At 37.3% G+C, this 60,948-nt stretch overlaps 1 protein-coding gene across 1 annotated transcript; it reads right to left on the bottom strand.

Moving 5' to 3' along the window:
- Positions 1 to 1,975: 1,975 nt before the first annotated feature.
- Plscr5 (phospholipid scramblase family member 5) lies at positions 1,976 to 34,816 on the bottom strand. The gene is made up of 9 exons (XM_052716798.1): positions 32,697 to 34,816; positions 26,345 to 26,404; positions 21,260 to 21,444; positions 14,937 to 14,979; positions 13,854 to 14,074; positions 11,939 to 12,100; positions 9,388 to 9,549; positions 7,512 to 7,594; positions 1,976 to 7,425 (listed from the first exon to the last, which is right to left on the bottom strand). The coding sequence occupies exons 2-8, from the start codon at positions 26,355 to 26,357 to the stop codon at positions 7,556 to 7,558; spliced, it is 825 nt and encodes a 274-aa protein (XP_052572758.1). The 5' UTR covers positions 26,358 to 26,404; positions 32,697 to 34,816; the 3' UTR covers positions 1,976 to 7,425; positions 7,512 to 7,555.
- Positions 34,817 to 60,948: the final 26,132 nt, after the last annotated feature.

The raw sequence follows: 60,948 nt of genomic DNA, 5'->3' as shown, positions 1-60,948 counted from the left end.
TATTTTCCTCCTTTTCTTTTTCTTTCTTTCTTTCTTTTTTTTTTTTTTTTTTTTTGGTTTTTCGAGAAAGGGTTTCTCTGTGTAGCTTTGCACCTTTCCTGGGACTCACTTGGTAGCCCAGGCTGGCCTCGAACTCACAGAGATCCGCCTGGCTCTGCCTCCCGAGTGCTGGGATTAAAGGCGTGTGCCACCACCGCCCGGCCCTCCTTTTCTTTAAAGGGATTTCAATCAATTTAATTTTTATTTATATCTGCAATATCTAGATCTCTAAATGCAACTTCTAGTGGGTTAAGGGCTGACAACCTGTCAGAGGCAGTGACTCCCAGTGGTTTATTCCCCTCATTTTGTTTCTCACATCATGTCTTTGTGCTGTGCTCTTGAGCTGAAGTGTAATTCCACACATCATCTGCAGTTAAAAGGAGCCACAATACACAATATACATGATTGAGTACAGTCTTCATTTGATTTCAGTGGAAAAAAAAATGTCATATATTGAGAAACACACAAAATTTATGTAATTTTTTAAGATAAATTTATTTAAGAACATTATTTTTTTCTTCCAAAATACGCCATAGTTTCTGAAAACAAGTTGTGAAACTCCTTGACCTTACCCTAGGACCTTCCATGCACACACACACACACACACACACACACACACTGGTAAAATTATTGACCCTGCTCTGCTTAGCCACCTGCTTCCTGAACTTTGACTAAGCATCCACATAGACAACAACTCCTGATAAGAATAAGACCCTTTGTCTCTCCCTATACCCCTACCACTGCCCTGGAGAGTAGCCCAGCAACCACAAATGTAGCTCCAAGTAGAAAGACGTCCTTGGACTCACCCAGGCCCATCCTTACTAAGACTTAGTCTAAGTAGCTGCACGCAAAGTCAGTAGTGGTCAGATACCTCAGTCCCTCCAACTGCCTGTCCTGGGTCCTTGCTCAAGGAACTCTAATGCGTCCACCAATGATACCAAACAGAACCCTACATTATCTGGCCCCAGGTTTTTGCCCAAACAGGTTTACATGAAGCCAGTGAGACCCCAGGGACTCTATTAGCCTCTGAAGTCAAATCACCCTAGCCTCTCCACTTACAAATAAAATTGAAGGACCAAAAGACTAAATTTTAAGCACCCCCTTCTCCAAAACAAGCCAAGTTAAGGTAACAGCAAAAAGAGAATGACCCCACCACCCAGCACAGGTAGGCAAGAAACTCATCAACAACCTAACTCTCGTTTCCCAGGCCCCTCTATAAAGACACAAGTAATATATCAATGGTTGAAAATCCAAGACAATATATCCCTTAAAAGATGATCAGTCCCAGAGCAATATACCTCAACATGATAATGTAGATCAATCCCAAGATGCAAGTTTTAGAGAACAATTATAAACATGTTCAAAGAGTTCAAGTTCAATGAGGACATGGGTAAATACCTGAGTGAATCTAAAAAGGACAGGATAAACTCTGGTTAAGTCCAAGAAAACACAAACAAATGGCTGGATATACAATAAAGACAATTCAGGATATGAAGAGTGAATCTAATTAACAGAAATACAGAAGAAAACCTAAATTGAAATTTACTTGATATGAAACATTCAGTAAGTTAATTAAAAAAATTCCAGTGGAAAACCTCACCAACAGAATGGGTTATGTAGAATGCAAAAGAATATGATCATTTAATTAAAAGGGGGTAATTTTAAAGAAGAATATCACCAATGTAATATGCAGCATCATTGGGATGATGCCAATTATAGGGTTAGAAGATGAGGGAAAAGTCCTGGTCAACACATACAACATATCTTCAAAAGTTAATGGAATAAAATTCTCTAAATCTGGGGAAATAGATGCCCACAGAACACCAAATGGGACCAGGAAAAAAAATCTTACTACACCATATTATAATGAAAACATTAAATATATAGAAAAAATAAAGAAGTAGTGAAAGCTACAAGACAGAAGAGGCAAGTCACATGTAGGGGCAAATCTATCATAATAACAGCTATTTTTTTCCAATGGAAACTTTACAAGTCAGAAGAGCTTATAGCAATGTCCTTTAAGTCCTAAGATCACATAAGTCAACTAGACTGTTACACTTGGCGAAACTATCTGTCATGTTGACGGAAAAAGAACTTACTGAAATTAAAAGGCAGCCAAAGGAATTCAACTCTACAAAACATCCCTGCAGAGAATACTGAAAGGGATTCTTCAGACTGAAGGGAAGGGTAACCATATCCAAGAGGTTACAGGAAGAAAACTAAAAATGCTACAATAACAAGTGTGTAAATTAGGACTAAGGAAACTAACACCACAAAAGCAATAAAATGACAGTGATCAATGTAAAACTTTCAATAATAACTTTTAATATCAATGGCCTTAACTCCCCTATCAAAAGATATAGGCTAACCTGTTGGACTTAAAGACATGAGCCACCTTTTTGTTGTCTACAGGATACATATTTTACCTTGAAGTATAGACACTACTTTAGATAAAAAGGATGGGAAAAAGTATTCCAAAACAAATGGAACAAGGAAACAAACAGGCATTGCAATGCTAGAATCTTATAAAATAGAGGTAAAACAAAAACTAATCAGTAGAGATAAAGAAGGTCATTTCATTCAGATCAAAGGAATAATCCACCAAGAGGACATTACGTTCTTAAACATACATGCACCAAAATCAAGTGCAATCAGTTTCATAAAACAAATACTACTAGGTAGAATGCTACATATTAATCTCAATACAGCATTAAATAACATTAGCACTTCTCACTAATTGATAGGTCATACAGATAGATTTAAAAAGAGAAATCTTATAATAAATGACATCAGAAATTGAATGTATCCAATGAATACCTCTAGAATATTTTACCCAAATACTACAGAGTACACATTCTTCTAAGTAGTTCATGGAAATTTCTCTAAAGTAGACCATATATTGGGACACAAAGTAAATCTCAACAAATGGAGGAAAATTTTAATAATTCTTTGTATCCTATCTGTCCACAATGGAATAAATCTTGAAGTCAACAGAAAAAATAAGCTTTAAAAAGACACAAGGTCATGGAGATTAAACAATACCCCATTGAAAGAGGAATGAGTCATTAAAGAAATAAAGGCAAAGAGAAACTAATCTGGAACTGAGATGGAAGATTTCTCCCTTGTGGTTAAGTTTCATACATATAGAAGTTGCCATGCAGGCTGCCTGGGGGAGAAAAGACACAAATCATTGTAAACTCTACAAATTAGTTGTAAACTTTACAAACTACAGTACCTGTCTGCCAGGCAAGATGTGCCTAATTATGCAATAGTGGCATGGCTCTTATGGGAGTAACCAACTGCTCTCTGATTGGAGTCCACTGGACAGACTCTGTCTTTGCTATTACAAATTCTAGTAAAAAATAAAAATTCCATGCCTGAGAATAATTGACTAATGTTGCTTAGTTAAATAGACCCAGTGTCAAACTGCCTTCTAATTATTCATGTTTATAGACATAGATTAATGTTACTTTCAGCCTTAATCAGAGAAGCCTCTCTGTGGTGAAAGGCAGTGAATGCAAAGACACACATGACTGATCAAGAAGCTGAGAATGAGTGAAAGTTGAATGCTTAGCCATGAACAAGACATTTATATCACCTTCTCAGGAAGTTATGGAAAGAATGTAGGAGCTGGAAGACAGTTCTGAAGAAGTATTAGAATGTGCCATGGTGCAGCCATTCCAAAAAGAACTCAATGTAACTGTGCTTGCTTATCTTGTATCTGCACAAAAGTGGACCTGTCAACAATCAATCATGGATTAAGGAGGGGCATAGGGTCCTATTCACTTTACTGAATTAGTGTTCATTGATAGATTGTGGTAGTAATTGTAGTTGTGTAACTACAGTGATCCAACCAGGCTCTAATATACAGTTCCAAACACAGCCACACAGGTGATCCTGGTTATAAACACATCAGATTTTAAGACAAATCATAAACACAGAATATGGTAAAAGGATCTGTAAAGAGAAGATGAAATGGATGGGGGAGACAAGTGAGGGTAAGCCTAGAGAGTGATCAATGCATTGTGCCCATGTTCAGAATGGTTAAAATACAAACTTAATAAATTAAAAATGTAATAAGAAAGGATTAAAAATCAAATTTTAGGGGCTGAAGACAGCTCAGTTTTTGCTATGCAAACATGAAGACCTGAATCCAATTTCTAGCATTCCACATTAAAAAAAAAGCTGTACATAGTGGAAGGCAATTGTAATGCTATTGCTAAGGGAGCTGAGAGAGTTGGTGATCCAGGGCTCACTGGACAGCAAGCTTAGTCTAATTTGTGAGCTCCAGGTTCACAATTATGAGAGACCCTGTGTCAAAAACCAAGTTGGACAGCTTCTAAAAAAACATCCTAAGGTTGGCCTTTGGCCTCCCTTATGCATACTGAAAAACAACAAAAACAAAACAAAAGAAAATCTCACAAAACAAAACAAAAATTCAAATTTTATGGAAAGGGAAAAATATGTAACTTGAAAAGTTAAATATTATAAATAAATAATAATTCAAGACCCTCCAGTTTTAACAGAGACATACTGACATAGAACTCCTGAAATAGAAATGTTGATGGACTGGAGAGATGTCTCAGAGGTTAAGAGCACTTGCTGCTCTTCCGGAGGACCTGAGTTCAACTCCAAACACCCACATGGTAACTTCACAACAATATGTAACTTCAATTCCATGGAATATGATACTCTCTTCTGGCCTCCACAGGCATCAGGCACTTAAGTGGTACACAGATATACATATAAGAAAAAGACCAATACACAAAAAGTAATAAAGTAAATAAAAATAGTAATGCTGTCAAGTTATGAAAGCATAAAAGTTTGTTATTTTGGTAGTAAAAATTACAAATATAAAAACCTGTATGTGTACTAACTGAGGCTCAAGTGAGTCAGAATTTTAGTGAGTTGTTCATATGTCACCTGGTTTTTCAGATTGTTGAGCAAATATTCTCCCTTCTCTTTTTAGTTTTATTTTTCATCTTCAGTCCTCGTGATCAAACCCAGATTCCTGCATATGCTAGGGGAGTGCTTTATCACCTTTAGTATCCTGTGACTACATCTCCCTATTCATCATGGTAACTGTTTTGGTGATCGCCCTGGCTCCTCTTGAGTGTTCTGTAATACACTGACTTCAAACTTCAGATTCTCTTGTTTTCCAAGTACAAAGATAATAGGCACACATCACTGCACCAATTAAAACTTCTCTTTCATAGAGACATACTGGTGATTCATGGGAAGCTTTTAGTATTTTGTTTCAGGATTTTATGGTTCACAAAGAATGCTTTGTTAAAACCTATTGCCCTTGTATCTCCTCTTGATTACGACACTCCTGTCACATTTCCTGTGTTTATTGAACTTGCCCAGCATGTTTGACTCAGAGACTTTGCACTTTCTTTTTCAATTGCCAAGAATTCTCTTTTCTGAATGCTCTTATCTCTCGTTGACTTCTTTTCCCTTTTATTCAAATTAACAGCTCTGTGTATGTCTGTTTATTTATCCTGAATAACTTTTCTTTCTGGGCCTGGAAATAACAAAATTCTTGCCCTTTTAAGAGAGAACTGATTAATAACTTATCATTGTGGTGATATTTCACTTGTGTTGTAACAAATAAAGCTTGCCTGGGGAATCACAGGACAAAGCCAGCCACTATATTAAACATAGATGCCAGGCAGTGGTAGCACATGCCTTTAATCCTAGCATTCGGGAGGCAGAGATTCGTCAGGATCTCTGTGAGTTCAAGTTCAAACTGGGAACAGAGCCAGGCATGGTGGCACATGCCTTTAATCCCAGCACTAGTTAACCATAAAGGTCTGAAGGGCTGTACAGACAGACAGGAAGTGATAGAGCTGGGTGGAAAGAGGAAGTGATATAGTTGAGCAGAGAGAGGAAGTAAGATGGCAGGGCACAGAAAGGTATATAAGGTGTGAGTAAACAGGAAGTAGCTCTCTTGAGGCTGAGGATTTCATAGCGGTAAGAATGTGGCTGGCTTGTTCTGTTTCTCTGATCTTTCAGCTTTCACCCCAATATCTGGCTCTGGATTTTTTTATTAATAAGACCATTTAGCAATTTGTGTTACTTATCATCCCAATGGGTAACAATTAAAACTAGCATTAAACTTACTGAATCAGACAAAGACTGATTTTTGCAAAAGTATGTACATCTGCAAGACAATGTGAGGTATCTTTCATAAAACCACTGAGCATCAGCTACTGCATACCAGCTTCAGTTCAATTAAGACACTTCTTTTAATTTCTTTTGTTTTTATTTTGGGTTGTGTGAGGTTGAGATGGGGCTTGATTTTGCAGCCCAGGATGGCCTTGACCTCAGGTGGTGGTTTGGATGAGAATGTCTCCCACAGGCTCATGTATGCCAACGCTTGGTTCCCAACTGAGGCCCTGTTTGGTAATGTTCAGGAGGTGGAGGCTGGCTGGAGGGCTCTGGGAACATATGGACAAGTCAGGGCTAGGAATCAAGAGGGCTACGCAGTATCATGTGAATTCAGAGTCAGTTGTCAATGCCTTCTTCCCTCTCCACTGTTGCATGGATTCAGGTCGGACTCTTTTGGTTTTCTGTGTTTGTTTTCAATTCCAGAGTTGTCCATTTTTCATTTTGAAGTCTCAGGTCTTTTAACTGGCAGAAACTTCGTAGCAGTTAGATAAAATCCTGATTGATAAGACTGCTTTTGCTAATTTAGAGTCTATCTGTATGGCTATTTAAATCTTTGGAACAATTCTGCTCAGTGCTTTAGTTAATTGCCTTACAGAATATAATTGTGCCTCTGCTACTTCAAGAAATAGAAGCTATCTATCTTTCTCCAGATCTTTACACATATTTTTTTTATCAATCTCCATCTTTTCCAATATAAATAAAATATGTTTACTACAATAAGAAAATTAACATGTCTGGGATGCATGAGATTCTCTCTCAAAAATGTGAAAAATGCATTATAAAATAATGCTTATAATGTAATTTGTTAAGACCACATGAGACAATTAAAAAAAATAAAATTAAGAAAGTCAAAAGGAACTACTTTTGAAAAGATGTTTTAGAAATTCAAGCCTTTTGATTAGTAACCACCCTTAGTACCAGAAACACTTCAAAGTGTTCTCTAAACATTGAATTCCCATCAGTGATGCTGCAAGCCTTAGCTCTCATCTTTCATGCTTACCATTGCAGTAACTTCAAAAGGATGAAAAGAGAATGATAATCTCTCAAAGTAACCTTGTACTCATGCTTAGTAATTGCGTATTTAGCTATCATGCATCCACAACCAGGTAATGGTCTCATTACACTGTGTTTTAATAAATATAATAATTAACATTTAGTTATAAAAATTCAAATACTCAAACCATTCAGAAATTAAATTCAGAGCCCAAGGGACATCTAGAAGAAAATGAAAAAGAATTAGATAGTGTCAAACATAGACATCTTCAAAGGAAGGAGGCCATTTAAACTTGTCTTTTACTTACTGAAATGTGCTCTGCATATTTTATTGTTTTCGTCATCATGCTTGTTATAATCCAGCAAGTGAGTGTTCAAAGAACATAAAATCCTACAAATAAATAAACTGAATATGAATGTATGTATAAAAGAGGCAACAATTAGGATCAAGAGCTTGACGTGCCAGCTTTGATTATGTGAAGCAAAGATGTTCCTAGTGGTGTCTCAGCAATGCATGACTTATTGGAAGATTAAAAACTACAATGTTTTAAGGTTCATGATTCTAACATGTTGAATTTTCATCATGTAAGGAACTTAAACCCTTATCTAAGTAATCCCAATATCACCAATCAAAATTTTGGGAGCGATCAAGGTTGTAAAATTCAATTGTAAACATAAGGCAGAGGAAGAAATGCTAGCAGGCATCACCTTTGAAGTGCTTGTAATCTATCTTAGAGGCACACGTGAGAAGCTGTCTCAAAACATATATTGGCAAGGTTGCAAAGGTATTATAAGGTTATGATTTAACAAGAAGTGGATGAGAGATCTTCCTGTTGTCACTTAAGTATGTGTGTCTCTTAGTCATTGGAGTATTACCCATTCATATAACTGGGGGGACTATCTAGATTAGTCTTCATTTGAGTTTATTGAGCACAGAGTACTCATTAGATGTCATGCTCAAGCGCTGGCCCTGATGCACCCAGGGGAAAGCTAAGAGTCTACAAGCTTTCAAGCCATGCAGAGATTGTACGATGTAGTACATATTGAATGGGATCTAAGCAACCTGCCCATATCACATTAATCTCTCAAAGAATGTGAGCCAAGGATGGGAAATACACTTGTCAAGGCACAAATATTTAGAAGGCTTCGGGAAATGAACAAAAAGAAAAATCAGTGAGGTTTAAGATCCAGAAAACGTCTCTTGTTTACCAGGACCATTTTGTCACCAGCCTGTCTGCAAAGTTGGTTAATATAAAACATAACAGATAGACTGTTTTTAATATGAAAATTAACTAAACAGCTTTATCAGGAAGATCTAATGAACAAGCAAGAGAAAGAGTATGTGAATGTGTGTGTGTGTGTAAATGTACATCTCTATATGTGCTTGTTTGTGTGTATGTGTTGAAAAGTTAATGCTAAAGTGTAGAATGACCAAAAAAGGGAAGAGGAAACAGGAAGCAATGAAGTACTATGAATGAAAATTTGGGTGACAGGCAAAATTAATTATAATTACTTTGATTTGTAAATAAAAATAGGGACTGACTACTAATGATAGGAAATAGTTAAGCTGATTTCTCAAAAGATTTTGAAGACATAATTCTGATATACAACTCTCTATTTACCTATTTTATATGTAATTCTCTGTGTCCATCAAAGATATAACTATGGAATTACTTTAATGTAATTAATGTGGTCAATGTGTATCTTTAGCAGAGACACAATAAATGGGTTGAGTTTATTTAACAGCAGCATAGATTGATGTAATCATTAGATTTGAGATCTTAAATTCTGAGCAAAAACAAAAGGAAAAGGAAAGATGCTGGATTATTAAAGAGAGAGAGAGAGAGAGAGAGAGAGAGAGAGAGAGAGAGAGAGAGAGAGAGAGAGAGAGAGAGAGAGAGAAACCCATAGGTTTCTGTGAGTTCAAAATGCTCATAATGGGGGAGACCTGAGGCAGGAGCTAGTCAAGCATTTTAGCAAAGGTGTTACTTGTCTCCTGTGTTATCAGCCTTAGTGAAATGTAAACCTCTAAATTCTGATTGCCAAAGGACAATGATCCTATCTTAAACTGCCTTCTTTGTATAAAGCATGTTCTGTAGGTAAAGATTGTGTGGAGGAGGATTATCGCTATACAGTCTGGCATGTAAGGACAAAATCCATCCATGCAGCTTAGACCAAACTTACAAAGAGAAAGCAAGCGCCAATCATTGTTGCTTTGAGTGTCACATCAAGATCTGCAGGAACATGTATCCCAAAGTTGTCAGCATTTGTGAACACATTATTAACAAATCCGGACCAGTACTTGGAAATCTTCCCGATCGTAAGCTTTTCATCCACAGTTTTCACCTTTGAAAAGAAAAATAAGAGGTAGGAACTTTGCAGGTAAACAGAGATAGTTGACATTTCTCAGCATGTTTCTTTCAGGATGAATTTGAGCTGCTGTATTATTTGCCGTATCCAAAAGGTGGCTCTACGTTGTTTGTTCCTGTGTGGACATTTACCTCCACAGTGCTCAAGAGTTTTAGACTGTCACAGTTTGTAGACCATTATAATTTGTTTTCCTTTTAGTTTTCTATGCAGATGGAGGAAATAATTAAGGCTAGACAACCACAAGATGGCAGCAGGTACATCTTTTAGTTATGTAGCTAAGCCTGAAGGTACCTGTTTTTTAAACCTGAATTTACTATCATAAAATATGTGTATGAACAACAGATATACTCTGTGTGTGCGTGTGTGTGTGTGTACACACACATATTAGAAATATTATTTGGATGAATTAAAGTATTTTCTAGGTATAATTCATGAAATTTAAACATTTATTAACCATGTAATTATTAAAGCTTTTAAACATAATACATTGTCAAGCTACACTTTTATGTTATGGTCAGCCATTTGTCAACACATTCCCTTCTAACTAACCATAAGTATTAGAAATCACTTTGAGCTAGTGTATAAACAGGAGATTGAGATGAGTCTGACCTTGAAGTCTACCAAGCCCATTCAGTGAGGGATCTACATCTGATTCCATCAACTATGTATTTATTTATCCTGTTTATCATTATGACACTTATTTAATATAGTTTCTTTTTCCCTGTGGTGATAGAAAATAGGAAAGTTTTCTTAGGACATAGCTATAGCATGGAACCTAAGCCCAGATGTTCAAATCTCATCAGTCATATTATTAAGAAGCCATGTAGCTAGGTGGTGGTGGCGCACCCCTTTGATCCTAGCACTCAGGAGGCAGAGGCACTAGGATCTGAGTTCGAGACCAAATCCAGCCTGGTCTACAGAGCAAGTTCCAGGACAGCCAGGGCTACACAGAGAAACCCTGTCTTGAAAAACCAAAAACCAAAAATCAAAACCAAAAGAACCCAAAAAGGCCACGTCACACGCTTTCTCAATTCTAGGCCTAGGACAAATCACTTAACAAAGTCTGTGTTCTCAGTGTGTATAGGCTCCTCCAGAAGTCTGGAAAACATATCTGGGTGGGATGCATACAAATAAAGAAAAGTAGATGCTTTAAAAGCTAATGGTTTCATTGAACCCTGCCTATAATGTATGTTTACAATAATCTGTTCAGAGAGCATATGTTGTTGCAGGATAAATTTGTAATGGCCCATTTTAATATTCAGTTCCAGAAACCTGAGAATACATGACTGTACTCTTACAAATGCAGTTTTATATAGTGACACTCTAGTGGAGTATGTTCTGAAATGAGACCTGAATGGGGTTAAATGTCCATCAAGCAGATCCACAAGAAAGGGCATAGATACTTTTGGTGATCAAAAAACATATTCACTCTATCCCATTTGTGCTTTTAATTTCCTATGAATCAACCTCATCAAACATAGGGTTACTATGATTTTTAACAATCACAACATATTGGTTATCTAAAAAATCACAATACTATCTCTCTCTTTCTATATATAAAGCTTGATGTTCAAAGGTTCAGAGGCTGAAGTTAAAAATAACAAGACATTCACTCCTTTAGGTAAGGATGTATAGTTGTCTATCTACTGTATTTAGCAAATATGTCAAGAATTTTAATTTTATATCTCTCATTTTCATTTGTTAAAGTTTCTTTGAAGAGCATGTGCGGTGATCTATGACAGATAAAATGGATAAGACCAGTACATTGCTATAGCATTATTTTGGCTAAAAACCTATGGATTTAGAATCTCTGGAGTAATGGCTATTATTATTGACATGGAAACATGATTTATGAGAATATTACACTAGTATGCAATTCTTTTCTTTTTTGTTTTGGTTTTTCAAGACAGGGTTTCTTTGTGTAGTTTTGGTGCCTGTCCTGGATCTCACTCTGTAGACCAGGCTGGCCTCGAACTCACAGAGATCCACCTGGCTCTTGGCTCTGCCTCCTGATTGCTGGGATTAAAGGCATGGGCCACCACCGCCCGGCCTATTATGCAATTTTTAAAATGTATTTAAGGGATATATCATGATTTTTTTTTAATTAAAGATTTTTTTAAAATGTACATTGGGGTTTTGCCTGCATGTATTTCTGGGTGAGGATGCCAGATCTCCTAGAAATGTAGTTTCAGATAGTTGTGAACTGCCTTGTGGGTGCTGGGAATTGAACCCCAGTCCTTTGGAAGAACGGCCAGTACTTTTAATCACTGAGTCATCTCTCCAGTCCCATGATTTGGATATTTTATAAACTGAATTATGATTCAAGAAATCAGGACCTAAGCAAAACTTTCTTTGTCATCCATACCTCAAAGTCCACATCACCAAAACAGCCACAGGTTGCACAAGGACCAACAATTTTTAAAGTGTCTTCTTTGTTTGCATTTTGGATTGTGAATTTGGGTTGAAAGGGGTCCCACTTTTGTGCAACATAACCAACTGTAGTACCGGGAGGGGCTTGGATTTCCAGCTGTAAGAGAAAATAGTAACAAAATGAAATTTTACAAAGGTTATTGTGTATTAATCACATAAGAATGCCAATTTATATCTATATAATATTTGTTATGAAATAACTAATGTCTTATAAGAGTCATTATAAATATATATTTTTGGCCAGGTGGTGGTGGCACACGCCTTTAATCCCAGCACTCAGGAGGCAGAGCCAGGTGGATCTCTGTGAGTTCGAGGCCAGCCTGGTCTACAGGGTGAGATCTAGGACAGGCACCAAAACTACATAGAGAAACCCTGTCTCGAAAAAACCAAAACCAGACCCAAACCAAACAAAATTATATATATATATATATATATATATATGATGAAAATTGGTGTTTTCTTTTGACATTTTGTATTTTGTCATGAGAATGATAAGAGTTCATTACACTGATCTGTTTAACAATCTCCTCTAAATGCCTTGGTGTACTTGGCACGATTACCATTTCATCTTATCTGTAACAGTGAGGGAATTATAACCTTTTAGCATGGATAAACTCAGTAATTACTTCTCAGTTGTAGCCCTAACACATATCTATTTTAGCCTCATTTTAGAAATTATTTTAACATTTGAGTGTAAGCCAAATAAAATCCTTTTGTAAGGTATTTTGGAGAGGGGGCAAATAGAAAATGTTTCTTTTGAAGTAAACAAGTTCTCTACCTATTTATATCATTTTTTACCTCATACTAAATTTATCATCTTGTGTATATGTCTACAATGTTCTTGAATAGACTCTCTCTCTATATATATATGTATATATAATATATTCTATAAAGTACATTTTGAATATATATGACTTATTTAAGATGAAAACTGGTGTTTTCTTTTGACATTTTGTATTTTATCATGGAAATGATAAGGATTCATTGCACTGATATGCTTAGCACTTCCCTAGATTTTTTAATATATGTATATATTCATATATATGTGACATACATATATAGTCATGTATGGCCTATGTCTACATATGGCATATGTAGTCAAAATACAGAAATTCATTCTTTCCCACATGTGCTTTTAACTCCCTATGAATCAACCTTGTGAAATCTATATAATGATATAAATATATATAATGTCTTAGGTATTAGAACACACACACACACACACACACACACACACACACACACACATATATATACTTCTAATCTGCAGAATAGAGAGTGAAACAATATTCTAGTTCACAGAGACATCATATCAAATTGAGTAGATGTCTACATCAATGAAAGTTATTATTATAGCTCTAATAACAATGACAACCAATTATGGTTTAAAATAAAATAGTTGAGTAACATCACTCTTTTTTATACCATGAGTTTATTGAATGTGCAAATGGTGTTATTCTGAGCAGAATAACATCCAAGGAAGATAACACATTAGAAGAGGCTAAGTGTCATGGCACCTCCTGGGCATTGCTACTGTCAGAGAAGATGACAGTATTTGTGTAACAGGAACCTGTAGATATTACAATTACTTGGCTAATATACTAGTTTGGGAGGCTATGTCTCAGTTGTAGGATGCAATGGGTTCCCTTAACTATTTAATCCAATGCAAGCTACCATAGTTATGGGTTACAAATGGAAAAAGTCCCTAACCAAATCTTCATGTTTTCCTTTTCCTGAAAGGGAAGATATAAATTCAAACGACCATTAGGTTGACTCTCTCATAGCTCCAGATGAATGCCACTTAAAGGAATAATCTTAAAAAGGAAAGATGCTCAGAGGCAGTGACCAACCTCTTGTAGGTAGCAAGGGCACCAGCAGCTGTTACACCTTAGGGGCCTGTTCACTGTAATCACCTCTCGACCCGAGTTGTCTGTGATCCTCAGGGTGCAGGCTCTCAGCGTGGAACATACATTACGGTTAAAACAGATGCTTTCCTCCACTGCAAAGTAAATTCTTTGTCCCAAGCCGTTTTTGATCTCATATTTGTTGGAAGTCTCAGTGCCGAGTATCACTATCAGAAAACACATCTTATAAAGACATGGAATCACCACTTGTCAAAAGTAAAAGAGTATTAGGAGAACATAGAGTTGCTGCAGAATTGCTGATAGTCTCATCTTCATACACATCTCTTTCCAGGCTCTAAACTCTGAAGACTCAGTCTCAGAAGTCAAAGTAAGATCTAAGAACAAAACTAACAACTTAACTGATTTTTATTCTAGAACTATGAACAAGCATGTTGTGACATCTTTCAACCAATGAACAGATTGTGTAAGGAAGAATTCATTACTCAAATAATAACCCTATTATTCTTCTGCAAGCAATTGGTACAATTTACAGTGGTATTTTTTTCCTGTATCTAAAATGTCCTTTAACATCCACAGTAGTGGTGCTGGCCAACTTCTTCAGTTCTGATATATTTTGACATAACATAGGATCTTATAAACAGGAAACACTCGAGCAGTTTGAAATTATTAATCATGCTTACACACATTTATCTACTGATAAGTTGTGTGCCTATTTTATTGAATCAGTTGTGAAGCAATAAAACAGTAGCATTTGTGTTGATGAAATTTTAATATGCTCTCAACTGTGATTCCTCTTCTCAGAATGTTAAGAAATTTCAATGATTAATATCTATGGGATATTAATTACTTTGTCACTTTCAGATTAATTTTATTGTCACTGTTATGAAAGACTTACTTTTATAATTATAGTTGTGCTTAAACTAATGAATTTAATTTTGGTTTAAAAAATAGGTCAAGCAATCATTTGATCTTTCCATCCATTGTTTATAAGATTTTAGATGTAAAGAAACTTCTGAACAGTAAAGCCTTTTCAGTAGTTTTAATAAACGCAGAATCTGATGTACTTACTCCCAAGAAGTTCCACCTGCTGATGGATGATTATCAGGTCCAACTGCAAAGGATCATACAAAGGAAGTGAAAACCGTTCTGCCACAGCCCTTGCTATGCAACAGGAAATCTGCCATTTTCATTAAAAAGTTTCAAACATTCACAATTTATAAGGCAAGACTTAGCCACAGGAATGAAAGCAAACTCTGAGAAGAAAATTATTTAATTTTTATTCTAGATCTATGAACAATCATGTACTGTATTTCAACTAAAGAACAAATTTGGTAAGGAAGAATTTATTACTCAAATAATTACCCTATAATTCCTCTCTGAGGCTGTGTCTCGCTTACAGGATGCATGACCTCTCTTCACAAAATGTTATTGTTCAACTAATAATTTATAGAACTCTTAAAATTCCAAGTCAGAATTGCCAAGAACAAGAAAAGCAATAGTGTTTACGCTAACTCTGTGATAATGAGAAAAATGGGTGATACGTCAAACTGTACATTTAGGATATTTTTAAATAACCTATGAATAATAACATAGACGACATTTTAAAATGTTCCCAAATTTCTTGTGAGGAAATGAACCCAGATGAGTATTGGGCATCCAGCTTCTTCCAGTGCCTGTATATTCACGACTCTGTCAGTTGGCACCATGCTCCTCTCAGGGAGGAAATACCTGTAAGCTGGAAAAATGACATTTTATAAATAGTTCTTATTCTTCTTCAGGCCAGGGAAAACAAAACTTTCAGACACCCACAGAATGTCAACTGAAGCAGAATAAGTGCTCCGTTACCAAATATCTGCCACAGCATTTGGGCTAGGTAATTAAAAAGAAATTATGCAAGTCAAAATGCAGTTTACAAATTTATTTGATACCGTGTGTGTTTGTATGCATGATGTATGCTGCACATAGCACAGTGCCCATCTAGTAGTGAGAGGATATATTTTAGTGCTGTTTCTCTTCTTCTCCCTTTATGTAGATGCTGGGGATGGAGCTCATGTTGCCAGGCTTGCAGCACCCTTACCGCCTAGCCGTCTTAGCAGCCCATATATTACCTTTGCAAAGGAAATATAAAATACGAGATTTAGAACAGCTTCTTTTTTTTTTTTTTTTAGTTTAATCAGCACTCATAGTAAAGCCAAATCATGAGCCTTGACTGAGCTGCTGATCACCGCATTTCTAATGCTTCATTTTTAAACCTATCTTGACATTGTTTTCACTGTATTCTCTATTCATATATGTAAACTTCGCAAGAATCTTTAAACCAAGGCAATTTTTCATAAACCCTGGTATTGATTGTATATCTACAACTCCAGGAAATTTGAAGCTGTATTCTTTCTTTCATTTTCCTTGTATATCCTCAGGTGAGGTAAACATTTTCTCTTATTGTCTTATCACTGATGGAGAAATACAATGTGGCCTCTTTTTAAAATCGCCAATACTTTTTACGGAAGTCATTTTATGACTTGAGATAGTCTAAAATCATATTAGCACTCAAAGCAAAGCATCTTGAAGTGGAGTAAGTTTTTGAGGGTATCACATTACTTCTGTCATCTTGCAGAAAATGGAGATTTTTCTTTGTGGGCAAAGAAGGGGGGAAACTTCAGAAAGAATGTGGTTATTAGCTCTGAGAAGAGTTAAATTAGGGATGGAGCACTAAGGTCAGGGATAAGGTGTCTGATGGAGCTGAAGTTTTTCTGTGTCCCGCCTGGCCCGTGGTCAGGACTAATCTTTCTCACTCTGGTCATCCAAGTAATTATTAATTAAATCTGTATGGCCTAATGGCTCAGGCTTCTTGCTAGCTAGATCTTACATTTTAAATTAACCCATTTCTATAAATCTATACCTTGCCACGTGGCTTGTGGCTTACCGGTATCTTTACATCTTGCTTCCTCTGTGTCTGGCTCATGACTCTTGACTCAGCCTTCCTGTTCCCAGAATACTCCTCTCTCTTTGTCCCGCCTATACTTCCTGCCTGGCTACTGGCCAATCAGCACTTTATTTATTAACCAGTCAGAGCAACACATTCACAGCATACAGAGCAATATCCACAGCAGTCTGAGTTTAAGGTCTTTGAATATTGGTGTCATGAATCCAATTTTAGTCCTAAAATTCGAAGCTATGTAGATCTACTCCACAGAGAAAAGGGAAGCTGTGTCTCTAATTTCCAACAACAGATATTAGCAGAATGATGCCCATAAAGTATTTGTTGTTCTATAGATTTTAGTATATTGTCTTATTGTATAGTCAAAAATTAAATAAAACCCCCAACTAGATCTAGATGGATACCCCAGGAAATTAGGGACCTGCACTAGTCACAGAGCATGCAGATGGCCACCCATCCTATTCCACTGGTGTGGCTAACCTAACTTTAGGAACAAGGGAAGCAATTCCCAAATGACACCATGACTTACAACACCTGTGCTCCCTGCTTTCTTCTCTCTCACACTTTTGTCATCCTCTAAGAAAAACTGAACTGATCTCTGTCTGTGGGCAAGTCCCCTGCTTTTGACAGTGCTGATTTGACTACTGCAGTTCCCTTTCCATAGTCCTGAGCCACTAATAAAACTGTCTTAAATGGACCCTTTCCATTGTCTCCTGCTGGCTGATAGACTAGGAGTCAGTAGAAATTTTAAATAGACTAAAATATACATTCAGATATCAGGACAAAGAAAGTGATGTTTTTCTGGGACAATAAAAATATTGTGGCAGTTTTGAATATATAACTTAAACGTAAATTAAAAAAAGATTACAAGTATTGATTTCATTGAATGCATTTAAAATCAAAAGGAATGTTTATGTGTGATTTTGTCCCCTTGTTGATAACTGAGTTTTTTTGTTGTTGTTGTTGGTTTTTCGAGACAGGGTTTCTCTGTAGTTTTGCGCCTTTCCTGGAACTCACTTTGTAGACCAGGCTGGCCTCGAACTCACAGAGATCCTCCTGCCTCTGCCTTCCGAGTGCTGGGATTAAAGGCGTGCGCCACCACCGCCTGGCGATAACTGAGTTTTAATATTTATACTCTGATGCTATAGGATTAAATATTAGTCACGATTGTGAATGTGTAAATCTAATCTAGAAGGTATCTACTAGCTTCCCCTTAGATTTATCCTACTATATATACATATGTTTATTTTCAAATTGTTTGACACAATTTTCTTGAGAGTGAGTGGATAGAACTTATTCACAAATAATATAGTAAGAGTTTAAATAACCATCTAGTTTTTAACATAGAAAGATTTTCCTTATATATTTTTGATTTCTTGAATTATGCAGTATTTCCAATATTCATAGTTTTAACTAATTCTTATGTCTTTCAATTGAAAGTTATCACACACAAAGTCTTTTAACAGATATTCTCTTACAGACTTAAGTGAAATACATAGAGCCTTCACTTCTACATGCTAGCATCTTTGATACAGAAAGGTACTCTGCACTCTATCAAAGGAGAAATATAAACACCAGTCCAACCACAAACCCTTTGATCTACAAGGGTGTCCTGCCTTTAAAATATGCTAGTAATGGTGGCACATAGCCTGTGGAAGTAACCAGCCAATATGTGATTTGACTTAAGGTCCACTCAATGAGATGGACTGTACCTGACACTACCTGGGTGACCAAGAACCTGAGACTAGATATCCCAGGGGTCTACAGTAAAAATAAATACTATTGTTCTTAAAAATAAGTGTAGCAATAAAGTGACTCATAAAGGCATTCAACTATACTCATAGATCAGTTCCTTACTCAGTCATCAGAAGATCTTCCTCCTTCAGCAGATGGGAACAAATACAGAAAAGACCCACAGCCAGACATGCAGAGAGGGAGAGATCTTGGAACACTCAACCCTAAATGGATGTCTCCATCAAATCCCTCCCTTCAGGCCTCAGGGAACCCTACTGAAGAGGAGGCAGAAAGAGTTTAAGAGCAAAAGGGGATGGAGGACACCAAGAAAACAAGGCCCTCTAAACCAACATGCTTAAAAACATATGAACTCACAGAGACTAAGGCAGCATACACAGGGCCTGCATGGGTCTGCACCAGATGGTGCCCTAGAGCTGAAAGAAGAGCTAGACACATGTCCCCATCCCTAACCCAGAAGCAATCACCAACTGATAATCACTTGCAAATGAAAATCTAATTTTGTCCAAGGGAGTCTCACTGGGGAAACAAACTACTCTTAAAGGTAGGCTGCATGCCCAGCAGTAGATGGCCAAAAGAAATGAACTCAATGGCATCTTTGGAGGTTACTTGGCACACAATGTAATATCAGGGCTTTTCCTTTAAAAAAGTTATATATTTTTAATTTTAATGCATATATATATATATATATGTGTGTGTGTGTGTGTGTGTGTGTGTGTGTGTGTGTGTGTGTGTGTGTGTGTGTGATTTTCCTTCTCTCTTTTTAACCCTACAAGTCCTTGGCATACATATTATGGCTTCCACTTTAGTGTTTTTATGAAATTCCTGAGTGTGTGAATGAGTGGATCTTTGTTTCTTGTGCCATCTCTCGGGCTCTTTTCCTTCTGTTTGTTTTGTCCAATTACTATGCATTAGTTTTTGTTTTATCTTATGGTATTATATTTATTTTATTGTTATCCCTTAGAAGCCTGTTTATTTTCTAATGAAAGACAGAAAGAAGTGGATCCAGAATAGAGGGGAAGGGGGGTGGGACTTGGAGGAGAAGGGGATGGGGGAAACTGTTTTCAGGATATAGTATGTGAAGATAAAAGTATATTTTCAATAAAAGAAAGAACAGTTAACACATACAAAGTGATTTAACAGACGTGCTCTTACAGACTTACATGAAATACTTTTGAAATCCCCACTTATCTTTCTATATGTATACAGCCTAAAGCAAACCCATAGTCTTTTGGTACAAAATGAGTAAGTTATTCCCTTTAGAAGTAAAATGTAAACAATTTATGGCATATTTTGTTTTCTGAAAAAAAATTAGCAAAGATGTGATTTTAGAATATGTACTGCATTTAAAACTGAAGCTCATGAGTCCTTCTGTCTATTTATTGAAGGTTAGAACATGCATTCACGTCAAGCATCTGGCCACGGTGTGTCATCATTCATGGGTGGAAGAAGAATATGTGATGACCATATGTGATCATCAAACCTCAGCCCTCTGGCGCTGGTATATCACTTTTATATTTGGCAAAACCTTGTCTGACAACGCTCCCAAACAGCTTGCAGCAGTTAATCAACTCTAGTCAGCTATTACAGCTGATCCTTTTTGCAGATGGAAGATGGGAGGTTAGCTTTTCCAGCTCCTTTCCGTAGCTCCCTGAGCTCGCCAGTCTCTATAGAACATTTGTCTGCCAGTGGGCTTCTGGGGAAGGCATCTGCAATTATAAACATTTTCCCAGGAACATATGCTACAGGCAGCTTAGGCCCTATCAGGCAGAGCAGAAATCTCTTGTACCTTAAGGGAATTAACACAGAGATTTGATTTTGATAAAAGAGATAGACTTTATGTTTGAAGGAATGCCAAACAAGTGAGCATGGCAGCAGATGTGCTGACATCTCAATATTAGTGTTAGAGTCTTTCTAATCTTGGGTAGGATAATGTGCTAAAATAACAGTAATACATCCACTTATGAAGAGCGATTTCTATTTGTTTGCCACAGGACAAAGTTATTACAAGGCTTGAAGTGCTGTCTGTCCTGCCATGAACGGCAATGGTACCTAATAGTGGGCTGTGATCATCCAAGCAGGTTGGCCTGGAGACTCAGGAACATTGGAAGACAGTACTGTGGCCTTGGTAACTCGTTTTCCCTTGGTCTTTCACGTTGCTTTTGAGATCTGTTGAAAAGTCTCAGCACCTTGCAGAAGTCTCCATGACTGCCTTCTCCCTTGAGGATGAGTGTTTTCTTGGCTTTTGGGCCATGCTTTGCACTTTTTGGTCAACATTTTTTGTTTGATCATTAACTAATAAAATGTTTGAGTGACAGGGCTATGTTTTATGCTTCTTCTATGCCTTGAATATACAAGTGCTCAATAAATGTTTAATTAATAGCTGTAGGTGGCCTGGTCTGATAATTCCTGGAGAATTTCTGTCTCCTCACCTTGAGCAATGAACAGAAGGTAGATAAACGTGCTAAATGGCAAAGTCAAAACTATTTAGTCTCGTTACTCTGTCAAGTAAATAAGGATAGATAGCAAAAGCATAGAATAAAATTCTATCTAAATAACAAAAGTAAATAAAGTCAGTACTTTATAACTTCATGATTTTAATGCATTCTGTACTCCATTAAATTATTGGTTTAAAGACAAGAAACTAAGTTTAATTGTTTTTAAAGGGAACACACTAGTAGAAATGGAAAGATGTGCAAACCTGGCTTAAATATTCTAGACCAGGGGGAAGACTGGTTGTTGGCAGGAAACTGCTTGGCTGAGGGGCATCCGGCTGCTGCCTTGCTTGTTTCCTGGGATGGGAAGAAGCTGCTTGAGAGTGTTGACCTGGATTTGTGACTTCAGGAAGAAAACCAGGCAGACCTCCAGGCTTTTGATTCTGTGAATCTGCAAGACAATGGATATCTTATTTTTTTTTAATGAAATGTAATTTATTTTTTTATTTCTGAAGGAATGCAGCATTCTCTTTTTTTTTTAGATTTATTTATTTATTTTATGTACATGAGTGCTCTACTTGCATGTACACCTTTATGCCAGAAGAGAGCATCCGATCCCACTAGAGATGGTTGTGAGCCACCATGTGGTTGCTAGGAATTGAACTCAGAACCTCTGAAAGAGCAGCCAGTGCGCTAAACTGCTGAGCCATCTCTCCAGCCCAAGAATGGATATCTTTATGTGTGTTACAATTTAGGTTTTGTTTGCTTTTATTTAATCTTTCTTTCTTCTTTTTCTTTTTGATTTAGATGGAAGTTTGTTCCTTGATTGATGTATCTCTCATTTTAGTGCATTTCCTTTGTTTTCACTACTCCTTACCACCACCACTTGACTTCTCAGCCAAAGAAAAAGGAATGTAGAAAAATGCTGGTAGTTGTGAGAAAAAGCTGAATAACTTGGCTTAAATAATTGGCCTGGAGATACATTGCATGTGTAAATATGTTTGTGTATAAGTGCAAGTAACACCTGTTCAAAAAGATGAGGAATCATAGATCACAAAAGCAAAATAAATGGTAATAGACCCTAGATAGTCTGTACTCATAAAAGGATAGCCTTAGACTTGAATTTTTCCTTGGGATTTTGACTACCTTTTAAGTCATGGTTTCCTTTCTTTGAATATTATGGGGCTACCTTGTACTTTATGAAGACACTTTGTCTAATTTATTAGTCATAGTATTATAGCCCAGTTTAATTGAATAATCTCATATTTCAGCCTTCAACAGAGCCACCTGGGGTGGGGACCTATCAAAATAGGTATTGGGCCTCTCTCCAGTGATTGATTTAGAAACTGGGGTGGGAGGCTTGCAAAGTTGCATTGGTAAGATCTCAGGTAAAGCTAATAGTCCTAGTGGTATGAGGATATGCTCTGAAAACTCACTGTTAAACTGAGTAAGCTTAAAGAAGCTCACAATTTATCTGTGAGTGTCTTAGCATAATTTTGGAATGGTATAAAGGTCACTCTGTTGGTTTAGAGATATCAACTGATATCAATATTACTGCCAAGTAAATATGCTTCTATTTCAGTCATCTCACATTCAACTCTGGAGGCTTTCTATATATTGTGTATTAGTCTATGGATGTTATGCATAAGCCCCAAGCAGGAATATCTTTATCTAAAGTTATAAATGATAGCTTTCTAGTAGTTTCCCTATTCCATTCTCAGAAATATCCTGTGTAGTTTCCCTCATTAGATGCTGTTTTTCCCATAGACTGTCAGTGTTCATGCTTTTCATCCTCATAGAGTGCCAAGGTTCTTTTTTTTTTTTTAATGTGAATAAACTTAAGTGGTTTATCAAAGTTGTGTTGCTTTAGCTTAGCTGTTGATTCACAAGAAAGTGAACGACCAAGTTTTTTTTCTTTTTAAAACTATAGCAGGGTTCATTATGAAAGCAAGCATAGTTAAGAATCACATTGTTTAAGAACATTAGCATTTCCTGAGAATATGTCAATCATTAGGTGATTCACTGATGTGTAAAGGTCATGATGTATGTTTAAAAGCTAAACAGACTCTAGCATTATTAGGAAACAGCATTTTATACACCATGGTCTTTGTGGCTCATCATAGACTGAAATGTTGTTAAGTAACATGTACATGAATGAGACAAAAGAATTGGTTCTGGATTGATACGAAGAATAAATTTATAACAGCTGCATAAGATTTGAGCAATTGCTCTTACTGATCATATAGTAAAATTGGGGTGCTATATAAATACTTAATATAAATTATAATCGTCTTATTTCTACAAGAATAGCCAGATTTATGAAAGCTTTTGTGTGTTTGAGGTATTTTTCTGTATCTTGAAATCACAAATACAGTTTAAAAATGTACTGGGATTCTTTCTAAGATAATAAACTCCCATTATTAAGAAAACCCAAGCACAGTCTGAACAGGGATGAAGGAACACAGATGAATGGCCCTTCGGAAAAAGGAATAAATTGATTCTAGTAATGACGAGCTTGTTACGTTTGTGCATACAGTAAGTGTTAATGAGGGGCAATTGCCAGATGACTCATTTATTTATTTACCCCTAAGGTTGTAGGAACTGCCTGGGTTTATATTAATATTGATGTCAGTTACTAAGTTTGCATTTATCTGTGGCATTTGAGATCTGTCCAGGACTTGCTTGAGGATTAAACAAATGAAGAAACTTGTCCTTTGGCCCCTCTGTAACAGAACTTGTAAGTGATAAGGCTGAAGCAGTTGGCTTCCCACAAAGATTCCTCCAGAAATGCTGTGACCTTGGGAGCAGAGCCCAAAAAGGGAAAGGGATAACTCCTCTTCCTCTTAGGAAAAGACACTGGAAGGGAATTCCAAGAGGGAACCCCAAGACCAGGAAGACAATGTAAAACTGTCTTAAAATCAGAGGGGAGCTACCACAAGAGAAACAGCTGGAAAAAAGTTAATGCAACAAACACCTCATCCAACCTCAGTGCCCAAAACAGCTGTCATCCTCATTTTGCAGAAAACAAAACCAAAAGCAAAGTAGTGGCAAAATCATGATCTAGAAAATATTAGGTCACAAACAAAGTGTGTGATGGTAGTTCATGTCACCATAGAGAGGTATGGTTAATGGCCGGAAAGGGAACATTGTCAGCTGCTGGAAATTCCATATCTTGCTCTTGGTGGTGGTTACATGAGTATATCTTTGTTTAAGAAAATCATGAGACCTGTGTTTGGTGTTTGTTATGAACATGCAAAATTCCACAATAAAAGCGTGGTTAATTAATAACAAAAGTTGTTAGACTATTACATTATCTCTATTGTCATTTTGTTTTATAAAAAAATTGGTAAATTACTCCAAGTTTACCTTGTAAACTATGCTGCATTAACATACCACAGAAGGTTATTAAATGTCTGGAAAGGCGCTACATATATCCCTGACCGGGGCTACTAGGTTTCTGACCTAACAGCAGGTTCAGAGAATGCCTTTCCATGCATTTATTTTTACCAAGTGAAGAGGTTCCAGATGATATCCATTTCTTTGATCTATTGCATCCAGTTCAGGCTGTCTTGGACTTGTCTATAAAATGCCCCATTAACCTGGCATCTCTGAGGAGATGCTATCTGACAACACAGTTTCATAGGCCAAAGACCACTATGAAGTTATGGTCCTATCTTTAAATATTTCTGAAAAATGTATCCTCAAACATATTTTAGACAAAAATGAGATAAGGCGATTGCTCAAACAAGATTCCCTATTTAAATGATACTTTCCTGTCACTTTGGTTTTATAATAAATGTTCTATCTGAGCCATGGGCTAAATGTTTTAGCTGGTCATAGGGATGCCCGTTTTTATCTTAAAGTTTGTCTCTAGGTTTCGTGTATGTTTAAGTCACAAATACAGTCCTTTTCATTACTGAACATTATGTCTTTTTGGAAGATTAATCATAATATTGCTTTCCAGTCACATTTTCTTCAAAGACCCAGACCACTAGATGAATAAGAAACTCCTTTGAATTGCTATCTGGCTTTGAATTTCTATCTACTCTTTTAAAAATGTATAACTAAACCATCAATATTTTACACACTCTGCAACTCTTCCCCTTCCAGGCCACTCTGTTGCTGCTCTTAATTTACAAAACGAGAGGCATTTGGACCGTGGTTGTGCCAGTCTTCCAGAAACGTTTCTCAAGGTTTGTGTTTGTTTGTCTTCAAGTAGAGACCGTTATGCACACATACAGTAAAATTCAATAGTTTTCTCTTCCTGTTGTATTGTATAATCTGTCGCTAAGCTTTCCCAAGGATTCTCAGACCTGTACTAAATAAGAATGAAAAACACAAAGACTACTTAATTTGTTTAATAGGTGTCAGAGATGTGTTTATGAAGCAAACAACAGTATATTCACAGTATTTGGATTAAATCATCTATTTAGATAATTTAGGAGAGTTTACATTTGTAGAGTCATCTCATTTGTGACGAGTTTTAAATGCTTCCTAAATTTTACAAATCAAACTCCTCATTCTGAAACTTTTCATAATAGTGTAGAGTTTAATAGTGATTTATTTTGATAATTGAATAAAATGGATTATAATTTGATTTTTAGAAATATTTTTTTCTGTGATTGTGTCTTATTACCCCTGACAAAACCTTATCTCTCATCTTTTGACATCTGTCTTAATTAAAACAGATGTTTCAACAGTTTTAGGGTTCTGAGTGAAACTGTATACCCTTTTCTCCTAATGTTCCTAATAGATCTGCTTGCTTAAATTGGATAATTTGATCACTTTGATTGATTTTTTATGAGGAATTTACTACCAAAGTATTCTTAAAATATTTTAAGCTTATAAAGTAAAATATTTAGTTCGACTGCTTCAAATTGAGGCTTCACTGACATTCTGTTCTTCATTGGGCTGTATGCCACATGGCTTTGAACAACAGATGAGCAATTACAAATGTTGGAATAACATTTTTAGCTGTCTATGTGAAATCTTTCCTTTGGATTCATTTAAATTTGGAATTTCATTCCATTACTGGGTTTACATTAAATTTTTCCATTCTCGATTTTGTTTTACAAGTGTTTCTTATTCAATTTGCTAAGTTTGCATTCACAGTAGTGAAAAGACATTTTTATATGAGAACTTTTTACATTCTTTTGACTAAAATGTGTGTGTATTTTAAGTTAGGACAAAGTAAACCTTGGAGTAAAATAATTCAAATTCCAGTGTTTAAGAGCAATAAATAACAGCTTTTAAAGTAATGACCTCACTGGTTAAAATACTTCAAGAGCCATGCACATGTAGTTATAATGTATATAAGGGCCTATTTAGTTGCTGACTAGGTTTTCTCTTACCTTTAGAGGCCATGGCAGTCTGAGTACTTCTTCAAAGGCAGCTAGGTGAAAAGGCTTTTCCTGTTTCAACACGCAGAGAACAGAATGAATAAAACTCCCGACACTCACTGTCTGCCTCATGTCAGCTTACAGACAACAGAAACACAGTGCCTCGCTGGTTCTAGAGTGTTTGATTTTATCTTTTGGACAATAGGGGGAGATGAAGCCATTACCCAAGGTGAAAAAAAAAGGCCTACTTGGAAAAAGTCATATAAGTCAGTGGCTAAAAGAGCTACTTAAAAATAACAAAGAGAAAGGAAAACACATTCATGTCATTGTGCTGCCGCTTAGGTGTGTGGTATGTTTTGAAATCAGATGTGGTCTGTTATGTTCTCAGAGTCAGAGGCTGTGTAAGTCATCCTATCACCTGGAAGGCTGTCACAGATGGAAACACAATTCTTTTTATGTTCAAATGTTTGAGCCACATTCTTTCTTATTTTGTTGTGTGATTTCTGTCCAACTCACACCCTACAAACAAACAAAAAAACAAAAAAAAAGGATGCATTCCCCACCTCTCATGCAGATAAATAATTTTTTATTTTCAGGTGTAAATTAAATGTGATTAATCATGAGGATCAGGAAACATGAAGTTTCAGTAGCTTCACAGAGCTAAGCAAAGCCTACACATATTTCACTCATCATGTACTGAAAATGAAATTTCGACCCTAAAGAGTCAGCTTGTAGTTGTGAGTGCCGCTTCCTAGGAGGATACGGGGCTTTGCTCACCCCGTATCCCAGCCTGGATGCTATAGCACAGGAAACATCACAGCAGTGTCGACTCTAAAATTAGTGCAGCTGCCTCAGGAGGTAGAGGGGCAAAAAAACTGAAAGTTTAATATGATACGTATTGAAAGTCTGGATTTCTTCCTTGACAGGGAACTTTTTGTTGTTGTCTTATTTTTCTTATTATGTCTGGGGCTGAACATAACTATCTTATTTAAGTTTCTGTTCCAAAGAAAAGCTATATTTACATTTTTAAAAAATTAAACTTCATACATTTTATTGACATTTGCAAAAAAAAGAGATAATCTAAAGAAGTTAAGTTACACTGTCCAACAAAGTGTTTTAAATTGTGATCATAATTGGACAATAATTTCGACGGTTCTATCGAGCACCAACTTTGAAATTAAAAGAGCATGATTAAACATTTGACCTGTAGAGGGCACACCACCCCTGCAATTGCATATGGTCATGTGACAGATGACTGCTCTCTTTATACCATGCTCTGCAACCTGGCATTTCTGCGTGCTCTAATGTGGTGTGGCTACCTTTGAAGTGTGTCACTGCCTGTTTCTTCTCTTACGCATTCTCTATGCACAGCCAATCACAGGGCCAACGCTGCTTTTCTCTTTTCAGGTGCCTCTTGCCTGCCTCAGGGCTCCCTTCTCTGTTCTTCCTGATTCATATTCTTTCTCAAGGAGAGGCACCGGCCCCTCTTTCGTGAAATTCAGCTGTTTCAAGCATGCGAACGGTTCCAGGTATCCCAATAAATAACTGTTGCTTTGGGCTTTGCAGCTAGTCTCTTTCTGTAGAAACTGCTGTCCAACTTCACCTTCAACACTACCAGTCCTAACAGTGCTGTGTTCACAGTAGAACCAAGGTCCCCACTATTGTTCAAGATAGATACACCCTCCCGCCCCCACCCCCCACCCCCGACAGCGGCTTCTCTTGCTATGGTGATGCATTTTTCTCCTCTCCAATTGTGATTCTATTAAGCAGAGATATTACAAGGTGAACCTACAACAACAAAAAACCCAATAATATTAAAAAATAGTGCCAAATAGGAAAATCAAATAATGAGCTTGCAGGAAAACAAGCAAACAAAACAATAACAACAGCAACAAAACCCAAATAACCTTGAAAACAAATACCAGAAAGCATAGGGTTGTGGCTTGCCCCTTCCCTGTTAACTCTTGACTGGCTATTTTGAGGCAAGCAAGCGTACAGAATAGCTTAGCCATATTAAACTCCACTTGACTTGGACTGTACTCATACCCTCTAGTCATAATGTACTTACCTGCACAGACTATGCACACAATTCCCATTCCTGTATACCTGTTAGAAACATAAGATTCCTACTTGCATTAAGACACACACACACACACACACACACACACACACACACACACACACACACACCACTATAAACAATGGAGTCAGTTTCTCTTTCTCTCAGTGACCACCAAACTTGGACAGTTTCTCTTCAAAGGTTATTTCCAATACTTCCTAGAAGGGCCAGTCCTGCCTGAACAGGTTTTTGATGTAGACAATGAGGCAAAACTATGAGTCTTCAAGTTTCTATTTGGTGAGAATCCCCTATCTACCATGTTATGCATAATTGTATGTGAATATGATTAAAATCAGATTCATTATGGGAAAAGACATGTACAATGGGCAAAGTCTTACATAATTTCCTATCAGTTAAAATGAGAACCCACACAAACTATATTGCTTAGTAACCAGCCATTCTTTCTCTCAAATCCCCAAAAAGGAAGCTCTAAAAAATAACTGGGCCCCTTACATACCCTCACTGTCAATGGCCTGCTGTCAATCTTTAGATTTATTCATTTTATTGACTTGTTTATTTATAGTGTGTGTGTGGTGTGTGTGTGTGTGTGTGTGTGTGTGTGTGTGTGTGTGTGTACACTATGTCACAAATAAAGGTCAAAGGGCAACTTGTGGGAGTTGGTGGCAAGCACCTTTATCTACTGAGCCGTCTTGCCAGGCCATTCATTTTGTCTTTGAATAGTTTTCTTGCTACTTATGGAAATCTGTGTGAATGCTTATTTCATTTATTTAAATAAGAACCCCAGACCAGGAAACAGGTGGCCCAAACTCTGCCCATTAGAGTTTCTCCCTTGAGCTTTTGAACTTGATCTTAGCTAAAAGGCCGAGAAGCATTTTTTTTTTCCGAGACAGGGTTTCTCTGTGTAGCTTTGCTCCTTTCCTGGATCTCGCTCTGTAGCCCAGGCTGGCCTTGAACTCACAAAGATCTGCCTGCCTCTGCCTCCCGAGTGCTGGGATTAAAGGTGTGCGCCACTACTGCCCGGCTCTCCCTTGAGTTTTTGGTTTGCAACTTCCTTGTGTGAAATTATTCTCCATTCGTGACACCCAGCCTTGTTTGTTCTTGGTCTGTTCCCATGTCCTCTGTTCCAGCAAAAAGAAAACAAGACAAATTTGCAATATATCCCCTGCACCATTATGTTCTGTCCATGGCCTTTTCACAGAAAATATCATGGATGTTTTGTTATGCTATCCATTCAATAATAAATCCCTGTTTAAAACATTGCATGTTATTTAATGGTCAGATATTTGAAATCCATTTCCAGTGGAGAGACTCATCAAAATAGTCTCTTCTGATACCAAGGGAGAGAATTTGTTTAAATCCACATAGTAGCAGAGAAAAATACTATGCATTACAGCACAAAACAACATGAAAAATGCCACTAATGTTCTTCAAATCACATAGTGGCAAAAAGATGAGGAGTAGAGTTATCCATAAGATGACAGATTTGCCAGAAACTGAGAGAGAAGACTGGGAAGAGCTCGCCTTTGTAATACTTCACTAGGTTGGTTTTCTGTCTCTGGTTTTACTATGAAATGCACAAGCATTTAAAAATCATGTTTATACATATAAACACATGTATATTTGTATATATCTATACATAGGTGTATAAACACAAACACATACTACAATCTAAGTTTATATAAAAGGTCACTTATTTTTCTTGACTATTATGATTTTCTATGTAATTATTTGACTTATTAAGTTTTGACTATTGTCCTTTTCATAGAAAGTGATGTCTCCATTGTGCAAGCAGTGGTTCTATACACATGTCATTCTTTTGTACTATACTATGCATAAATGAAATTTCTTGTATGGAATATGAAAATATGGATTTTTTTCTAAATACTAAGTACAAATTTTCATCCCAACAACAGTGACTAAGAGTTCTTATTTCCACACATTCTTTCAATACATGCTTGGTCAGTGTAATGGGGGATTAACTAGGGACTTATAAATGTTAATCTATGAACAGGTAGCACTCAAAAGTCTTAATTATATAATCTAATGTAGCACAAATCTTAAAAGGTCTTATTAATAAAAACAAACCTGAAACCAGGTATGAGGGTGAATGCTGGAAGATCAGAGAAGCAGAACAACTCACAGCCACCTCGCCTCATCAATTCCTCAGCTGATCCTGTTTACTCAGACTAGAACCCTCTGAGTCCTCAGATGGAATGAATCTCAACTGAACTGCTGCTCAAAAGCCTAAAAGCTTAACCAGGCTCTAGTTCCTGGTCCTTACGCCTTATATACCTTTCTGCCTCCTGCCACCACTTCCTGGGATTAAAGGCGTGTGTCACCATGTCTGGCTGTTTTCAGTGTGGCTTTGAACTCACAGAGATCCAGATGGATCTCTGCCTCTGGAATGATAGGATTAAAGGCATGTGTGCTACCATTGCCTAACTTCTATGTTTAATATTGTGGCTGTTCTGTTCTCTGACCCCAAATAAGTTTATTAAGGTGCACAATATATTGGGGGACACAATATCACCACAATCCAAGAAAAGTAAATAACTTCATGTGCATTTCTTTTTTCATTTTCTCTGACTTCATTGTCATGATATAGTAGTGACTAGTTTTATGACTTTCTGAAAGTGATGACTAGACATAGAAATCTATGTGTAGGCCGGGCGGTGGTGGCGCACGCCTTTAATCCCAGCACTCAGGAGGCAGAGTCAGGCGGATCTCTGTGAGTTCGAGGCCAGCCTGGGCTACCAAGTGAGTTCCAGGAGAGGCTCAAAGCTACACAGAGAAACCCTGTCTCGAAAAACCAAAAAAAAAAAAAAAAAAAAAAAAGAAAAGAAATCTATGTGTAGAAGGACTGTAAGTTAGCAGTATAAAGATTCCTTTCAATTTTGCTTATAGCAGTTTTTCCTATAATATGAAGCCATGTGAGCATCCCATCACCAGCACCTGCATCATGCATTTCTACTCGTAAGTCTAATCTTCAATTTTTCCCCTATCAACAAATACATTATGGAACCAAGCAGGATATAAGTAAATAAATGAATAAGAGAAAGAAAAAAACAAATATGAGGAAATATCATTGTTGGTATTTTCCAGAACATAGCTATCCATGAAATGTGAAAAAAAACAACCTTTTAATGTGAACTGATGTTTCTTATCGTTAACACTACTATTCATTTACACAATTGTGAATAAACATCACACCTGAGTGCATTTACTTACTGTTTACTCAAACCTGCTCTTTTAACACAGCATTTTATTAACGTACGCATTTAAAAACACTTATTAGCTTTTCACTGTGTTCATGGCATCATGAAGAATCTAGTGACATGGTTCCACCCTGGGGAATGTGTACCTTAGTGCGATATCACAACAGAATTCAATAATCTACCAATTTCTGACAATTAAAAGTCAATTTCTACCTTCTGAAAATAAAATGACACAACTCATTCTCTTTCTGAAAAACCATTTAATTAGTATCAATAACGTTTTCAAATGAGATAGACAATTAATTGTTTCACACATGCATGTTAAATTCCCTCCTTTTCTGTTACTTTCCAACACGAGAGTAATAGCTATTGCAATATTCATTTGTGAGTAATGAGAGTAATAAATTGCATCATGCTTCTTTTCTGGCAGTAAGAAATGTTTCAATCTGCTTTCTTTCTAACAGAAGAAGAAACGATAACATTTTAAAGGACCAGAAAGGAAAGAAAAGAATCCTAGACATTCAGAAGAACAGATCTGACTTGATTCCTCACACATTGATCTAGAGCTCCCATTGACCTGGGTAGAGTAGAAACGACAGAATTGGAAGACCTTTGACTCGGTTTGTCCACGTGGATAAATGGTCTCCGGTCAAGAGATTGCAAATCCTATGCAAGAAGCAGATGTTTACCTGGCTTATTGCTCTTTACGTTGTTTCAGCCTTGTACATTTAGCTCAATAAGTCTCAGGTGGGATGGTGTTTGGACAGAAATCTGTCTGCATGGCCTTGTTCTGCCACTTCCCTGTTACCCACAATGAAAATTCAATAATCTCTGATGCTATCCTGACAGTCTAAGAGGGAAGAGAACATTTGGAGATCTTCTGGCTTATATGAATTTTCCAGAGAGAGAGAAGGAGAGAGACAGAGACAGAGAGAGAAGAGGGGAGGGCTGGAGATATGAAACAACTGGAAAGATTAACAGATATTACCAATCTTCAGAGACCTCAAAGTACCCCAACAAGAACACTTCTGACATTTCTTTTTTTAGTCATTATTGGAGTTATAGTTACCTTGTGGCTACTTTTTCCTCTCAACATCTGTCCGCATCTTCACAAATACCACCAAAATACTGCAACGAGCCCTCCAGTTACTGCAGCCTCCAGCCCAGCATCTCTGTATACCACTGCCTTCACTGGCTGAAGCTGTACCACGCAGAGCCAGGGCAGCTGCAGTTCAGAGGCAGCCAGCTAGACCAGTTGTTTTGTGCAGCGTATTTTCTTCCCTTTTCCAGCATTAAAAATAACTTCCCTTGTAGCTAGAGTTTTCCTGCCTGGCCCATAGTCAGGACAAATCTCTCTCACCTGCCAGTCCCACAGCCGCTCAGACCCAACCAAGTAAACACAGAGACTTATATTGGTTACAAACTGTATGGCCGTGGCAGGCTTCTTGCTAACTGTTCTTACAACTTAAATTAATCCATTTCCATAAATCTATACCTTGCCACATGGCTCGTGGCTTACCAGCATCTTCACATGCTGTTTCTCATCATGGCGGCTGGCAGTGTCTCTCTGACTCAGCCTTCCACTTCCCAGCTTTATTCTTCTCCTTGTCCCGCCTACACTTCCTGCCTAGCCAATGGCCAATCAGTGTTTTAATTATTGACTAATCAGAAACACATTTGACATACAGAACATCCCACAGCATTCCCTGAGTTTCAATCCCCCAGGAGCAAAGCTCCCATGAAAACGAAGTAATTATTGTAATAAATATACATTAAATATATAGGCAAAACATATCAGAATCAATTTATGCTTAACAGTGCATGTTTATTATTTACCTCTCGTGCTATTTATGGGCTAAGTCATTGAGAAAATAGCACATTTGAAAGGATGCTTTGCTAAGCAATAGCTGAGAGTGAGATGAGACCCTACAAACAACAGTGCTGGGTAGCTTTTATCAACTTGACACAAAACCTAGGCATAACTGTGAAGAGGAACTCTCACTTGAACTTCCTTCTTCAAATTGTCCTGTGAGCACGTCTGTGGGGGGGGATATCCTTGCTGGCTAATTGATGTACGAGGGTCCAGCCTACTGCGGGTGGTGCCATCCCTGGGTAGATGGGTGTGGTTTCTACGAGAAAGGTGTCTGAGTAAGCCTGGGGGAGCAAGCCCGTGAGCTGAGCTGCCTCTCTGGTCTCTACTTCAATTGCAGGTTCTTGCCTTGAATCTCTGTGTTGACTTTCCTAGGTGATGTAACCAGCCAGCCAACTAAACCGTTTCCTTACCAAGTAGCTTTTGGTGTTTACCACAGCAACAGAAAGCAAACTGGGACAGCCAAGCAGAAGGATGCCTCACTAAATAGAAGGCAAAAGTTTTGTGGGAAAACCGAGGTCTATGTTTGCTCTTTGTTTATTTCAGTTCTTTTTACCTAATTGCTAAAATGCTGATACCTTTATTGGCTTCCCCTTGGCTTTCATGAAGTGTTCACCAAAAACAATGGAGTAGTTTCCACAATAATTTGTTTATAGTTTGGGTCTTCCTCTCTTAATTATGAGCAAATTCATGAACTATGAAAATGAATGAGAACTACAATATTTATCCTTCCTTTAAATCATAATCAGCTATGATCTAAACCAGCTGCAAATGACTGTGCTACTGTAGGTTTGGTTTTTCTAGAAATATAGGTTACTGTGATTTTTGTAAAATACATTATTGAAGTATTCTTTACAAAATGAAGAAATTCTCTTAAAATTAAAAAAAAATTAGGCATGGAGGCTTCTAGTTAACTAGTAATTCATGTTTTGATAATACTTACAAACATAACCAATACATATGAATTTTGTGACATGTCACCTTGACCCATAGGTTCTAAAGGAGTAGTCATAGGATGTCAATTCATATAAAGTTACTTAGTCTCATGTGCACCAATTATAGCCCATGGTCTAAGGCTAAAAGAATGTGGAACATGAAAAGCAGTGTAGTAGAGAAACTGCATGTGCAAAACTCTACAGTACAATATGTGTGATAAGCAACAAGGAAATTATAGCTCCTTCACGGGTTGTACTCCTACAACTATGCCCTGCTGAACCTTATTTCTTCTAAGACTGTTTTTGTAAGGTAGAATAAGAGAGGCAATGTATTCTAGATGAATGAGGATATTGCTAAGAAATGTGACCATGAAATTGTAGTGGCCTTGGTGTATGAAGTAAACACATCCATAAAGAATACATGTAAGTTAATCTAAAACAAACTACTATTGACTTTTATTTAAGAAATGATTTACAAATCCTTTCTTCTGTTTCTACGAGTACTGTGTTCAAACTCTGTATTGAAAAGGGTGAATGATATTTCTATTCTCTATAATGTTATTTTTTTCCTTTGAAGCTCCTTAGTTGGTTTTCTCATACTAATTGTGAGCTATATATGTAAATGTAATTAAAAGCCTTCTGAAAAGTATATTTAAAATATTTGTTAAACAGTTGAAATTAATTTAACATGTTTCATCTGTTTTTGTTGTAGTACCATGCTATTTATATTACTATAGCTTTGTAATATACCTTGATCTCAGGTATGGTGATTATCTCCAGCAGTGTTTTATTGTTCAGAACAGTTTGGACTTGCCTGGATACTTTGTGTTTTCATGTGAAATTTGAGATGATCTTTTTTCAATTTCATTAGAATTTTTAGGAGGATCAGTAGATTGCCTTTGGTAGGACAGCCATTTGTTTTTACAATATTAATCCTACCAATCCATAATCAAGGGAGGACTTTCATCTTCTAGTACTTTCCTCAATTTCTTTCTTCAGTGTCTCAAGATTTTCATAGTATAAACCTTTCACTTGCTTGGTTTGATTCTTCTAATATTTTATTGAGGCTAATGTGAATTGAATTGCTTTCATGACTTTGTGCTCAATATGTTTTTTGCTATTGTATAGGAAGCTATTTGATTTGTGTGAATTGATTTTGTATCCTGTTACTTTGATGCAGGGGATTATCAACTTCATACGTGTTTAAACTGGAATACCCATCGGAGGTAGGAAATGAGTAAGGAACTATAGGGTGGGAGCTTCAGTGGAATGGAATAGAATGCAGGTAAAGGGGAATAGGGAAATAATGGAACAGAAGAGTTTAAATGAAGTAGGGGATGGGAGGGCAGAATAAAGGAGGAAGTATGGAGAGGTATAAACAACACTAAGGACCATTTGAAAGTGTTATATGAAAATCTACTACTGTAGAAGCTTCATAAAATGTATACATATGTATTTATAAAAGGAATTCAAATAGAGTTATCCTGTAGCAGGGGACAATACCTCTCCTGAACACCATAGGATATCAAATAAGACCTCCAGTGCCAGGTATGGCTTACCTTTTCTTGAGTATTGGTCAATGGGAGCAATAGCCTCCACAAACACTACAGGCTACTGCAATTACCCTAGATTTCCATCCATAACTTGACCACAAGACCATCTTGTAGAAGATATCACAGACTTGAACCATAGCACATGGAAAAACCAAGCCAATACCATCCTGGAATCTTCATTTCTACTGTCTAGCTTCATGGTTCTAGAAAGTGTTCTGCATGGTGCTGAGGGACAATAATTTATAGTCTTACTCAGATGTGAACCCTGCAAGTTACAATTACAAGCAGCTTGGAAAGATAAATATATTTGCTGTGTATATCTCTCTGTATGCTGTGAATGTGCTGCTCTGATTGGTTAATAAATAAAATGCTGATTGGCCAGTAGCCAGGCAGGAAGTGTAGGCAGGATAAACAGAGAGGAGAATTCTGGGAACAGGAAGGCTGAGTCAGGAGTCACCAGCCAGACACAGAGGAAGCAAGATGTAAAGGCAGAACTGGGAAAAGGTACCAAGCCACATGGCTAAACATAAATAAGAATTATGGGTTAGTTTAAATGTAAGAGCTAGTCAGTGGTAGGCCTGAGCTAATTGCCAAACAGTTTTAATTAATATAAGCCTTTGTGTATTTATTTGGGTCTGAGCAGCTGTGGGCCAGGAGGGACTGGAGAAAACTCCAGCTACAGGTATTAATGCAATACTGTCATAAACATTATATGAGTGATCAACCACTTTCTTGTTCCATTTAATGCCTGCTATGCAAGAAGGAACTCCTGTCTGGTATTGCTAACTAGGTCAAAAATTCATGGTTGGTGTTGTGGTTTGAATGAGAACAGCCCCCACAGTTCACATATTTGAATGCTTGATCTCACAGCTGTGAGATCATAAATATAAAAATGAGGTCAGTAAGTAATACCTCATTGTGCATGCATTGTACATGTTTCCATGCAGGCTTGGATGATTAAAAAAAAGTCAGAATTAACCCGCTTTTTCCCTTTACTTTCTATTTCATCAGATACTGAGAAATAAGAAATTTATATACAGAAGAATACTTTATAGTAATCATTCCATAAAATTTAGGGTGGGGGAATAAGAGATTGAGTGCATTGTGGTGGGATTGAAGGGCTTTGCACATCAGACTACTCATGGAGACACCAGAGAGAGTGATATAGAAATGGAGAAATGGAGAGAGAAGGGAGGGACATGACAAACCTGAAATGACAGGACTGTATTAACTAATCACAAAGGCATCTAAGATATAGACCAACAGATGCAGCTAAGGTATGGAAAAATAGAAGACTGATGTTCTTTTAAAAGTCAGACAAAACTAGAATAGGAAACATGATTGTTGGAAACAAATTAGGGAGTCTGGGATTATTTTGATCATTTTTGGAGTTTTGATTTTCCAGAAACTAAGGTTATATTAGATTTTGTTAAATTTATTTATCTTTTTAAATTTTAATTGAAAAAAAGTACAATGTTCCAATCACACTTTTCCCCTTTCCCAGCTCTTCCCTGATCCTTCACACCCACCCAATCCATACCCTTTCTCTCGCTCTTAGAAAAACAAACAAGAAACACACATACCACAAAAATGAAAGTCAAAATATACAAATAAAAGACCAATAAGACAAAAAATGCCTGCTAGCTAGCAATAAGCTGAACCATAGACCAAACAGTTTGTAATTAATATTAAACCTCTGAGTGATTATTTTAAAAGTAGCCGGGGGACTGCGGGACGGGGCAGAACAGAGAAAAGTGTCCAATTACAAGATATCTCATTGGCTCATCCACACTCAAAAACATTTGAGCAAGACAATTTTCTACTTTTCTTCAAATTTCACTGCTAACATTGTCTTATCTGTCAGTTCACACAGTGAAATTACTTCTATTGCAAACACTCTTTTTCTTTATCTGCTCCATTTTCAGCCATGAGTTCTTTTGTGATATTGTGTGTAGTAAATCTCTTCAAAAGAGATTTCTACACTTGCAGCCTCTGGCCTTCTTTCTAACATGTTCTCTGAAGTACTCATTCAAACCTTTATCTATACTATGCTATAAATGTGCTTTTATAAGGCTAATGATAATATTCCTACTATTAACTCCAGTGACTCCTAATGATTCTCCTCTTATCTATTGACAACATTTCTATTGTGTCATACACTTTCTTTGCTAGGCTTTTGGCATATCATATTTGGAGATTTTTGCTGATAAGAACTCATCTTTCTATTTCAGACTGATTCAGATTTTAAACCCTAGTCACTTTCTCTATTCATTCACTTCCTGGATGATCTTCCTATGTTTAAGTTCTTGAAATATATGTATGTTTACTGCTCCAAAATATATCTCAAGTTCAAGCTTTTCTTTTGAATTATATACTTGTATGCGATTTCACCAGGTTTAAAAACAGCTTCTTAATTTTCTTCACTGACTTATGGTGACCCATCCCTGTTAGGTGAAATCCTACATTCCTTCTTAGCTATATATCTTATGTGTGAATCATTTGGTTTTACTTCCAATCAACACCCAACTCTTACCATCCCCTTTCCTATACAGCATGAAAACATCATACTTGGATTATTATATTAGCCTCATAAGTGTGTTTGTTATCTTTATTCATGCTTCTACTACTTATTCTCAAGGCAAAAAGCAAACTTATTCACTGAAACTGAAATTCAGTCTTGATTGTTTTATACAACTTGAAGTGAGCCAGAAAGGTCTTATATTACCTTGTCGCTTAGCCATATTTTTGTTGTTGTTTTGATTTTGGTTTTTTGAGATAGGGTTTCTCTATGTGGTATAACTGTCCTGGAACTTGCTCTTAATCACATCATCTAACTCTGGTCTTCTAACTCCATTTCACTTGCTCTGGCATCTTTGTTATGGCTTAAACCTCCTTGGGATTCTTCCACTTTGGACATCTGTTCTAAGTGACCCCTCGGTCTAGAAGGCTGTTAAGATATTTGCAGGTGAACTGCCTCACATCAGTGATGGTTTTATCCAAGTACCATCATCTAAACATGGTCTATCCTAACCACAGTGTTTAATACTCAGATACAATCTTACTTCAGGGTTTACCTTTCCCTTCTTGTCTTACATTTTTCTTCTTTTTTTTTTATGCTCGATCATTTTCTAAAATACTGTATACCTATCTTAACAATTATATCTATTGCATAGGTCTGTCTCCTCTTCAAGAATATAACCAAAAATATTTGGCTTTATTTTCATATTCATTTTATTTTAAACCCTTTAAGCATCAAAAGTGTCAGTTTCATAGGTAGGCCCTCTATAAACATAATCTATAGAGAATAATATAAAATTATTATGGGATATATAAGTCACTATGCACAGCTTAAAATATAATGCGTAAAGCATACCTAAATGTTTTTCAATGTATATATAAATCCAAAGATGTATATCAAACATATTAGTGTAAATATGTACATAAATAAAATTAGACATAGTCCAGAAAGTGTTGAATTAAATGCATTTGTGACTAACTTAATTTATAGACTATGGGTCTAAAGAGAGAGGTGAAGGAAGCAAAATGAGTGTAGCTCATTTAAGAAAATGGTGATGGGTTCAATATGGCTTTTCCTTGAAGTAGAATTGGTCCCAATGTATTCACTTAAGAAGCAGCAAGAGAAGGGAAACATATAAGAAAGGAAGAAGTCAGAGTCCTATTGCAGATGATATGATTCTACGTATAAAACTCTAGAGGAGCTATCAAAAATTCTTAGGGCTGATAAACACTTTCAGCAAAGTAGCAGGTTATAAAATGGACACACAAGAATTGATAGTCTTCCTATATACAAATAGCAAAGATGCTGAGAAAGAAACCAGAGACATTACCTCATTCTCAATTGCCTAAAACAACAAGCTAAAAAGAAAAACAAAAACATCTAAATTAAAAATGCACACAAAGTTGCCATGGAGATAGGATGTGAATGGGGATTGTTGGGAGAACTGGAAGTGAGGGTGAAGGGTTGAGATGATCACAATATATTGTATACATATATGAAAATTTCAAAGAATAAATAGCGACAGTAATAATTTAAAAGTCTTACTTCTGTAGAACCAAACATTACATGTTGAGTATGCTTATATAATAAGCAATAAAGTTATTTTTCAAGTTCTAGGGTTGGAGGCAGGTGATAAGAAGACATAAATTCACTTTCACATGATTTCCTAGGTTCTGTGTATAGATATTTCAACATGTAGGATTAGTTCTTGAGTTATAATTTATGGTATCATGAGTTATCATAATGTGTTTCAAAAGGCATTTCTATTCCCTTACTTCAGGCATGCCAGATCTGAAAACTTATGCCATCTAAATTATAGGTCACACTGGCTTGGTATAATACTCACAGATTGCATTTTATTTCCTTTAGATCACTGTAGCATCTGTTCTTGTTCATTTTGGATATTTATGTGATACCAACACATAGTAGATGTGATGGCTAGTCTTGGTTGTCAACTTGACTACATCTGGAATTAACTGAAACCCAAGCAGCTGGGTATAACTGTGAGGGATTTTTTGTCTTAATTAAATCTTTGAAGTGAGAACACCCACTTTTAATCCAGATATTTTGAAGTGGAAAGATCCACCTTTAATCTGGGCCACACCTTCTGTTGGAAGCTTATACAAAGGACATGGAAGAAGGAAGCTTGCTCTCTTTGCCTGTTTGGTGTCATCTTGCTAGTAAGTCCATTCCTTCACCAGCATTAGAGCCTACTTCTTTAGGATTCTGGCATATACTGAAGACCAGCTGAGACATCCAGCCTTGTGGATTGAAAAATTACTAAATTATTTGATCTTCTGTTGGTAGACAGCCATTGTTGGACTAGCTGGACTACAGCCCATAATCCATGCTAATAAATTCCCTTTATATACACAAATTCATTTTATAAGTTCTGTTCCTCTAGAGAACCCTGAATAATATAGTAGGCATTGCCCCTCATCAATATCTTAACTTCCTTGCTTATCTGCCTGGAGAAGTTATATTACCTGGCTGTGTATAACATTTTTTAAAAGCATATCCATTTTTGATTCATAAAGTCATTTAATCTTTTGAGACGAATCTTCTCTTGACTTTGTCCTCTATTGTGTGTGTTGTGTTTGAGAAACCTCTATTAACATTCACAGATTTATGGCCATTAGTACATCTAGTTCTGCTCTTAGGATTTATGCTTTTCCAGTTCATTGTCTTCAGCTGTTTTATCTTGTGGGTGGAAACAACTGTTTCTGGAAAAATATTTCTTTCTTTTAAACACCCTTCTTTCTGGAAAAATTATGATGAAAAGACTTAGGCTCTTTCAATTTTTTCCATCTCTTCTGAAACTGAAGTACTTAAGAGGATCTAGATATCTAGAGTTAATGACCTGAATTTTCCTATCTTGACAACATACTTCTCCAAGTTTTTGTTTCACATAGGGGGAAATATTTTAAAATAATAGTATTAAAAGTATAGAAAGAGACCTTAAAAATCTCCTGTCAGGATACTGCTGTGGGATGGTCTGTATGTCAAATCTGTTGCTCTGATTGGTCAATAAATAAAACACTGATTGGCCAGTGGCCAGGCAGGAAGTATAGGCGGGACTAACAGAGAGGAGAATTAAGGGAATAGGAAGGGAAAGGTAGACACTGCCAGCCGCCGCCATGACAAACAGCATGTGAAGACGCCGGTAAGCCACGAGCCATGTGGCAAGGTATAGATTTATAGAAATGGATTAATTTAAGATGTAAGAACTAGATAGCTAGAAGCCTGAGCCATTAGGCCAAACAGTTTAAGCAATATAAGTCTCTGTGTTTACTTGATTGGGTCCTAGCGGCTGTGGGACTGGTGAGTGACAGAGATTTGTCCTGACTGTGGGCCAGGCAGGAAAACTATAGCTACAGGATACAGAGATGACTCAGCAGATAAGACCACTGACAACTCTTCCAGAGGACCTGCGTTCAATTCCTAGCACCCACCTGGCAGCTCACAATTATGTAATTTTAATCCCAGTAATCCAGTGCCCTCTTCTGACCTCTATGAGAAGTAGGCATGCATGTGGCACACAGACGTACATGCAGGAGAAAAAATCATACACATAAAATAAATGTATTAACAAACAAAATGCAATCATGTGTTATAGGAATTACTGACTTTTACAGGTTGATTCAATTTATGATTTTTTAAATTTATGTGAAAGTGGTAAGAAATCAATACAATTTTTTAACAGTAAAATTCAGGCATCTCCCCCCCTCCTTGGGATAGTAATACAAGGTTTACACTCTGTTATGATAATGATCAAGGGCATATTTCAGCAGCTCCTTGTCAGCCACAGATAGTCTGTAATGTGCCATGTTACTACTTTTTGTTAGGCTAGGAAATGCAGTTTGAATATATAAAATTTAAATCATCAATCAAAAATCTGCTGTGCAATAGCTTAGGTAGTTATTTGGAGTTAGTATTATTTTTATACTGAGTACCAGAAGTTATTTCTTCAAAAGAAAGCAAAATATCAAATAAAATTATGTGACTGCATATATTCAAATAGTTAAGGAAATAGACCCATGGCCCTGGATTTCTTAATATTAATTTTATTATTTTCAAGTTGTTGGTTTATTTTCACTGACAAATTTCACAAAACAAAATGAAGGTATCAAAAATATTTATTTTATACACATTAAATCCCTGTCTTGAAAATTTTATTTTAATTTTTATTCACACTTTTAGTCCACTAATAGATTTTAAGTCAATTTTAAAAAGCATGTTATAGACAATAATATACTCTGGCTAGCTAATCAGGAGCAAGGGGTTCAGTCTGTGAATTCATGCTGCTATAGATTGAGATATTCCACCCATTTTTTTTATGAAAGAGCAAAAGGAGGTTTCATTAAATTTCAAAGGCCTGTCTTGTGTCCAGCCATCAATGTGCTATTATTACACTTAATGTCTCATTCCTCACAAGGGATTTTTTTTCTCTTTTTAAATCCCTTGTCACTTTCCAAATCATCATTTTCAGAATCTACCAATCAAAGGAAATTGTGATTCTTTGAGCCTCTCAGCTGTACTCTTTGTAACCATGGAAACCAGCCAAACTGTTACCACGGTTACCTTCCTGAAGCTATCATTGCATTCTCATTATCACTTTTTTCTAAGATTAATAAACCCATTGGTGTTTAAAAATAAATAATGCTGTATTTTTGTATAATTTATAGACTACAAGATGATTTTTTTATTCTCTACCATTTAAAATTAAACATAACTGTATGTGTGGCTCAATGTGGAGGAACAGGCACTCATGGGGTGACATTTTGAGCCATTGATCGTCTGATAAGAGAATTAATTAGACCTTGGTGCTGAGAATGGTTTCCTCTTAGTGAGCAATTTAGAACGTAAGGTTATTTGTCCTTTATTTTCTTTTCTGTCACACAACTTCATTCCACAGTATTATATGTCATCCTATTATAAATCTTTTACTGGTTTTCAATTTTTTTAAATTAATGAATGGCTAGGACACAGAGGACTTGCTTTGGGTAAACAATAGAAGGTGTATTTATAGAAATCACAAAATCATAAAAGTAACTGTACATTTTTCTATATTTTAAAATGTAGTCAAATAAAGTATACTTCATTAAATATTGAATAGATAATCTAATATAATTTAGTTAATACATAGGATTTAAGTAAATAAATGATGAATCAAATTAGGATCAAATTATAAAAATTCTCAGATATTTATAATACTTAGATATAAAAATTTTGTAACATCTTTGATCTTCTGATCAGGCATATATTCTCAAAATATCTTTATATATACCTGCTATCTATTAAAAAAAAGACAACGACCCAGGGATGGACTTAGTTTTGCAGTATTTGTATGGTTAGACATTGATTTCTTGAGCATATGGAACAAACCTCGAATCACTGTTTTTATTCTTCTTCAAATGGGAGTGACGTTTTTCACAGGAAAGAGAAGGCAGAGGTTTGTTTCTCCTAAATGAAGAGAAACAGAGGCACATATGATGACTTTTTGTGAGGGCTTTCTTCCCCATTGATTCCTCCCTTCAGATGGCCCACTTGCTCCCTTTGTCCTATGAAGGAGGCATGCATTAATGGACCAGATATTATGAATGTGAAGCATGGGCCATAGAAAGGGCACTTGGTGCCATGCGTGTGTGTACACCGAGAGCTACCTCCAGGAGTCAGGGAAAACTGGGGGTGCTTATTACAAAGCGGTTGCTTATAAACATGGAAGTGCTGGTCTTAAAAAGATTACCTCTCAGTCCAGAAGTCAGCATCCCAGCAGAGAGCATGTAAATTCCCATATGATCCAGAAGAGGTGACTGGCTTCCTGGAGGGGGTGAAGGGGGCAAGGGTCATGGCAGACAGTATCCTGTATCCCACTGTCCTCCACTCCTAGTTCCTCTAAATTGATGTAAGGAGTCCCAGAACATGGAGTAAAGGAGATAACTCATCTGGCACAGAGCTGGATAGGGGCAGGTAAGTTTCAGGGACAAGAGACAACATTTTTCTTTTTTCACTTTTTGTACGGTGTGTGTGTGTGTGTGTGTGTGTGTGTGTGTGTGTGTGTGTGTGTGTCCACATGTAGGTAGGCACTTGTGTGTGCACACTTTTATGTGTGTAAATGTGGGTAAGAGCATGCCAGCACATGAAATCAGAGGATGATTTCAACGACTTCGATGTTGGTCTCCTGGCGTCAGTCCTCACCTTCCACCTTTCTTGAGCCAGTCTTGTGTCCTGGCGCTTCTGCGGGTTCTTCTGTTTCTGTGTCTCCTCTCACTGTAGCACTGGGGTGACAGATGTTTGCTCTGCACAGGACCACACAGGCATCCCCATAGGGTCTGATGACTCAAACTCAGGTCCCCATGCTTGCCTGCCAAGTATTTTATACACTGAGCTACCTCCCCACGCCCTGGAAAACTCTTTTCTGATTTTATTAGAACTAGACATTTTCAGTGCTCAGAAAGGCTATTGTAATTAATGTACAAATCTGCCTCACCTTATTCATGACATCACTGGGCACTGCACAGCCTGAAAGGTCCTGCCTCAAGGGAGACCTGGATTCTGAACAAGGAAACTGCCTGGATGCATGCATGGTATCTCTTAGTGAGATGCTATGTTGAAGAGCAAAGTGAAGATTCTGTGAACTTTAACCCCGTTCTTTGGAAGTACATTGATACAATTCAGCAGATGGGAACTGACCCCAAACTGAGCTGCGGGTTTCCTCCAACTCCGTGAATTATTTAATCTTTTTTTAAAAGCTCCAATTTGGGATTTGTATATGCCTGGCTGGGAATGTACAGCAGACATAGTCTTGCAGCAAGACTAAGGCTTTTAAATAATTATTATTATTTTTTCTGTGAAACAAGCTTGGAAGTAGCTGTCAGGTGTTGTGTTTGGATAAGGAAATGGAAAGGGAGAACATTAACAGGCTTGAATATTTTGCATCAGATTTTGCCTCATTAAGATAAAAGATTAGAAGCCGGGCGACTGTGGCATATACTTTTAATCCCAGCACTCGGGAGGCAGAGCCAGGCAGATCTCTGTGAGTTTGAGGCCAGCCTGTTCTACAGAGCGAGATCCAAGACAGACACCAAAACTACACAGAGAAACCTTGTCTCGAAAAACCAAAAACTATTAAATAAATAAATAAATAAATAAATAAAATAAGACAGAGACTATATTTATTTATCTTCATCTAGCTAATCATAGCAAAATAAGGTAAATGTCCCTCTCTTTTATTGATAATACGTATTATTTTCCACAAAATTTGATATCAACCATGTCTGTTGATGGTTACTCAATAGAAAGTAGGCCATAACATAACACAAGTTAGGAGAGGAAAGAAAACATGATCAAGACTCAGTATATGGGTTTCCAAATGTGTCCTATTAAATCCTCATTTTCCAAGAAAAATCTCTGAGCTCTGTGGGCACTAGCAACAGAGCAAGAGCAAAGGTCCTAGTAGGGCTCAGCAGCCAAAACTGGAGACTCTGTGTTTTTCAGATAGTTGTGGTTGATATCATTGGCTTTACATGTGTTCTTAAGACAAGTGCCCAGAAAGACAAAGTCATATGCTCCATTTCTCAGTATTCATTCAGAATTTCTCCAAAAGTGTCAATGGCACAAAGCTTTCTGATCTTAGAGTTAGGTAGACATGACAAAGCAATCAATTTGTTCCTTACAGAAGACCTAGAGTTGTCCATTAATATGTTTACAGCCAGGAAGTTGAGCACATAGGTGACCAGACACAAGCTACTCTTTCAGAGAGCAGAAGGGAGAAACAGTAGCTTGTGAGCTCCTAGGCCAAAGATTATTTTCATAGTACTTCTTGAGGTTTGCCATTTCTGTCTTCTGAACACGCTTGTTGGCTGCTCTATTATGCTTACTGACAGACCAGCATTGAGGAATTTATAGACAATTGTAATCTCCGTGAACGAATACTACATCTGAAAGCAGATGCTGTGTCTACAAGCAATCTGTGATTCTGCAAGAGCATGACAATGAGAAACCTGACTATTCATTTCCGTGAAAAGGCCGGGTCACTCTGCCACCCAAACCTTGAAAGAGGGAGGGCAATACAAGACAGAACAGCTCTGGCTTTTCTTTGTAACTGAAGTGTGGTTATGAAAGTAGGTCCTAATGCATCTGATAGAGCCCACCATAATCCCTAGTCTGCTGGTTTGAGGAGAGAAAAAATTACTATACTTAAGACTTCTTAGTTTTAAAAATTGTTCTACATAACAAATACATGGGTTTTTATACAGGGTTTCCTCTGTAGCTTTAATGTACTTTTAGTTACATGAATTAGTGGACAAAAGAATGTATAGAAGGAAACCAATGACTTAAGTAGGAACAAACAAATAATAGTAAGGAAGAAAAAGTGAATGAATACTGAAGTAGAATTTGGCTGCGAGTGTTTCTAGGTAAGAATTTGAAATGGGGGGTTATATATGACCAGTGTTTAATTTTTTTCCTTCTTGTATTAGTTTTCTGTCCAAGAAAGATTTTTAAAATGGCTCACTAGCTCCCCCAATATGCTTCTCAGGAAGGTAGTTTAAGTAAAAATCAACAAATGACGGCGGCTGGGGGATCGAAAAGGGCGCTTTGATTTATCTCTTCACCTTCGAACGTCTTTAACGGACCATTTGATGAACGGAGCTGGGAGGAGAGTCTACAAAGAGCATGTAGTAATCCATTGTAATGTTTAATTGACTTCCCCTTCTTGAGAGGAAGTTCTTAAATCTACGTGAAACGCTTTGTGCAGGAATTTTAGTATCACTTGAAAGAAAACGTGAAGCACGGTCTCTCTCCTCTGTGTCCCTGTCAGTGGCAATGCCAACCCCTTTGTCTCCTTCATTTCAAAAGCAGCTTCCTAAAATATATGTCAATATTTGCCTTTTCTGCTTCCTATCCCCACCTGCCACCCATTCACTCAGTAGAGAAGTGACCTCAGGCTTCCACTCAGCAATTCAGAGGCCTCTCCTTCTCACTTGGCTGTTTCCAAGGTAACAGGACCCTCTGGTTGCCAAAACCGAATGTGCTTTGAAATCCTGATTCATGAGGCCTCTCCCCGCCCTTGACTGTTGACAAGTCCTTTGTTTTCAAACAGTTTCTTTCTCTGGCAGATTTGACATTGTTTTTTTCTGGTTTGCTTTTCTTGTCTTCTAATTGTGATGTTACTCGTGCTACATCTTTGATGTTCTTTTTAATTCCATCAGTAAATATCCTCTCCCTGAAGAACCTAATCTACATGCTGGCTTTAATTTTGATCTGCCTCCAAATCGTAATATGAATTCATAACCCTTGTTTTGAGATTTGTATAAAATGTTTATTAAAATGAATAATTATCCATATCAATCATTAATAGTTTATACATTTCAAGCATAGAAAACACTCCCTCAGTGTACATTAACATCACCAACAGCAGCAACAATTTCTCAATAAATTGTGTTTTCAAGTAATCTGAATCTCTGTTTTGTGCCTGTCTGAGGTTCAGTTGTGAATCTGGTCAGTGTTTAGGCTTTAAGGCAATACACTCATGGGCATCTAGGAACTGCTTAGAGAGCCTCAGTTCTCACAGAGAACCCCATTTCGTGTGTGTGGATGTGTGGATGTAAGGTCTGTAGTGTGTGTGTGGAATGGTGTGTGTGTGTGTGGTGTGTGTACTTGAGTGTGTGTGGTATGTATATGTGTGTATGTGGCATGTGTGGTATATGTATGTATATGTGTGTGGAATATGAAGTATGTGTGTGTCTGTAGTATGTGAATGGTGTATGTGTATATGTATGTGATGTGTGGTATGTTTGTGAGTGTGTATGGTGTGTCTGTATGTGTGTATATGTGTAGTGAGTGGTATGGGTGTGTGTGTGATATATGGTATGTATGTGTGTGTGTGGTGTAGTGTATATATATGGTATGTGTGTATAGGTGTGTGATGTATGTGTGTGTGGTGTGGGTTTTACATGTACTGTGTGTGTGGTATGTGGGGTGTGTGTGCGTGTCATGGGTGTGTGGTATGCATAATATGTTTGTGTGGGTGCTTGTGTATATATGTGTGTGGTGTGTGGCGTGGTGTGTATGTGTATGTGTGGAGGTGTGTGGGCTTGGTGTGCTATACACCATTTCTTTCAGGATATGAAAGAAGTGATGTGGAGTTCATTGAAGGCCAGAAATTCTTACCATGTATACTTTTACTAGGTTTAGTATAATAATAAAACATTTGTCTGATAATATTACCCTATGTAGGTATGACAGTTAAGTTACTGATCATATTTAATATAATTTTTTTGTGCCAAGATAGTTTTGTGTCTCGGTATTTTTTGTAAGATAAATTTAAGGCAGAAGCCTGTAGTTTTTAATCAGACTTCCTGAAGGGCCTGTCTGCTAAAAATGTTGAGAACTATCAAGTCAGTTCTCCTTGCTCTGCATTACATTATATAATATGAATTAAAAAGAAAAAAATGACTTAAGATATCTCAAGTGAAAAGGAAAAATTTGCTTCTGAAATTCACATTGCACAGAAAGGCAAGTTTCCCAGCACTGACCTTCCAGGGCATTTCTATTTGTGTTTGAATAGACTTTTCCAGCTTTGGAGGACAGCTATGGCCCATGACAATGCAGCCCACAACGTGTGTTTGATATTGCTAATTAGGGTGCAAATTGTGGTGGTATTTCTGGTGACCTGGACATGTGCTCAATAGATGCGGAAATGAGCACCTAACTCTTTTCACAGAGGCCAGGAAACATCTGCCAGATGGCTACAGCTTTCAGCAACGATTAAACTGGATCACAGTTGAACAAATGGCTTACATACATAATTTCTGAAAACACATTCAGAATTCTCTGCCATACCCACGGAGATTAATCTTAACGAAAAACTACACTAATCCGCCTCATGCGTTGGAACTGGTCTAAAATGGGAAATTCCTTCTCACTGTTAAGAAATGGCTTTATCTATTTCACACAATGCTGACAAAACATCTGGGAAATTTATTGATATAAGGCGGTCTGGTAGGACACCAAATTAATTTCAATTCCCGGAGGTATCTTATTTTAATTAAGAAATCTATGCTTCTGTTCTATTAATTAGTATGCTGAAAGAGTAAGCAAGAGATGAGTTTATTTCTAACAAAGCATTTATCTTCTACAATATAAAAAAGAGCATTAACAGTTCCAATCAAATTTTCTTTATACATTTAATAACAGTCTTGAAATTCTAAACAGAAATGCAGTGTAAGCACTGTCGTTTTAATGAAAAGCTTAATTCTGAGTGTGCTGTATTCCAAATGCTTCATTATTAGGGTACTGTACATCTAATGTTGAATTTTTAAAGATTATTAATGAGCAGAAGTTCTCTTACTATGTTACATTTATAAACTTTCTGTTGGTCATAAATCTCATATTTATTCCACATCTCTATTTTTCCTCTGACAGCTGTGAGACATGTATATATGCATGCACACATGCATACAATAAACAAATATGATAAATGGTGTTTAAAATATTTTAAGCAACAACATAATTAGCAGACTAGATTAACTATGAATCTGATATATTGAAAGTACTATAATAGTGGAAAATGTCAAGCAATTTCAAATAATGTTATCTTGTGTCTAGCCACAAAAGATACTCAGGTGGGTTGAGGTTAGAGGAGCTGGCCTTTGAAAACTTAACTAGCATCACTCTGAAACTCCCCATATGAATTTTGCGATTGCCTATTTGCTGCCAGCATGCTTATGATTAAAAGCACTGTAGAACTATCCTTAAACAAAACACTGTTAGACAGTTGATATCAAAGTAAAAATATTGCAAGTTTGTAAATGGCTACTTGCTTTGAGTCTACCATATGGATGATCTGTACTGTTACCTGCTTATAGACAAGAAGCAGAGAGTTAGTATTTTAGTTTTTTATGAGTCTATTTGCAATAAAAACTCTAAAAGGGAAAGTTCTAGGTGCTGTAGATTTCATTCATTAGTAAACCACTGAGCTATCATATAGAAGACCCTGAGTTCAAACGCAACACCACACACAAATGCTACACACACACACACACACACACACACACACACACACACACACGCACGCGCACGCGCACGCGCACGCGCACGCGCACACGCACACGCACACGCACACACACACCCCTCTAAACAAAAGCAACCAATTATTCTGCCAAGAAAATGTTCACATATGTTAGAAAGACATGGGAGATTGTTTTCCAATAGTCAATCAACCATGTATCCTGTTGTTAAACAAGGATTTCCAGACACAGAACAGCACACACAACTTGGGAATGGGAGATGCTGTTTATGGGTCCATATAGAGCCTTGAACTCTGTCTTGTGACCACTTCTTAATTGGGCCTTCGATGATGAGTGTAGAGATATTGATAAAGACATTTGCTGCTGTCCTTTGCTTAGCTTGTCCCCTTCCTAGGATTCATAATTTTTGGTGGCTACTAAAATTTATTTAAAAATATGCATACTTTCTCCCCACAAAAACTGTGACTTGACTGCACACTTGTTTGTGTTTAAATTCCTTCCATTCTTGTCCCCTGACCAGAGGAAAGGCTGTTATTTTTTCCTTCTAGGTACTTCTACACAAGTAGATGAACTTGTTCCACTGTGGAGAATACAGTTCTTTTCAAGGCCACTGATGAATGGGCCAGCAATGTAGTCACTCATTGCCGTCAGTTTACACTGAAATCCTGGACTGCTCATTTATCAGCTAAATTCTTGTTTTATCTTCTCTGCCAGAGGGTCATAGAGATGCACTTTGTACAGCTAGAGTACATTCATGGACATATGCACAGGCATTGTGCACAACAGAACTCATCATAGGGACTATTGGCCAGTAGTGGAAAGATGATATGGCCTTCGTTAATCTTGGAGGATAAGAGAATGCCATAGGTGTCAGGCAAGATGTATGGAACTTGAGCTGTCTCAGATCTGGTTGTTTTTCCATGTGCTATAGTAGTACTTTCTCCTTCAAAATGGAAATTTTAGATAAAACTATCAGAATTTATACTCCTCAGTCTGGATATGCTGTTTGTTGTTTCGTTTTGTTGTTGTTGCTGTTGTTGTTTTCGAGACAGGCTTTCTCTGTGTAGCTTTGCACCTTTCCTGAAACTGGCTTTGTAGTCCAGGCTGGCCTTGAACTCACAGAGATCTGCCTGCCTCTGCCTCCCAAGTGCTGGGATTAAAGGTGTGTGCCACCACCACCCCTGGATATACTTTTTAATTTGAGCTCTTGCTATCTGTCAAATGAAGATGACACAGGATCTCAAGAGAAAAGCTAACAAGGGAAATAGTAACTACTAGATATTACTAGTCATGTCTTCATATCTTCAAACTGGTATTAACGAGTATGTAAACTACAAAGAACTGCTTGCTTGTATCTGTCTTAACTCAAGTGTTTTGTGGGATATTTGTACACTGTATGAAAATATATTGCTGCAGTTGGTTCAATAAAGAGCTAAATGGCCAATAGCTAGGCAGGAGGTATAGGTGGGACTTCCAGGCAGAGAGAGGAAGTAGGAGACACAGAGGCATAGAGGAGATGCCATGGAGACACGGACCGAATTGGACAGAATTGAACAGGAAGGGAGAGAGGTAAAAGCTATGTGGTAGAATATAGATTAATAAAAACATGGGTTAAGTTATAAGAGCTAGTGGGACAAGCCTAAGTGAAGGCTGAGCCTTCATAATTGGTTAGAAGTCTCTGCGCCATCATTTGTGAGCTGGTGGCCAAATGAATAACATGACTACACAAGTCCACACTTAGATAGTGATGTTCTATATGTTAATGGTCTTCAAAACAGAATGCATGGGTAATGGTGTCACACAGCCGCATGAGTGGGCTGAGAGCACTGACATGTGAGTGAGAGCCAGGCATGCACCATGCATGGGCATGAATAAAAAGGAGTGAGTGATTTGGGGTGCCCTCGGGAGCTCAGCAGAGCGGACAGCAAAAAGCAGTGGACTACAACTTTAGTGTTCTAGACACACAGTGACACATCGTGTTCCTCGGGGGATGTCACTCCAAGTGTTTGTGGACAAAGGAAATTATGGTCTACAAATACCAATCTTTGAATCTTTAAGAGAAGGCAGAAATATGTTTTCATATAATAATCTCAAAGAAAAGAGAAATTATACCTGGGTATTACATACTATCATAGGCTGCTCATTTCCAACTTCCTCAGAACTAGCCAACCTTGAGGTCCAATCTTATTTTAAAGGATTTGTATTTCCTGGGCAAGTTCTTCCACATTCAAACATTTGTTCTCAAACCTTTAAAGTGTTGGTAATGATAGATCCTTCACAGAGCTGCTGTAAAGATAATGTAAAACCCTCAGAAGAATGAAAACACATTCATGAGCAGTGGTATGGGCTCACTGTTCACACTTGTTAGCAACATTGGACACATATTTGTAACCTCAGCACTTGGATATCTGTCAGGAAGACTGGAGCTCCAGGAAAGTCTGGCTTATCTAGAAAAACCTATGTTAAGGGAAAACATCTGATGTCTGCTAAGACAGGGGGCTTGTATAGCTTGTATATATTCAGAATTTCATTTGTCCTATACTTTTTCAACCACCAATGTATTTCAATAAACATAAAGTTAGTAAAAATCCGAACAAGCAAGTCCCTAGAAACCAATGTCAAACACAATAAGTCAGTGGTTCTCAACCTTCCTAATACTGTGACCCTTTAAAACTAATTTGCTGCTACTTCATAACTTTAATTTTGCTACTGTTATGAATAGTAATGTAAATAGCTGATATTTTACATGGATCTTACGTCACCCCTGTGAAGAGTTCCTTTGACCCCCAAAGGGCTGTGATCCACAGGCTGAGAACCACTGGAATACATGAGTCTGTATATTTTTGGTGGCAAATCTACACAGAGCAAAAAAGCATGATAGCTCAGTCTTCTCTAGAGTTCTTATCTGTTAGAATATTTCAAGTGTATTTCTTGCTGAGATTTTTGGGCATAAGGTATGACAACTTCCCCATGCCTGACATTGCCCAGAGAAACACACAAGATTGCCCAGCATACCCAGAATTAGCACATCAGGGTATTTTCTACAGGAATCTGTATTTCCACACATCTCCCATTGAGAATGAGGCACGAGCTCCAGAAACATACTCAGTCCAGGAATCCCAGACTAAGTCTTCCAAGTGGTTAGGGTGAAGTCATTGTATACATTTTGAGCAGAGTAAGAAGTACATTGGCCTTGTCTAAAAGGCTGGAAGAAAAGATGGTGCTCTGACAACTCTTAAAAAAAAGCACAACAAAAAACTCCTGTCAAAATCACCCTTGCTCCCCTCTCCTCACTGGCTCTCTCCTGTCCTGTAGTGGCTAATGGGCTATGATACCTGACAATTTGGCAGTTATCTCCTAATAAGATTAGCACATATTTTCCAATTTTTCTTTCAAAGGTGGCATAATTATTCTGCTTTTCTTGTTGTATTTACCTGTGAGTCTTTGCCTGGAAGCAAATACCTAGCAATTACACGCACAGCGATTCAATTGCCCTGAACAAATTTCTGCAAACATCTGAGCAGACTAATCCACATATATTCTAAATCTTTATTTTTTATTACATTTAGGATTTTTTTATAGATTTGTTTATTTTATGTCTATGAGTAGTTTTGCTTGTATGAATGTATGTGTGTGCCTACAGGATTCTCAAAAAGGCATTGAATTCTCTGGAACTTGGGTTATGGATGGTTGAAATCCACCATGTGGGAGTTGGAAACTTAACTTGGGTCCTCTCTAAGAGCAATCAGTTCTCTTTATCACTGAGTCATTTCCTCAATTAGTTTTATTATATTTTATTGGCTTATTTTGTGTGCGTATGTCTGTGTGGGTGTGGGCATGTAAGCTTCACCTGTGAAGGTTATAGTACAAATCTGGAGGAGCAGTCAGTGAATTGAACTATCGAGCCATATCCCCAAACTCCTATAATGATTCTGAATTAACTTGCATTCCATTTTGCTTACTCCCACGACAGCATGTGTCCTTAGTTTTTCATTTGAGTGAATTTAAACTTGGAATCAACTGTTCAGGCTGGCCTTGGTAAACATGAGTGTCAGGCACACAAGTGAACTGAGTAACATCCTCTGGCACTCTAAAATCCTGTGTTACAAGTATTAATAATATCCTTAGGCTTCTGTTATGTGCTAATATGAGATCACTTAACAAATATTATTCTTGTTTGACTCCTTAGTATGAAATGTCCTGAGTATTTTGTGTTTTTGTGAATTCAAGGCCAATTTTCTGAAGACACATTTCAGTATAACTCTTTTTATTCTTTCTTTGAGATTCCTATACAATATATTTTGAATATATTCCTCTTCGCAAACCCTCCCAGATTTTTCATCATCCTTCTTACCTACCCAATTTCATATTCTTTGTCTTGCTTAAAATACACCACAGAAACACACACACACACACACACACACACACACACACACACACACACACACACACACACACACACACATGAGTCCAATTTGTGTTAGCTAATTACTCCTGAGCATAGGGTCTGACCCATAATATGGTTGATATACCCAGTGTTATTCTATTGTTTCATATTCTTTGTCTTGCTTAAAACACACCACACAACACCACACACACACACACACATGAGTCCAATTGGTGTTAGCTAATTACTCCTGAGCATAGGGTCTGACCCATAATATGGTTGATATACCCAGTGTTATCCCATTGAGGAGAACTGATTTTCCCTCTCCAAGTAGCTATCAGTTATGTATAACTTCTTGTCCAGAGATATCACCTTGTGATCACTTCTGCTGCTGAGATTTTTGTTTTGCTTGTACTTGTATGGGTCTTGGACTTGTTGTCATGTTCTCTGTAAGTTCATATGTACTTCTGCCTGGCTATGACTTGAATATCCTGATTCCCTGAAAGCATCTGCCACTTCTGGCTGCTAGTCTTTCTGCATCATCTTCTGCATAGAACCCTGGATGAAATTTCAATGTTGTTTTAATTGCATTTCCCCAATGGCTAAAGATGTTGAAACATATTCATGTGTTTCTCAGCCACTTGTGCTTCAGCTTTTGAGAACTCTCTGTTTAGTTCCATGTGAGATGTTTAATTAGGTTATTTGTTTTCTTGATCAATTTTTTCAGTTCTTTGTCTATTCCAGATGTTAACCTCCCTGTCAGATATATAATTGGTAAACATATTTTCCAACTCTGTAGGCTGTTTCTTCACTCAAATGAAGGTGTCATTACTTTTTAGTTTTATGAGGCCCAATTTTTTTTATATTTAAAAATTCATTTTATTCTTTTATGAATAAATTTAATAATTTAATTCTTAAATAAATATTTAAGAATTTTTTATTCATTTTACATACCAACCACAGATCCCCCTCCCATCACTCCTCCCACTACCCCTCTATGTCCCCCCACCAACTTCCCCATCCCCTCCTCCAAAAGGGTATGGCCTCCCATGGGGAGTCATCAAAGCCTAGTACAATCAGTTGTACAAGGAGGCCAATTCCCTCCCCCGTGTATCAAGGCTGAACAAGGCAAGGCATCCCACCATAGGGAATGGGCTCCAAAAAGCCAGTTCATGCACCAGGGATAGATCCTAATCCCACTGCTGTGGTCCACTTGAACAGACCAAGCTACACAACTGTCTCTGGCATGCAGAGGGCCTAGTCCGGTCACATGCAGGTTTCACAGCTGTCAGTCTAAAGTTCATGAGTTCCCACAAGCTCCTGTCAGTTGTCTCTGTAGATTTCCCCATCATGATCTTGATTCCCCTTCCTTATATAATCCCTCTTCCCTCTCTTTGATTGGACTCCTGGAGCATGGCCTGGTGCATGGTTGTGGATCTCTGCATCTGCTTTATTCAGTTACTGGATGAAGGCTCTATGGTGACAGTTAGGGTATTCACCAATCTAATTACCAGGGTAGGCCAGTTCAGACACCCTCTCCACTATTGCTAGTAGTCTAAGCTGGGTTGATCTTTGTGGATTCCTGAGAATTTCTCTAGCCCCAGGTTTCTCCCTTACCTCATAATGTCTCCCTCTATCAAGATATCTCTTTCATTGCTCTCTCACTCCATCCCTCCCCCAGCTGGACCATCCTGTACCCTCATGCTCTATGAGGCCCAGTTTATCAATTGTTGGTCTTAGTGTCTGTGCTATCATGGTCCTGTCTTGTTTTCTTGTGCCCCTGAACTTGAGTGTAGTCCCTATTTTTATTTCTATCAGGCTGAGGAAATAAATTGAAGAAGCTACCAGAAGGTGGGAAGACCTCCTTTGATTATAGATTGGTAAGACTAATATTGTAAAAAATGGCCACTATACAAAAAACTACCCATAGAGTCAATGTACCCCCATAAAAATCCCAACATGATTCTTCATAGAAATTGAAAAAAAACCCCAGAACCTTAAACATCATATGGAAACACATAAAGCTCAGGATAGCTAAAACAATCTCGAACAATAAAAAAACTACTGGAGGTGTCACCATTCCTGACTTTAATCTGTACTGCAGATATAGTAGTAATAAAATATGAAATTGGCATAACCACAGACATGTTGATTAATGGAATAGAACTGAAGACAAATCCACACACCTATGGACACCTGATTTTTGACAATGAAGCCAAAAATGTACACTGGAGAAAAGATAGCTTTTTCAACTATAGTATTGGTCAAACTATAGTACTGGATAGTTGCATGTACGAGGACTGAAAATTGATCCATATTTCTCAGCCTGCCTAAAACTTGACTCCAAATGGGTCAAAGACCTCAATGTATGACCTGATATCCAATATAATTCTCAAAGATGAGGGAGACAGTCAGTAATATGGTACAGCTTCAGAGAAAAACTGGGTAGAATCCAACTTCCAGCATAAAGTGGTTAGACTAAATAGTAAAAGACTTTTGCAATGTAATGCTTTAGTTTCTTATCCCCATAAACCCCAGAATTATATATAATATCATATATAAACAATTATTTGCCTTTGTTTATGGATAAGCTATTCAAGGAATTTAGGAGGTGACTGTTGTTGACAAACATATTATTATTGCTTTTGAACCAATCTCAGAGTGTGAACAGAATGACTTTACCTACCAGGGAAACTATTCTTGTACTTTCATGTGAAAAGTGTTGGTGTTTCTGACTCCAATTTTGCCTGTCTGATTGGTCATCATCATTGTTTGTAAGGGTTCTTGGCCCAATGAGAAGGCTTCCACCACTGGCTGATTCCTGCCTTTCTTTTTCAGTGCCTGGAATTCCCAGATGCCTTGTCTTCTTGGGAAATGTGAAGGGAAGGACTTACTGAGGAACAATAAGGGTTTCTTTGCACATTTCTTCGTTCATTAATCAACTAGTGAATAATTTCACTATCTCCATTGAAGGTAAACAGTTTTAGAACCTTCCTGCAAATGGCCAAAATCTGTCACAATTTATAGAATCTTCAGGTCAGGTTCACAAAACTAAAGACGGCTTGGGCCTTAGGGCCATCTTCAGTCCTCATCTGCCTGGATAATATTCTCAACATGGGATTGTATGCTTGTCCAGCCTTGCTTGTTCTATTTCAACATGCTGGGGTAGGCTAGTTATCTACTTGAAGGGCTCTTTTGGGTACTGAACCTTTGTCTTTTCCTTCCCCTTCCACCTTGGCCCTTTGACCCTTCCTTTGAAGACTTCTTCAATGAGATGAATGAAGACAGTTGCCATCACATTGATACACAAGCAACTTTATTCTCCAAAGTCCAATCCTCATTTCTCATATCTTGTCCAAGAGAGTCTCTGGCTGTACAGAGCAGGACATGGGGGCTGAGTGGTGCTATTCCATTGAACCAGAATGGCTATGAGGAAAATACAGATGAAAACGATAATGTTAGAAAGGATGCAAAGGAAAAAAAAACCCTATTGACAAGCATATAAATGAATACAGCCACCATAAAAGCATATCAGTTTCTCAAAAAAAAAAAAAAAAAAAAAAAAAACCCAAAAAGCTCCAGAACTAAAAATAGTCAACGATATAATCAGTGTATTGTGCTGTGGGATGGTCTGTATGTCAAATGTGTTGCTGATTGGTCAATAAATAAATCACTGATTGGCCCGTGGCCAGGCAGGAATTATAGGCGGGACAAGGAGGAGAATAGAGCTGGGAAGTGGAAGGCTGAGTGAGAGAGACACTGCCAGCCGCCATGATGAGAAACAGCATGTAAAGATGCCGGTAAGCCATGAGCCATGTGGCAAGGTATAGATTAACGGAAATGGATTAATTTAAGCTGTAAGAACAGTTAGCAAGAAGCCTGCCACGGCCATACAGTTTGTAACCAATATAAGTCTCTGTGTTTACTTGGTCGGGTTTGAGTGGCTGTGGGACTGGTGGGTGTCAGAGATTTGTCCTGACTGTGGGCCAGGCAGGAAAACTCAAGCTACAGTATTGTATCTGAAGTTTTCCTGTGTCCCACCTGGCCCATGATCAGGACAAATCTCTCTTACCCATCAGTCTTGCAGCTGTTTGGACCCAAGGAAACACACAGAAGCTTATATTAATTAAAACTGCTCGGCCATTAGTTCAGGCTAACTATTGACTAGCTCTTATACTTAAATTAACCCATAAGCTTTCACATCATGCTTCCTCTGTGTTTGATTGGCGACTCCTCTGTCTCTGCCCAGAATTCTCTTCTCTGCTTGTCCTGCCTATACTTCCTGCCTGGCTACTGGCCAATCAGCATTTTATTTATTAACCAATCAGAGCAACACATTTACAGCATACAGAGCGATATCCACAGCACTTCCCCTTTTCTTTTTTTTCAAAAAGGAAGGTTTTAACTTTAACATAGTAAAATTACATGTAACAAAACAGCAAGCAAGAATTATAGTTACAATATCTAGTCTATTTATATTTGGCAAAATAAAGAAAATATCTTATCTATCCTATATTTGTGAGTCTAAGGTTTCATATCTATCTTATCTCTTATCATAACCAAAGAAAATTATAACTATCTAGTCTTCAACTACATCAAAGACCTCAGAAGGATGTAATATTACCTAAGTAAATGGGAAGTGCATTATAAGCAACTTTCAAAAATTTAAAATGACAAAGACAGCTCAAGTTTCCACCTAAGTTCCTGCTTCATGTCTCATGTGGGTGGCAAGACAGTGCAATATGCAGGCTTGAGCTACTCTATGGCGGGTTCATAGCATGCATTCTTGACCTGCAGCATGGCATATTCCAAGCCATGCAGTATGCTGTGTGGTGGATATAGCTTTTGCTAGTACAAAAAAAATAGGTTTCTGGGCTACATGCTGCTGGATGGACGCACGGACCCACCCACTGCTTCCGAGAGTTGGTGGTACACATGGTTCCCAGAGCCAGAGCTGGTGGTAAATGTAGTTCTGCCATATTGGAAAGATGAGGTGGGCGGAGCCAACAGCTGTAGCTACAGATTAGGCTTAGTAATGCTGCAGTTTAAAGCAAGAGTTCACAGTAAGACAGACTCAGAGGAATAGTTTACAATGTGTGTAAAAGTGTATGTAGGCTTGCAAGAGAGAAAAAAATACAGTTATATAAAGAAATAGCTATAAAAAATAAAGTCTTTAAAGAGAAAGTAAAAGTAATATAAAAAACAAGCCACATAAAGATGGATATCACACAGAGAATCTGTATTATGTTGTCTTTGATATTTTTAACTACAGAAAGACATTTGTAAAGATTGCTCAGGTAAATCAATATATATATTTTAAAGGTACTTTGTCTTCAAAATTTGGATCTAAAGATATGTTGCTTTGGAAAGGAGGCCCTGCTTTTGTTTCCACAGAAAGCAAGAGGCTATGGATTTGTTCCAAATTAAGATACATCAGGTTTGACCAGCCAAGACCCCCTGAAAGGTCTCTGATGACACCATGGCCAAGATGAACCAACATCCAGAGCAGTTTCAAGGCAATTGGCTCAAACAAAACAGCCTCAAGAACTACTCCATAATCCTAAAATTTTCTTTATGTCCCCAGAAGAATACAGCAACCTCATCCAGCAGAAACTAGTATGTGAAGCTACACCTAAATTCCCAAATATATCAAGCTGGCTTTGGAGATGGAATTGGCTCACTCCTTCTCTAAACCCAAGCATATTTGCTAAAAGAAAAGTTTGAGAGATTCTTCTTTCCTATATCAGAAGAGACCTCTTGTATGGGACAAAACAACAACAACAAAAACAACAATAACAACAATATTTTTATTTAAAGCAGGGTGATTATAAATGCAATCTCTTTCTAAAGAAGAAAAGGGACAGTATAGATAATGATAGGATGAAAGGCTAGATTATTGAACCTACTTTTAGAGAACAACAACTTGTTTAGAAATGTTTTACACTGCTATGGATTTTGGTTTATTGATGCAGGTTTGAACTTAATTTTGTTATACTGTATATATATTTCTACTCTCATTTGAGGTA

Source organism: Peromyscus californicus, unplaced genomic scaffold (genome assembly GCF_007827085.1).
Source record: "Peromyscus californicus insignis strain IS unplaced genomic scaffold, ASM782708v3 Scaffold_11__1_contigs__length_118956290, whole genome shotgun sequence".
NCBI classification, from domain to species: domain Eukaryota; kingdom Metazoa; phylum Chordata; class Mammalia; order Rodentia; family Cricetidae; genus Peromyscus; species Peromyscus californicus.
Note: the sequence above shows the minus strand (reverse complement) of the source record. Positions and strands in the feature narration are given on the sequence as shown.

Bases quoted from the DNA above. Each gene is read 5' to 3' on its own strand.
- Plscr5 (XM_052716798.1), bottom strand. The intron at 14,980-21,259 runs GTTTGCACATCT...GATCCTTTGCAG, and splicing joins GTCTAGAATATTTAAGCCAG to TTGGACCTGATAATCATCCA. The intron at 12,101-13,853 runs GTTGGTCACTGC...TTTCTCTTACAG, and splicing joins GCCCTTGCTACCTACAAGAG to CTGGAAATCCAAGCCCCTCC.